The following is a 70,870-nucleotide window of genomic DNA, read 5'->3' on the forward strand; positions in this document are numbered from 1 at the left end:
GGAATTGCCACTGCTGGGTCAGCAGTCCGCTCACATCGTGCCCAGCAGTCCGCTCACACAGTGGCTCTTAGGTCAAAGACCAGTGCCCTATTTGAGTCTAGCCTTACGTGCATATATTCTGTTCCAGTAGGAACTTATCCAACCTTGTCTTGAATCCCTGAAGGGTGTTTTCCCCTATAACAGCCTCCGGAAGAGCGTTCCAGATTTCTACCACTCTCTGGGTGAAGAAGAACTTCCTTACGTTTGTACGGAATCTTTTCCCTTCTAACTTTAGCGAGTGCCCTCTCGTTCTCTTCACCTTGGAGAGGGTGAACAGTCTCTCTTTCTCTACTAAGTCAATTCCGTTCAATATCTTGAATGTTTCGATCATGTCCCCTCTCAGTTTTCTCTTTTCAAGGGAGAAGAAGCCCAGTTTCTCTAGCCTCTCCCCCCAGTCCCTTAACCATTTTTGTCGCTTTTCTCTGGACCCTTTTGAGTAGTACTATGTCCTTTTTCATGTACGGCAACCACCTAGAATCTCTCACAAAATGCTAATGGTTCGGCGTTTTTTTGTTTTTTTTTGCTAAATTGTACCAACAGATTGGATTGGCTTCTAGTTTGTTCTTTAAAAAGACCCTGCACTGGATTGGACTACTGAACTCTATTAATTTTTTCTTTCAACCACATGTATCACATAGTTCATTTCAAGTTGACTAGCAAGTTTGAAATCTTTATGTCTTGTTTTTCTGGACTGCCTTTCCGATTTTAGTGCAAGACAGATTACAACATGTTTTTCAGGCACCAAAAATTCCTGCAACCAGGGAGATAAAGCGCATTTGCCAAGGTCACAAAGATTGTGTCAGTTTGGGGGTGGGATTTGAATTCCACTCTCCCTAGTTGCTTGCCCATTACTCTAGTAGTCTGAACACCACATTGACCCCCTCTTATTAAAGTATTTCAGAATAAAAAGTTAATTAATATCTAGTGTACCTGGATGCTCACCTTGAGCTGAAAGCTGTGAGAACCCAAATAAATGATACCACATTTTTTCTTAAACCATGGGGCTCATAATCAAAACTTAAACATGCCTAAAAACCCACCCAAGTCGGCAATTGGTTGTCCAAGTGCCGATAATCGAAACAGCTTTTTGGATGTATCCAGGGACTTTTTAGGCCTCTGAATTCTGCTGTATGCCCAGAACTGAAAAGGGCATTCCTGGAGGAGTGGTTAGGGCGGGATGTGGGCTGACCTAGACAGTTGTCCTGCAGGGATAATCGAATGTTTGATGAGACTTCCTAGGCGAAACTTATACGTTGTGAGTTAGATGATGTAAAAAATGACAAAAAGGTATCCAAAGTGACCAGATAACCATTGCAGAGACAACATAAAGGCCTCCACACAGTCCCCCAGTGATCACTGACCCCCCTCACACTGCCATAAATATCAGAATAAAAATGTTCATACCTGTCTCCAGAACATCAGCACCTGGTATAGGAAAGCCTAGTAGAGCTGCACAGAGGGGGTGGGCTAGTGAACCATAGAGAGGAGGACCCAGGCCCACAACATTTGTGGTAGGAAATATGAGTCTACCAAATCCCTCCCAAACCCTACTGTACTGCCATATAGGTGCCACCTGCAGCCATAAGGGCTATTGGGGTGGTAGACAGGTGGGTATAAACTAAACTAAACATAGTCGTGGAGCTCGGCACGGTTTACAGGAATTGTGGTGAGAAAGGAACTCCAAGGAAGGGCTAGATGAAGATCGGAGGAAAGAAGAATGTTAGAGGGCTAGGATGTCAGATGAGGAGGGAGTGTTAGATTTTTGAGAAAAGCCAGGTTTTCAGATGTTTATGGAAGGGTTGGAGAGAACTCAGGTTCCAAAGAGGGGAGGTAAGGTTGTTCCAGAGCTCGGTGAATCTGAAGGGGAGGGAAGTCTCCAGTTTTCCTGGGTGGGAAATGCCTTTTAATGAGGGGAAGGATAATTTCGATTTTTGGGTAGGTCTGGTGGTATTAAGATTTGAGGAGTTCCAAGAAAGAGGAATTAATGGAGGAAGGATGCCGTGAAGGATCTTGAAAGTTAGGCAGATGCATTTGAAGTGGACTCTGGAAATTATCGGAAGCCAGTGAAGCTTGAAAAGGAGCAGTGAGACGCGATCGAATTTACTTTTTGCAAAGATAAGCTTGGCCGCGGCATTTTGAATCCGTTGGAGTCTATGAAGGTTTTTCTTCGTTAGGCTTATGAAGATAGAATTGCAATAGTCCAGTCTGGAGAGGATGATGGATTGGACGAGAACGACAAAATGTTTTTGATGGAAACAGGATCTTACTTTCCTCAGCATGTGTAGGCTGAAATAGCATTTTTTTACCAGGGAGTTGAGGTGGTCATTGAAGTATGGTGGGTTTTGCGGGGCTCAACATTACTTATATGGGAGTTCTGGTGAGATGTTTATCTGGCATCCTTTTTGGGAAGTTTACAGTCCTATAAGGTGCTCCACTATTCTGTTGCCATGGCTGGGTGGCCAGTCCATCACAATGCTGACCCTTCCAACGTCCAAATGGTCTTGTTTTGGGCATTTGGGACTTGAACAAATTTTTGGTTGAGAATGTGGTAGTCTGGATGATCAAACGACTGGATGTACAGAGACGATTTTTGGATATAATCCCTTCCTGGTCCTTTTTTAACCAATTTGCATAATCCCCAAACCTTTCTGTCTAGTCACACCTCCAGACTGAGTTTTTAAATGTGATGTGGATTTTCTTCAGATCTCTGCAGCCAATTCCTTAAAATGTCTCACCCACCTTACATCACTTTTAATCTGAAGAAAATCCACTTCATACACAAGCTGCCCTCACTTCTCATTCTTCCATGAAAAACCTATGATTTTCTGAAGCTCTGACTCACAAACGACCCTTCAGATAGTCACACAAATTGTATGGCCTGAAAGAACTGTTGATTATGTCTTACACAAGTCCCTTCCTGAGATTCTTAACTCCCACGTTAATCAGTTGTGTAAAGTACTGTAAAAAAAAAAAAATAAATAAATAAAAAAAGAATTGTCCGTGGCATTCCACTTAGATTGATGTCAAGTTTGGCTAAAACCCACTGCAAATTCCTGCCAGGTTCTTGGCTCCAGCCACACACGTTTGCATTCAGGGTTCCTGCTGCCTAGAGCTGAATCTTGCAACTTCTCTCCCTCCACTCCAATCTGGGGTAGTGAAAGTTGTCCCATTCCCTCTCCCCCCCCCCCCCAAGCATCTGAATTGGCTCCACCTGCTTCAGTTGTAGCCTCAGGGTCTCACCTTTCCTTCATAGCCCAGCATGACTCATGGGCTGTTTTCACTTCATAACTTCCCTATGCAACCGTGAAGGTAGAGAAGTTCCTGGTACTCACTCCTGCCTCATGCACCCCTCTCCCTGTCTGGAGCACCTGACCGGCAAGAATGGCAAACATGTTTTAACTCACCAAGCACCCACTCAGGTGCTGCTGCAACTGTTGGTTCACTGAGGAGCATAAGAGGCAAAGGAGTGAGAGAAGAGACCAGGGACCTAAAACACAGGCCTGTGGCCTAAGAGCTGATTACATTTATCTAGCAGGAAGAGACCTGGACTGCCAAAGGCCCTGAGAATTGAGGGACAGAGAGGGTTCAAAACCCCTCCACAGGAGTAAAAGTACAGGAGAGCAGAAATGTCAACACAGCACAGAGACCACTGTAGATTGTAAACCCTCTGAGCACCTTTGATACTTTTGTGTCTGTCCAGAAACTGCCACCCTGTGTGCTTGGGGAGAGGGTTGTGGAGGAGAATTTAATTTTATAGCCACAGACATCAAAAATAACGTGTGTACCCATCCTTGGGTCAACCTCAGCCTCAGCAGATCAGGGAACTAGCTAATGATAGGTTGAGACAGGGATCGTTTGGACCCCATTACATCCAGACTTATCATCCTAAGCTCTACAAGAAGGGCAGAACTACAAGTCCCAGCATGCCCTGGGACAAGCTAAGGCCTGAGCTAGGCTGTCTTCACACTGGAGCCATTTGGTGATCATACAGTCCTGGGGTCTAGAGGTCAGGTTAGCCCATCTTTGTCAGAATCCTCACCCCAAACACATGTAGAGCTCAGGGCACCCACTAAGTAAAGTGGGAATAGGGCTCAGGCCTACAAAGCCTCAAAACCTGTAGGAAATCTACTTATCCAACAATTTTAGGCAGGTAACAAAAGATGACTGCACATTGTTAGGAGGGGCCTTTGGGGGGGGGTCTGAAGTGGGGGCATGTCTCCATCCTCACCCTACTCCTGAGAGGGCTTGGTGGTAGGGAATCTAGAATGTTCTCTCCTTTGTTTGTGCAGCTTTCTTAAACCAAATACCAAATGTCTAGTTAGTGGCTGTTGCTGTGGGAACCAACTTAAGCCACCACTGGCAGAGGTGGATTAGGCTAGAGTGAGACACGGTGGCAAGAACTCTAGGAGAAACAGACAGAGGACAGATTTAATCTTGCAGTTAGACATCTAGAACAGTGCGTTGCAAACTGTGTGCCCTGGCAGATTCCAGGTGTGCCGCGAGATGCCGGCGAGGAGGAGAGGTGCTGGCTGGCTGCTTACAGGACGTGCCAATGGTGGCGAGAGACACGTCCTGTAGTCCTTCAGCCAGCGCCTCTCCTCCTTGCCGGTGCCTCTGCTCCTTCTCCTCAACTCTCCTTTTGCAGCAACCCTCCCCCCAACCGCTGGTAAGAGGAGGCTCAGAGCGTGGACGGAGACTTGATGACATCATGCATGCGCGTGCCATCAGCACATTGCCAGCTGCGGAAACATGGTAAGTACAGTTAATGTAGCTAGTTTTAAAAAAGGTTTGGAGAAGTTCCTAGAGGAAAAGTCCATAGTCCATTATGGAGGTACGGGGCAAGGGAAGGAGCACATGCACACAGCAGAAGGGCGGGGGGAGGGGGGGGGCGCCTCTCACTGCCCCCACCCATACTCCACCTATGCAAATGCCCCCTCTTGCATTATGAGCTATATCATGCACACAAATCGTTGTACCGTGTTTCCCCGAAAATAAGCCCTAGTCCTGGGATTCGCTGGCAGTTCCCCTTCCTTCCCTCCCATCTCTTGAGCGAGCACCACTGTATCAATAGCTACCGTATTCTATGCAAGATGGAGGGTTCATGATTGGGGTGTGAGGTTAGGGTGACCAGATGTCAGGGAAAACCCGGACACGTGCTATTTTTAGAGGACTGTCCAGGTGATCGGAAGCACTTTTCAAAACCTGGCAGTTTGTCTGGGTTTTGGAAAGTCCCGACGAGCTTCAGCTGCATCTGGAGGGCCTCTGAGCATGTGTGGTTGACGTCACACACATCTGTGCCTGCTCCAGGCCATAAGAACAGAAGAATAGCCTTACTGGGTCAGACCAATGTTCCATCGAGCCCAGTAGCCTGTTCTCACAGTGGCCAATCCAGGTCACTTGTATCTGGCCAAAACCTATAGAGTAGCAACATTCCATGCTACCGATCCAAGGCAAGCAGTGGCTTCTCCCTTGTCTGCCTCAACAGCAGTTTATACACTTTTCCTCCAGGAACTTGTCCAAACCTTTCGTAAAACCAGCAACGCTATCTGCTCTTACCACAACCTCTGGCAATGCGTTCCAGAGCTTAACTATTCTCTGAGTGAAAAAATATTTCCTCCTATTGGTTTTAAAAGTATTTCCCTGTAATTCATCGAGTGTCCCCTAGTCTTTGTCATTTTTGACGGAGTGAAAAATCGATCTACTTGTACCCGTTCTACACTACTCAGGATTTTGTAGACTTAACATAACATAGTAGATGACGGCAGATAAAGACCCAAATGGTCTATCCAGTCTGCCCAACCTTGATTCAGTTTCAATTTTATTTCTTCTTCTTAGCTATTTCTGGGTAAGAATCCACAGCTCTGCCCGACTTCAATCATATCTCCAGACGCAGTCGTAGCTCGTCAGGGAAAAAGAGAGGAGGCTTTGTGGGGGCGGTGCTGGGTGGAACGGGTGGGACCAGAGGCTGAATGGGGCGGGGCTATGTGTCCAGGGTTTTACTGCTCAAAAGATGGTAACCCTATGTGAGGTGTCACAAGGGGATATGGAGGCAGTAAGCACAGGTTTAAAAAAAAAAAAAAAAGATACTTTTTTCTTTTTTTATGCAGTGCTGCCAAGTTACCCTTTTCCAGGCTGAATACTTTTTAACCAGTCTTGGGTTTTCACTTATATCCCAAAACCGTGTCACTGAAATCAGTGCTGCAAGCCCCATAATGCACCATGATAGGGTGGTCAGAAATCCCGGACTGTCCCAACATCTCCAGCCTGGAACTGGGTAACCTGGCAAAACCTAAGGAGCACTTGTGGTCCCTGTTTAGAGCTGGCTCAGTCTGTCCCTCAAGGACCAGGAGCCCTGGCGTTAACCTTACCCCTCTGTGCCTTCCTCCGCCTCTGTTTTGTGTGTACTTTGAAAGTTTGCCCTAATCAGCTAATTTGCACTCTCTTTGGGGTTTCCTGCCAAATAGTCCGCTGCTGGCACCTAGAAACACATCCACGTCCCCCAGGTAAGGAGCAGATCTAAAAAGTGGTAGAGAGATATATGGAGAGAAATCCCCCCCACACTCCACCTTATTTGATAAGTTGCGTGCACAAAATCTACACATCTTTCCCCCTCATCATCCCCCAAGTTGTGTGTGCGCCAGGAGAATGTAAACATATTGGGTTTTCTTTGTCTTTTTTTATGACCATTGAAATTACCCCGGATTTTGTTGTTTGTTTTTAAAGCTCTGTTTCCTGGACCGTGAATGTGTTTTCCTTTGCTAAGGAAACAGGTCGAAAGGACAGCGAAACCGGGGGAGAAGAGATCGGTGCGATCCAGACAGCAAAGCTACCATCCGTCCAGGCGCGTTCCTTCCCTATTTTTTTTTCTTTCTAATTTGCTAGTGCCAACTTTTTCCTGCTTCGATAAGAATGAGAAATGGATCGTGCTGTGCTGAAAAGCTGCTGGGTGGAACAGCCCGACTTGTTTATGAGATATTTCTAAATCCTTTAAACAGAACCCAAATAAATAAATAACTCGATGTAACAGCCTGTCAAAAACACAAACAAACTGAGAAGGAATAAGCAAAAAGGGGGGGGGGGGGAGAAGAAAGCAGGAAATTCCCCCCCCATACTAGTTTGCCGCTTCTGCTTTTTCCCTTTTTGGTTTCTTTTTAATTTATTTTGTGAATTTAACCTTGACAAAAGTGTAAGCTCTAGGGGGTAGGGGCTGATTCGTATATATTTGTAAATGAGGGATAGTAAATTGAATTATTTTTTTTTCCAGTGACCTGAAGATGTGTTTTCTTACCTACCCCCTTCCTGTGGCTTTATCCTAAGAGTGTGAGCTGGATATTTGGGTAAGAGGCAAACTTGAGAAGTTAAAAAAAAAAAGTGATGATGAAAATATTTTTATTCTCCTGGACTTGTGCACCTGTTTAAATGTTTATTGTCTTAATTGGATTGGGGCTACAAATGAAAGATTTTAAGTTTCTGAATAGAATTGTGGGTAGGCAGAAATAGACTTGAATCTGTTCTAGAAAGATCCGTCTTTCCTCTCCCCCCACTGCTTTTCACTAGGGATTTTCTTAGGATCTGGAAGTGTGAGAGTCTCTGAAATGGTTTCTTGCTAGATTTCTGTGCTTCCAGAGTGACTTTTGGTTGATCCACAGGGCCAATTTGGGTCAATGCTGCTGGGGTCCCCCAGTGTGTGTGTGTGTGGGCGGGGGGGGGGGGGAGGGGCACTGCCAGGTAGGAAGCTCATGCTGACGAATTCTGCTAGACAGGGCACTGCCAGATTGGACGTTGGTGCTGCTGGGGCCCTTTGGTGGGGGTACTGTTGGGCGGGAGGCTTGCACTGCTGGGGTCCCCTGGTGGGGACGCTTCTGAGTGAGAACCTTGTGCTGCTGGGGGTCCCCTGGTGGGGCCACTGCCAGGGTGAGGCTTGCATTGCCAGGGGTCCCCTTGTGTGGACGCTGCTGGGGGAGAGGCTTGTGCTGCTGGGATCCCCTGGTAGGGACACTGCCGGGGCAGAGGCTTACATTGCTGGGGGTCCCCTGGTGGGGAAGCTGCCGGGTGAGAGGCTTGTGCTGCTGGGGTCCCCTGGTAGGGACACTGCCGGGGCAGAGGCTTGCGTTGCTGGGGGACCCTTGTGGTGACGCTGCTGGGGCAGAGGCTTGTTCTGCTGGGGGTCCCCTGGTGGGGACGCAGCTGGGGGAGAGGCTTGCGTTGCTAGGGGTCCCCTGGTAGGGACACTGCCGGGGTAGAGGCTTGCGTTGCTAGGGGTCCCCTGGTGGGGCCACTGCCAGGGTGAGGCTTGCATTGCCAGGGGTCCCCTTGTGTGGACGCTGCTGGGGGAGAGGCTTGTGCTGCTGGGGTCCCCTGGTAGGGACACTGCCGGGGCAGAGGCTTACATTGCTGGGGGTCCCCTGGTGGGGATGCTGCTGGGGCAGAGGCTTGTTCTGCTGGGGGTCCCCTGGTAGGGACACTGCCGGGGTATAGGCTTGCGTTGCTGGGGGTCCCCTGGTGGGGCCACTGCCAGGGTGAGGCTTGCATTGCCAGGAGTCCCCTTGTGGGGACACTGCTGGGGCAGAGGCTTTCACTGTTGGGTGGTCCCCTGTTGGGAAAGCTGCTGGGGGAGAGGCTTGAGTTGTTGGGGGTCCCTTGGTTGGGAGTGCAGCTGGATGAGGGGCTTATGCTGTCGGGAATTCCATGTTGGGGGCGCTGTTGAGTGTAAAGCTTGAGCTGCCAGAGTTCCCTGGTGGCAGTGCCAAGTTTGTGGTTTGTAGAGAAGGATCTTTTCTGCTCTAGATAAAAACTTCTTATCCAGGAACTTGCTGAGCGAAGCCTTCAGGTTTTGAAATGGTTGGGTCAGCGTACCTTGGACTCCCAGATTACTCAACTTCTCCCCGCCTTCTGTGCTGCTTCTTGAGACATTTAAATTGTCTCAGGCTGTCTCATCTTCCTCTTCCGTGGTTATCTCTGGAGGGTGGCTGACAGACTGTCACTAGGTGTGAACCTGGACTAGTGAGTGTTAAAATTCTCTCTCTCTCCTCCCCCCTCACTTTCTCTCAATTCTCTGTCTTATTCCTTGCCTGAGGTTGCTTGTGGTGTTAATCTCTCTCTCTCCTTCCAAGATCAGGTTCTCTCTGCCTGTCTGTCTCTTCTGGTCACTTTCACTTTCATCTGACCCTCTCGCTCTTTCTTTGTTTCTCTGCCACCTATTCTGTCTGTCATCTCTTGATTTTCTCCCTGTCTCTGCTTCTCTCAGAGGAAATCTTGGTCAATGAGATGAGATTTCACCCCCCCCCCAAAAAAAAAAAAAATTCTATTTAGGTGATAAGTGACTTGACTTCCTCGGTAATCCCTGGGGGTAAAAAGCAGCAGAAGTCACCCCTCTATTCTGCATCTCAGCTCCTCTTTTCCCCACAGTCCCTTCCCGGCCAGGGTACATTGCATTGGGTTTATAATTAATTTTCTATTAGCCTACCAGGGCTGGAATGTTCCATTCATCAGCAGATATTAATGATTCTGGGTAATTGAGAGATCAAAGGTCAGGGAGGAGGAGTCTAATTGTAAGAAGCTGTAAGGTCTTAGCAACGCCTAGAGGCTCGGGGTCTGTCCTTGCATGAGGAAGTAGACCACAGGACGCTCTCCCCAGTCACTTTATCATTAGTTTGTATAGGGGACAGGGTCTGCCTAAGGAAGAACCTGCCTGGAGACCCCTCCCCAGTCACTTTATCAATCACCATTTTGTGCAGGGGGCAGAATGTCAGGTTACCTCTAGAGTCTTTCTTGCTTGTGAGGTCCTTCCCTCTGACATAACCCTTCCTATCTCTTTCAGCCTTCAATGCAGTTCTGCTGCTGACCTGAGCGTAGACCTCCCGAACCACTATGACAAACCATGCCGAATATACGGTGGCTCCGACTGAGGAGCTGGACTCTTCACCCCCAGGGAGCCTCACCCATGGGACTGCTGAGGGCTCCCATTCCTCTTCAGATGACTCTGGCTCCATGAAACTGAAGAAGGAGATTTCCCTGCTGAATGGCGTGTGTCTCATTGTGGGGAATATGATTGGTTCGGGCATCTTTGTCTCTCCCAAAGGCGTGCTGATCTACAGCGCCTCCTATGGGTTCTCGCTGGTCGTCTGGGCCGTGGCAGGGCTTTTCTCCGTCTTCGGGGCCCTCTGCTACGCTGAACTGGGGACCACCATCAAGAAGTCCGGAGCTAGCTACGCCTACATCCTGGAGGCCTTTGGGGGCTTTATGGCCTTCATCCGTCTCTGGACCTCCCTCCTCATCATTGAACCCACCAGCCAAGCCATCATCGCCATCACCTTCGCCAACTACATGGTACAGCCCATCTTCCCTAGCTGTGGGTCGCCGTACGCTGCCAACCGCCTGATTGCTGCAGCCTGCATCTGTGAGTATACTGGCAGTGGCGCAGTAAGTGGGGGGTGGAGGGGGACAGTCTGCCCTGGGCGTCGTCTTGGCGGGGGGTACCACCATCCATACTCAAGTTTCAAGTTTAATAAGTGTTTGATTAATCACTTATCATTTTTTTACTAAGCGATATACAATATATGTTCATGTTTATTAAAAACGTTATATACCGCGTCACAGACTAAAAAGGATGCAAGCGGTTTACAATATATATTTCACATTCAATAAGAAAAGAACTCTATTTAAAAATAGAAAAGGAAAGAATAAAAGCCAAAGTTTTTTGTTTTTAAATTCATAAAATACTATTATAATCAAAATCTCAATAATGGCAATTCTAATAATAAAATTCTATAACAGTCAAAATCTCAATAATAAACCATAATTAAAATTTCATTTAAAAAAAAAATCAATCATTACATAAATGCAGATTACAATCCTAAACTCATTTCATCAATTTGAAAAAGCCAATTGGAAAAAATGTGCTTTTAAACGTCTTTTGAAATTTAGGTATGATTCTTCTTTTCTCAAATCTATGGGCAAGTTATTCCATAATATATAAATGGATTAAAACAAACTAAAAATACAAAATCAAACAATGACGAACAGAGAAACGAGAGGGAGAAGGGGAGAACTACATGAAACCCAAGAAAAAGATGGGAAAGGGGAGAAACTAAAGGGAAGGAGAATCTTCTTTTTGGAGCCTTTTCGTTGAGGGGCATCTCAAAACTCCCTCGAATTTGTCCATGTTTATTTCCTCTCTGATAGGAAAAGATAAAGAGTTCCAGATAAGCGGAGCAGTGATGGAAAACATTGTTGTACGTCTAGTGCTGACCATCTTAAGTGACGGGACGTAGAAAAGATGTTGTTTGGCAGATCTAAGGACTTTAGTTGGCGCGTGAGGGAACATAAGAACATAAGCAGTGCCTCTGCTGGGTCAAACCAGAGGTCCATCACGCCCAGCAGTCCGCTCACGCGGTGGCCCATCAAGTCCAGGACCTGTATAGTAACTCTCTATCTATACCCTTCTATAACCTTTTCCTTCAGGAAATCATCTAATCCCCTCTCGAACCCCAATATCGTACTCTGTCCTATCACACCCTCTGGAAGCGCATTCCAGGTGTCCAACACCCTCTGGGTGAAGAAGAACTTCCTAGCATTGGTTCTGAATCTGTCCCCTCTTAATTTTTCCGAATGCCCTCTTGTTCTTTTAGTTTTCGAAAGTTTGAAGAATCTGTCCCTCTCCAGTTTCTCTATGCCCTTCATGATCTTGTAGGTCTCTATCATGTCCCCTCTAAGCCTCCTCTTTTCCAGGGAAAAGAGCCCCAGTTTCTCTAATCTTTCAGCATATGAAAGTTTTTCCATACCTTTTATCAATCGTGTCGCTCTTTTTTGAAACCTCTCGAGTATTGCCATATCCTTCTTAAGGTACGGCGACCAATACTGGACGCAGTACTCCAGATGCGGGCGCACCATCGCCCAATACAACAGCAGGATAACTTCCTTCGTTCTGGTTGTAATACCTTTCTTGATAATACCTAGCATTCTATTTGCCTTCTTAGAGGCCGCTGCGCACTGTGCCGACGGCTTCATTGTCTTGTCCACTATTACCCCCCAAGTCCTTTTCTTGTTTACTTTCACCCATTACCAGCCCTCCCATCGTATAGCTGTACTTCGGGTTTCTGTTTCCTACATGCAAGACTTTACATTTCTCTACATTAAACTTCATCTGCCATATCGATAAAGGCCGGTTCTCTTGTTTTATGTGTTTTAAAAGTGATTAAGGCGATTTTATAAGAGATTCTGTGAGATACAGGAAGCCAGTGGGCTTTCTTTAGTACTGGGTAACATGATCGTATTTTTTTGAGTTTGTAATGATCTTAATAGCTGCGTTCTGAATCAATTGCAAGCGCCTAATTACTTTTTGCAGTGTTCCATTATAAAGTGAGTTGCAGTAGTCTATTTTGGAGATCATAAGTCAAAGGCGTCTTTGAACAGGAATGTTTTCAAATTTGATTTGAAGGTGGTAAAAATTCCACAAGGTAGGGGTGGTCACAGTAACATAGTAAATGACGGCAGATAAAGCCCCGAGTGGTCCATCCAGTCTGCCCAACCATACATGCCCCATAAATTCATTTGGTTTAAATGGTCCTTTTTCTTAGATATTTGTGGGTCAGAAACCCACAGCCCTGCCCAGTAGTGTGCTTAGGTTCCATCTATTGGAGTCTCCATCAAAGCTCATTACAGCCCATCTTAACCATCCCAGCCATTGAAATCCTCCCCAGCCCTTCTTCAACTGAATGTCCATATACGGGACACAGACCGTGAAAGCCTGCCCAGTACTGGCCTTAGTTCCTTCAATGTATACCCATTATTTTATGATTAGAGATCATCTGTGTTCATCCCACGCTTGTTTAAACTCTATCACCATTTTCTTCTCCACCACCTCCCTAAGGAGCACATTCCAGGCATCCACCACCCTATCCGTAAAGAAGAATTTCCTAACATTACTCTTGAATCTACCACCCCTCAGCCTCAAATTATGCCCTCCGGTTTTACCATTTTCCTTTCTCTGGAATAGATTTTGTTCTACGTCAGGGGTGTCAAAGTCCCTCCATGAGGGCCACAATCCAGTCGAGTTTTCAGGATTTCACCAATGAATATGCATGAGATCTATTACCATATAATGAAAGCAGTGCATGCAAATAGATCTTATGCATATTCATTGGGGAAATCCTGAAAACTCAACTGGATTGTGGCCCTCGAGGAGGGACTTTGACACCCCTGTTCTACGTTAATACCTTTCAAGTATTTGAACGTCTGAATCATATCTCCCTTGTCCTTTCTTTCCTCTAGGGCAGGGGTGGGCAACAAGGGCCGCAATCCGGTCGGGTTTTCAGGATTTCACCAATAAATATGCATGAGATCCATTTGCATACAATGGAAGGCAGTGCATGCAAATAGATCTCATGCATAGTCATTGGGGAAATCCTGAAAACCCACCTGGATTGCGGCCCTCGTTGCCCACCCCTGCTCTAGGGTATACATATTCGAGGCTTCCAGTCTCTCCTCGTACGTCTTCAACAGAAAAAATGTTAATTCGCATAGTGTTAATATTTTAAAAGATGGGACTGAAAGCAGATTTTGATTAATAGAACGGAGGCAGTGTTGAGAAGAGTGTGGAATTAAGAGTCTATTAATGAAATCCGGCTGATCTGAGGTTCTAACTTTGTAAGTCCCTGCCCTTTCCCCGTAGGCTCTGTCTCCACCCCTGCCCCATCTCCACGAGCTTTGTCCTCATTTGCATAAGCCATGAACACTTATGATTTTATATTTAAATCTTATTAAAGTATAAAAAGGGACAATATTCTGTACAACTGTTTATAAATCACAAACAGAGCCTTCCATTTCAATCTGGTTTTGGTACAATCTTCCCAAAGATTCAGTTGCCTATGTTTTTACATTATCTGGGAAGGTAATTGGATTGTCTTTCAGACATGGGTGTAGAAGAGAACAAGTGTGTAGTGAATAAACAGGAAAATAAGTGTCTATTAAATGTTAGAAATGTTCCTTGATGCCAACAACGATGGATGAATCTTTTGCAGTAACAGTAAGATGCTTGAGCAACTGGGCATGCAATGGAAGGATGTTGCAGGTGGTAAGAGTCTGATCAGCAGACAAGACTCTTGTTGCCACATGAAAGGCAGACAAGACACAAATGATGTCTTTTAACAGTAATTCATTAAAATCCAAAAGTTTTTAGAGAATTACATGGGGACAAAAGGCCAGATGCACTAAACAGGATTGGTAAAACCTCATGGGTCTGCTCTGATCTGATTTTTGACCAATTCTAAAAGAGCTATTGGGAGGGGCCTTAGGCGTCTGAGCCAATCAAGGCCTTAGGCCCCTCCCTATGCATTATATGATGCACCAAGGAGGGGAAGGCCTGCCATTTTGGACTGGCAGGCCTTGGAGCAGGTGGGACCGCAGCCCTCCAGCTCCCAACTTGTGAAAAAGGTACTGGGTGGGTTCAGGGGTTGGCGGTGGGGAGGTTCAGGGGAGCATCCAGTGGCAGAAGGGAATGGACATCCCTCTTGCCTTTTTTTGTAGAAGGAGAAGAGGGTAGGGTAGGTTATGATGCATGGGGGGGGGCTCCATTGGTAGAAGGGAGAAGAGGGTAGGGTAGAGGGTGATTCAGGTGGGGTCAGCATGGCAGGAAGGAGTAGGTATCCCTCCTGCTGTTTTCGCTGCAGTGGGGGGAGGGGGGAGGGTTTGGTTCCCGGTGGCAGTGCTGGTTTGTAGGGTGGACATTGGACAGGGCTGTCATTGGTTGGGTGGGGGTGGGGGGCTTTTTTTTTCTTTAATGGGGTGTGTGTAATACACACAGCATCTGTGCCCATTAAAAAAAAAGGGCTGAGCTACGGTTAGGTAAGTGACTGGTCTTGACCAGTCGCTTTTTTGGATCCTGTTTTCTTTTTTTGTGTATATCCAAGCGATGAGCTCCTTGTAATGCAGCCACGGAGAACCCTTTTGTGTATCGGGAGTTTTCCGTGAAGGTAAGACTGCTTTAACGAGTCTTACTGCCACAGAAAGCCTTTGTGCATCTGGCCACAAGCCCATCTCTTGTCCATCTCTAGGAGCCTTCCCCTCCCAATGCTTTCTGTAGGAGAAGGGCCAAGTTAAATTATGCAGCTCCCTCTCCCCCATCCCCCAAAGTAAGCCAGTCATAGAATGCTACTCTGGGAGTTTTTTTCCCCAGATTGGCCTCCGTGAAGACTGGGCTAGATGGACCATTGGTCTGACCCAGTAGGGTAGTAGGGATGCCCCCTATTAATAGGTTAAGGTATCCGTAGGGGATGGTGATACTGAGGTGTCTTAAAGAAAGGGAGATGAGGGCAGCTCATGGATGCAGAACATGCCAGACACTGGGTGACGTTGCCTGAGGAAGTTCCAGACACATAGGCTGCAGTAGGAAGTGGCTTTGTCTAAGAAATGTTTTCTCTCTGCCTCCACGAGAACAAAACAGAAGTCCAAAAAGTGGAAGCAACAGCCGAGAATGTACTGACAAAGACTCAAGGTAATAAGTGAATCAAATCGATTTGTATTACTAAAGACAAACTGGAAGAGCTGCTTATTACTTTGTCTTTATCAATACATGCTCGGCTGTTCCCTACACTTTTTTTTTTTGTCCGCATTCTCAACTTGTGTTTCTCTCTCATCGGTCACATGTCCTTGGTCTTGGCAGGAGAGGGAGGGAGGAGACGGAAGTGGGGAATGAGCAGGACTCAGCTGATAGCAGAAAGGCTTTCCTCAGCATTTTTGCCTCCCACTCTGAGACTACACTGGTCGTCTCGTGTGGAGAATTGCTTAATAAACTGCAGCTCCTCCCCTCCCCTCTCGTATTTGCAGTGGGCTCTTATCACGCTGCAGAGCTCGGAGGTGCTTGTGATGTCAACACTATATAGATTGTGATGTCACTGTGGCGGGAAGTTACAGAATTCATTTTGACTGTAGAGCGAGTAAGGATCACTCCTGTCCTGGCTTGGCCACTAGTCCACCAGTTTTTGTAAAGTAGGCCTGGTGGGGGGGGGGGGGGAGAGGCTGTGGTTGGGGCCCCCATTTGTTCAGAGGTGGAGGGATAGCGAGGGTTACCAGACGTCCAGATTTCTCCGGGCATGTCCTCCTTTTGAGGACGTGTCTGGGGGTCTGGATGGCTTTTCAAAACCCGGCACTTTGTCCGGGTTTTGAAAAGCTTCCCCGGAAATTGTGTCGGGCATCCGCGTGAGTGCGTGTGACATTATCGCGTCGCATCGGCCTGGAATTAGGGGCAGGACTGGGGCATAATGGGGCAGAGATGGGTGGGCCTGGGGGGCGGGTCTAGGGTTCCGGATTTTACAAACGTAAAGCCCGAAGTTATAATGCCGTTGTACAGATCCATGGTGAGACCCCATCTGGAATATTGTGTACAATTCTGGAGGCCACATTACCAAAAAGATGTGCTGAGAGTTGAGTTGGTTCAAAGAATGGCCACCAGGATGGTCTCGGGACTCAAAGACCTCCCGTATGAAGAAAGGCTGAATAAATTGCAGCTCTATTCACTCGAAGAACGTAGAGAGAGAGGAGACATGATAGAGACGTTTAAATATATCACCGGCCGTATTGAGGTGGAGGATGATATCTTCTTTTTTAAAGGTCCCTCGGCCACAAGAGGACATCCGCTGAAAATCAGGGGTGGGAAATTTCATGGCGACACCAGGAAGTTCTTCTTCACCGAAAGGGTGGTCGATCGTTGGAATGAACTTCCACTTCAGGTGATTCAGGCCAGCAGCGTGCCGGATTTTAAAAGGAAATGGGATACACATGTGGGATCTCTAGGGGGATAAATTCAAGGGGGTAGGGTTGTCGGAGTGGGCAGACTTGATGGGCTGTGGCCCTTTTCTGCCGTCATCTTCTATGTTTCTATGTTTCATTAAAATTTGTTTGATTGCTTTACATAAAATTCTAAGCGATTTACAATTCAAATGAGGGGAAAACAAGTGTAATCATATAAAAACATGGCAAAAGACAGAGACTGGCACATAAGGAAAAGGAAGAAGTAGAATTTGTAAAGTAAAGAAACATATGAGGGAAAAACCTTAAAGATGATTTAATATGGCGGAGGTATGTCCGAGTTAGGAGGTCCCTTGAGTTGGTCAGGGCTTTTTTTTCTCCCTTACTAAAAGCAAGAGACGAGTTCCATATAAGGGGTGCTGTTAACGGAAAACGATGTGTTACGGCGTGTATGATTACTTTCAGCGAGGAAACTGTCACTAGATTTTGAGAAGAGGATTGTAACGTGCGGTGTGAGAAGCTTATCGATGAAACTGGGAGCCTTCGTCGTTTGAACTTTAAACGTTAAGAGCGCTATTTTATATGTAATTCTAGCGATAGAAGAAAAGGGCTTGCTTTTGCAAAACATTTCATTTGTTTGATTCAATTGCTGTCTTCAATAATATACAAGAACATGCTAAATTTAAGCTATAAAGGAGCTCTTTCTTATTTAAAATTATTAACACAGCTTGTGACCTTGAACATCGCTTCTACACACAAATTAAAATATAAACATCTATTATCATGTAAAACACATAATACATTTTCTAACTTGTGTTCAAAATGTCTATTGACAATTTTCACCCCACAAGGCACCAGAAAGGGCCAAGTTTAGGGTTACCAGATTTCCTCTTAAAAAAAAAGAGGCCCTGCCCTCAGCCCCGCCCCCATATTCATTTATTTAAAAATTTCTACATATTGGTTACACACATAACACGTGTCTCCTTCCCTGAGCTCAGGGCCATGTCTGGATTGTCCTCTGTGCATGCGCAGACGTCAACGTGATGTCACACACGTGTGCAGATGATGTCCAGACATGGCCCCGGGCTTGGGGCCTTTCAAAACACAGACAAATAGCCGGGTTTTGGAAATTCCTCCGGGCACTTGGCAGTCCTCTAAAAAGAGGACGTGTCTGGGTTTTCCCAGACATCTCCATACAATGCAGCTCCACAGAAACAGAAACACTGACACGTCCCCTAATACTGTGCATAATATAAAGAAGTAAATTGGAAAAAAACTGACAAATAACAACAATCGTCACTTTACAAATTAAAAAAAAATAGAAATAAAACAAAAAATGGAAAATACCATTTTATTGGACTAATACATTTTTCAATTAGCTTTCTGAAGCCAAAACCTCCTTCAGTCCACTATACCACTGTTATGGTGTCCTACCCTGACCTGAGGAAGAGGGTTTTGGTCTCCAATAGTTAGTAAAAAAAAAAAAGTATTAAAATTAGTCCAGTATAAAAATTACCTTATTTCCATTTTCTAATTATAAACATTTATCAATACAGCTATAATACTACTTTATTCTAAATCTAAAGCAACAAGAAAATCTTTTTCCTACCTTTTGTCGTTTTTGCTTTAATCATCCATCCTCTTCACTCTCTCCTTTCTATCCTGTCTCGGGATTCACCATCCTCTCCGTAAAGTGGATGCCTGGAATGCGCTCCCGAGAGAGGTGGTGGAGAGGAAAACGGTGACTGAGTTCAAAGAAGCGTGGGATGAACACAGAGGATCTAGAATCAGAAAAGAATAGTAAATATTGAACTAAGGCCAGTACTGGGCAGACTTGCACGGTCTATATCTGTATATGGACGTTTGGTGGAGGATGGGCTGGGGAGGGCTTCAATGGCTGGGAGGGTGTAGATGGGCTGGAGTAAGTCTTAACAGAGATTTTGGCAGTTGGAACCCAAGCACAGTACCGGGTAGAGCTTTGGATTCTTGCCCAGAAATAGCTAAGAGAAAAAAATTTAAAATTTAAATTGAATCTGGTTGGGCAGACTGGATGGACCATTCGGGTCTGTATTTGCCGTCATCTACTATGTTACTATGTTTAGCTTCTACCCTCTGTATGCGCATTCCTAATCCCCCCCAGGTTTAGCACCTGTCCATGGTGTTCCCGTCTCTCCTTCGGTCCAGCTTTTCCCCCTCTATTCCTTTTCTCCCCCTACATCCCTCATCCCAGAACAAGCATCTCTTTTTCTCTCCACTTTTGGATTTAGCATCTTTCCCACTCTTCTCGCCTCTCTCTTTCTCTCTTTCCTCTGTTCCTCCACCTCCCCTAACTCAGCATCTCTCGCACTCTCTTCTTCTCTCCGTGACTTCAGCCTCTCCCACACTTCCCCACTGCCTTATCTAATCTCTCTCCAGGTCATCTCCTTCCCTGCCGGCCCTGCAGTAAGGCTTCTTTTTCTCATCCCCCCTGAGATCATCACCCTCCCTAGGTTTAATAAGTCCCCCTAATCCCTTCCCCTTTCCTCTGTTTCTTTTTGTCACCACCCCCACGTCAGCACAGCATTACGAACTGGCTATTCTTACTGTCATCGAACCTTCGTCTCTGCTAGGTCCCGCCTACTTCCTGTTTCTGCAAAGGCAGGACCCAGCAGAGATGAAAGCCCGATGCCAGCAGAGCAGGGCGTTTTGAACCCTGCGGCTTCCACTGCTTCTGCTGAAGAGGAAGGAGTTCCCTTGACGCTGGCCTCGGAGAACCTCTTCTGTGCAAATTTGCCACAATGCCACCACCCTCCCATTGCCCCACCCACCAGCAAAAACCCAGACGAAAAGCCGCCCAGATGTCCGATGGATCTCCAAAAAGAAGGACATGTCTGGGGAAATCCCTAGCCAAGTTCCCTTGCAGTTTATACAACAGATTGACAATAACTATCCAATAAACCCCAAACCCTTAAAAAATTTGGCAAACGGCATTGTTTCATAGCAGTCACCTCCTCCTACTTCCATACCGAACAAACAGCATTCCACCAGGCACACTCGGCCAAATCAGAACTAGTCTTCCAGCCAGCCAAAATCTGCTGAAGTGCTAACCCCATTAATACATCAAATAGCTTAGCTTCAGCTTACTCAAAATAGTAGGCAAGGCCACAGTCTGCAAAACTACAAGCTTCAAGATAGCTTCAACTCTTCCCCACACAGAATGCTGCTACTATTTGGGTTTCTGCCATGTACTTAGGACCTAAGTTGGCCACTGTTGGAAACAGGATACCGGGCTTCATGGACCTTCAGTCTATCCCAGTACAGCAACTCATCTTCTTAAGTGAGCCAAATATAGGACAATCAAGACATTGGGACATCACTGGCGAGTTTGGCTCTTAGGCATTGGTAGAATGAGGCATTATGACATCATAATCTGAGCTCTGGAATGTTGCTACTCTTTGGGTTTCTGCCTGGTACTTGGGACCTGGGTTGGCCAATGTTGGAAACAAGAGACTGGGCTTGATGGAGCTTCGCTCTGTCCCAGTACAGCAGCTCTTATGTGAGCCAGGTATAGGACAATCAAGACATTGGGACATCACTGATGAGGTTGGCTCTTAGGCATTGGTAGAATAAGGCATTATGATGTCATAATACCAGTCTAACCTGTGGAATCCAAGCTCAACTTTTTCATTTTTTAAAAAATTGGCTTAATTGATGTGGTAATTGACCGTACCAGTTTTAAGCCAGTCAAAAACAATTTAAATAACCAATTAAGAGTTCAGCGCTGAATTGTTAGGACACCTAACAATGCTTACCTGTAAAGTAGGCGTGGTTGACTTAGGTGCTGGTAAATTAGATCGAATAAAACCTGGCCTCATATACCAACGCCTAGTGACGTCTATCCATTCAAACTAACAGAAATATGGAAAGATATTCCTCTAAGGTTCATCTCAAGTTTTGTGTAAAAACATGGTTATTCTCTGAACTGTAAAGTCATGTTCTTTTTTATATTTTTAAAATTGATGTAAACTGAGTTGAGCTTTATTATATAAAGATGACCCGGGCTATAAATCTAAGTTTTAGTTTAGTTTAGATATATTGGATATATGTGAAGTGGCTTTGAGAACGAGTCTCCCATGTTGCAGAATATCCCTTTTTAATAAGTAAACTACATTGTGATAACTGTAACTTGGAAAGATAGGGGATATTTAATACCTGGAATGAAGAACTGTGGAATTTACCCCCTGCTTTCACTCTTATCTCCATCTTTTACGACCTTGTTTATATAATCATCGCCCAAAGCTAAACCTCGCCCTTCCCCCCCACCTGAACTTGAGTCACCAGATAGCTCTACCTGGGAGAACAACCTGAGCCAGATTGGAATGTTACTCCTTGGCTTGCTGGGACTTGTATATGTGGGTTAAATGAAAAGTAATGCCTCCATCTCCAGAATTCACCAATAGATGGCAGCACTGATGTGTTCAATTGTTCTTTGAAATTCTTCCTTCACTTCAGTTAATGAGAATAGTCAGTATGAAGAGGTTGTCTTGCTGTTGCTTGAACAGAAGAACATCTTGCCTTGGAGAGAACACAGTTAAACAAAACAAAACAAAAAAGGCAAAGGTGGTGTCTTTCCAACCAGTGGTTGTATGGATGAGCCCCCCAAATGTAAGGTTGTAGGGGTTATGTGAGGCGCCCTTACAAACGCCAGGTCCCGAGTTCAATACCTTCACAGAAGATTCACCAGGAAGTAGACTCAAATGAGAAGCACAGCCAGAGGTGATGACATAAAGAATATATTATTAGAAATAGGCTTACAGAAAAGCAATCTTCATAAACATTACAATTAAACATTACAATTAAGGAGAGAGCAAAGCAATTTCCCTGCCTTACAGAGTCCAGAGAGAAGCGTGAAGTTCCAGGGAGAGGCAGAGAGAGAGAGAGAGAAAAAAAAAAAGGGGGATGGGGGTGATGGTCTAAGCTTCAGGTTCCAGAGATAGAGCAAGAAGAGCAAGCAAGAGCAAGAGAGGGGGTGTTGCAGAGAGGGGGCTTTTATAGCCTGGAATCTTATTCTAAATATAGAAACTATTGTATTTCCCAGTATCTGTTTAGAATTTGTAAACTGTTTGAAACAATAGTCAGTTTCACTGACCAGGAAGGGAAGTGAGGTGTGTTAGACTGGAGAAGAATAGGCAGGAGTCACATGTAATTTCCAATATCTGTGCACCTGGATCCATTGTATATCCTAAGCTGTCCATCCTAAGCAACAGACATTAACACATCTTCTTAGCATCTCTTCGCACCTCTTAGCATGATTTAATTAGGGCTGTTTGAAACAGTCTGCCTGGATGCTTACTGTATGTGAATTCTGTGCATGAGCACTTAGGCCCTGATTCTCCAAAAGTGCGTCCCGATTTTAGGCAGCTGTAGGCGTCCTACAGCTGTCTAATCAGCCAATCGGGATGCACGTTTTTTTAAAAAAATGCTCCCCAGGCAGGCCTGAAGGCGCCTCTGGGAGCCTAGGGAGATCCGCAAGACGCATAAGCTCGCCTAAGGGCCTTAGGCGAAACTAGGTGGCCCTACGCGTCTCCCTAGTAGAGGAAGAAACCTTAAAATGTAGGCCAGCAAAATGCTGGTCTACATTGTAAGTAGACGCAGCCGCTATACTTATCGCGGCAAGGGATCTCTCTGCCGCTATAAGTATAGCGGGCCGCGGCCTGTCCGATCGGATGCCCCCCCCTCCGACACTACCGACCGCCCCCCCCCGACATTACCGATCTTCCTCCCACCCCGACACTACCGATCGCTGGCAGGAGAGTGTCCAATCCCTCCTGCATGAAGACGCACCCCCCCCGGCGCTAACAACCCCCAAACCTCCAAACTAACCTGTTCTTCAGGCCAGACGGTTCTTGCCTGTCCAGCCGGTAAGCCTGCCTGGTCGAAATGAGGCGGGCTCGCCCCTTCCCGGCCCATCCCGCTGAAGCCTAAGGCCTGATTGGCCCAGGCTCTAGAAGCCTGGACCAATCAGGCCTTAGGCATAGCGGGTCCGCCCATCCCCACTAAGTCTAAGGTCTGATTGGGTTCTCTTCATGCACTCTTAACAAGTAGGCCAGTCCTCAGTCTGCTCCTTGAGGTCATGGAGGTTTGTGGCCGTTGGTTGAGGAGTTTGGCTCTTATGGGCAAAATGAGGGGATAACTTCAAGTAGCGGTGAGTGAGGGCTTCTGGTACTGTAACCCCAGTGGAAATCTAGTCCAGAAGAGCTGGAAGTCCAAAGCAGTGCTGGCTAAAATGAAATAAAACCTGTGTCTTGAATATCTTAGAAAATGTCACGTGGCAGGGATTTAGCAGTGTCCTCGCAAGACACAGGGCCAGAAGGAGGAAGTCGGCCTCTGATCACAAGGAAGCAGCCTCATTCCAAAACTTGTTTGAAGAAGAGGTTGGCTATGACCGAGCTGATTTGAAATTTGATGACCTGGGCTAGATGCACCTGCCCCCTATTTCTACAAATATGTGTGCACATAAATGATAGAATACCGTCAATTATATGCTTAACTTAATGCCAATTAGCTGCCAATTGTTAAATAACAATTAATTGGTGATAACTGGGACAATTTGCAGTTACATAGCAACATAGTAGATGACGGCAGATAAAGACTCGAATGGTCCATCCAGTCTGCCCAACCTGATTCAATTTAAATTTTTTTAATTTTTTCTTCTTAGTTATTTCTGGGCAAGCTTTACCCTGTACTGTGCTTGGGTTCCAACTGCCGAAATCTCTGTTAAGGCTTACTCCAGCCCATCTATACCCTCCCAGCCACTGAAGCCCTCCCCAGCCCATCCTCCCCAAACGGCCATATACAGACACAGACCGTGCAAGTCTGCCCAGTACTGGCCTTAGTTCAATATTTAATATTATTTTCTGATTCTAAATCTTCTGTGTTCATCCCACGCATCTTTGAACTCCGTCACCGTTTTCCTCTCCACTACCTCCTTCGGGAGTACATTCCAGGCATCCACCACCCTCTCCGTAAAGTAGAATTTCCTAACATTGCCCCTGAATCTACCACCCCTCAACCTCAAATTATGTCCTCTGGTTTTACCATTTTTCTTTCTCTGGAAAAGATTTTGTTCTACGTTAATAACCTTCAAGTATTTGAACGTCTGAATCATATCTCCCCTGTCCCTCCTTTCCTCTAGGGTATACATATTCTGGCTTCCAGCCTCTCCTAATACGTCTTCTGGCACAAACCTCCTATCATTTTTGTCACCCTCCTCTGGACCGCTTCAAGTCTTCTTACGTCCTTCGCCAGATATGCTCTTACCACGACCTGTACAGGGGCATCAACACCTTCTTCCCTCTACTGGCTATGCCTCTCTTTATACAGCCCAGCATCCTTCTGGCAGCAGCCACCGCCTTGTCACATTGTTTTTTTGCCTTTAGATCTTCGGACACTATCACCCCAAGGTCCCTCTTCCTGTCCGTGCCTCTCACCTCCCAGCATATAAGGTTCCTTCTGATTATTAATCCCCAAATGCATTAATCTGCATTTCTTACACACATAACTGCTCTTGGGATTTTACAAATTGTGCGTGTAAAATTCATAATGCACAAGGTGGGGGAACAACTGGGAAGGTCATGGATGGTCAGGGGTCTGCTAGCACTTGTGTGTCAGTTACATGCACGTGCGAGCATTTCCAGCAGCTGTTGAACTGGCATAAGGGGTTATACCTAAAGCCAGGTGCATTACCGCATCCTTAAGTTAGTATTTTCTAATGGCAGTTGCCCGTGCTTGCACTTGACGTGGATCGTCCCCGTGTTTAACTTTAGGCGACCTGTAGAGAACTGCCCTCTTTGGACCGGATTCCGTAAGGCGCACCTATTGAACATAAGAATAGCCTTACTGGGTCAGACCAGTAAGGCGCCCATTACAGAATCATACTTAGAGGCACCTAACTTAAAACTTAGTGATAAAAAATTGATTTTGATACAAATTAAAGCAACTATTTATGAATTTTTTTTTAAGATTACTGAATTTGCACATTAGAATCATTTAGGGGGAAGAGGTGGACCAGTGATTAATTTATGGTCAGCTGATTTCTATGTACCAGAATACCAGTCTGAGGTCCTATCCCCCTTAATAAGAAGGATGTTTGATCTTATAATATGACTGAAATTGTTGGGTAACCGATTGAGAAGAAATTTTCTTCCTCTAAACATCGATTTAGCAATATTTTCTCTGAATTCCACTTTTGGACGTAATTGGAACGTAGATCAAAATATCTTTTGTTTGCCTGTAATATTTAGGCCAGGATTTTAAAGGCCTATGTAATAGTCACCCACGTCCTTTATAGAATCACGCCTAGCAGTGCCTAAGTCACTCTTCGCCTCTAAACACGGCTACTTTGGAGTTAGGAGCCATGCGATGAGTTCCTATCTTTTGTAGAATCACGCCCAAAAGGATAAGCGCCTTTCTCCCAATTAACGTCAGGCACCTCTTATCAGTGGGTGAGAGGCGTCTGGGGCTGTGGCGCCCTTCCCCCACCCTCTTCTCCGCCCCTCCTGCCGTCCACGCACACCCCTTCCCCATCCTGTACCTCTTTTAAGTTCCCTGGTGCAAGCAGCGTTTCCAACTCTCTACCGGCATTGGCTCTTCCTCTGATGCCACTGGGACCTGGAGGTGACGTTAGAAAGCGAGCTGCAGGTTGGAGTTGCTGCTCGTACCAGCAAAGAGATAAAGGCATTGGGGGGTGAAGACGCATACGGAGTCGGAGGAGGAAAGAGTGTGTGTGTGTGTGTGTATGTGGTAGAGAGGAGGAGGGTTGCCACTGCCCTCACCAAGATGGCGCCTGGGGTTGACCGGACCCCTTACTCCGCCACCACTTATAGAATTTCCCCATTTGTGCCTTCAGAGGTTCCTCTTGTGGCCACTGTCATCCAGGCATCACCAAATCCTTTCCAGAAAAGAGAAAATGGTAAAACTAGAGAGGTTACAGGGAGGAAGACTTAGGAGCAATGGTAGAAAATTCTTCCTCACGGAAAGACATGGGGGAAGCCACTGCTACTCCTTGTGTTTTGGCCAGGTACTAGTGACCTGGGTTGGTCACCGTGAGAATGGGCTACTGGGCTTGATGGACTATTGGTCTGACCCAGTAAGGCTATTCTTATGTTTTTATGAAAGGGTGGTAGATGCCTGGAATGCCCTCCCGAGAGGAAACGGTGATAGAATTCAAAAAAGTGTGGGATAAAAATAGACGATCTCTAATTAGAAAATGAAGGATGTAAAGTAAAGAACTAGGGCCGGTAGTGGACAGACTTGCACAGTCTGTGTCCCATATATGGTGATTCAGTGTAAGATGGGCTGGGGTGGACATCAATGGGAACTCCACTAATACGGAACAGGAGGATGTTACTGGCCAGACTTTATGGTAGATGTCCTGCAAACAACGGGATGGTTGGATAGACTGGAATGAGCTTGGAAGGCAACTTCAGCATTTGGAACCTAGGACAATACCAGACTTTACAGTCTATGGCCCAGAAATATCAAAGAAGAGACAAGTTAATCTAATCATGTACTTTTTAATGGGTAGACTGGATGGACTGTTCAAGTTTTTATCTGCTGTCGTTTACTATGTTACTAGGGTTTCCTTGCCTCCTGAACAGATTGTGCTGAGAGACTGCAGCAGGGTTGGAGTATTGGCATTGAGGCTTGGGATGGAGAGGTGTAATAACACAGCAGTAACCCCTCCCCCTCTTCCTGTTGCCAGGTCTCTTGACCTTCGTGAACTGCGCCTATGTAAAGTGGGGCACCCGAGTGCAGGACATCTTCACCTACGCTAAGGTGCTGGCTCTCATCGCGGTTATCATTGCGGGCATTGTGAAGATCTGCCAGGGTAAGGACGGGGCAGGCAACAGGGGGTTTTGGGTGGAGAGCGGCCTTGGATCTCATGTAAAGAGTGGGTGGGGGGGATATGGTGGGCAGAGTCACCAGGTTTTGGGATCAACCTGCCATGGTGGAGAGTGAAAAGGGAGGATGGGGTATTGAAGCAAAAGAGGGAGGGGAGCGGGGGCTTTCCTAAGTTTCAGAATTTGCACATTGGTTGTAAAATATTCAGGCTGTGTTTGGGAGGGGAATAAATTATTTTCTGAGAAAGAAGAAAGTATAGGATAGTGGTTCCCAGTCTTGGCCTGCAGGATCTCCCAGACAGTCAATAAGAGAGATTTGCATGCAGATGAATCTCCTGAATATTCATTGTGGATATCCTGAAGACCGGACTGGCTTGGAGTGTCCTGAAGACTGGCTGGAGAAGGCGGACACATGTTGAATTGATGCATGTGCTGGTGTGCATGGAAGGAGATCATGGGGCTCCTGTGTATTGGGGGTCTCTGGAAAAAGAGTTTCTGTACTTTGTGAGTTGTAGTTACTTACCGGTAGATGAAATGGCCAGTAAATGACTGTAGCATAGGGTTACCAGTGAGTTGCTAGATGAGATGTTGAGAGGTTCGGGGGTAACAGTGGAGTTTGATAATAATTCCAGTTTCTGTTCTGGGTCTAGGACAGTCTGAAAACTTTGAGGATTCTTTTGCCGGCTCTTCTTACGACCCGGGGGACATTGCCCTGGCCTTGTACTCTGCTCTTTTTTCTTTCTCTGGCTGGGACACCCTGAACTTCGTCACAGAGGAGATTAAGAATCCAGAGAGGTAAAGAACTGATCTACCAACACACACACAATGTTTATTATATGTACACACACACACGTTTATTATGTATATACACACACACACACAGTTTATTATATGTGTACACACACACACACACACACACGCTTATTATATGTACACACACACAATGTTTATTATATGTACACACACACGTTATGTGTATACACACACGTTTATTATATGTACACACACACACGCTTATTATATGTACACACACACAATGTTTATTATATGTATACACACGTTTATATGTACACACACTTATATGTACACACACTCAATGTTTATTATAGGTACACACACACACGTTTATTGTGTATACACACACAATGTTTATGTGTACACACACACACACGTTTATTATATGTACACACACACTTATTATATGTACACACACTCAATGTTTATTATATGTACACACACATTTATTGTGTATACACACAGTTTATTATGTGTACACACATACACACACGTTTATTATATGTACACACACTCAATGTTTATTATGTACACACACACAATGTTTATTATGTGTACACACACATTTATTATATGTACACACACACATGTTTATTATGTGAACACATGATTGTTATATGTGAACACACATACACACAAGATGTTTATTATATGTGAAGACTCTGGAAGGTGAATGATAAACTTTTGGCACTATCCTATGGTAAAGTGAGAGATTGCATCAGAGTAATGCCTGTTTCAAATTATTATCCCTTAAGATTTCTAATCTGTCATCCATTTCAGGAAATAAAGACCATCTGTAGGTGTTACTGCCCCTTCCATCTCATCCTGTCACACAATGCAAAGAGTACAGACCATCCCCAGGCATTTCTATCCCTTTTTTTCTCACTAAATCTCATGATGGGAATATCATGTATGATGATCTCTTCTCTTTTCCCCGTGTACTCTGATTTCCTGCAGGAATCTTCCCCTAGCCATTGGGATTTCTATGCCTGTCGTGACCATTATCTACATCATGACGAATGTAGCTTATTATACAGTGTTGGATATGAGAGCCATCCTCGCCAGTGATGCTGTTGCCGTGGTAACTGCTTCTGGTCCTCCTTTTGGGAGGGGGACATGATATTCAGAAAAGGGCAGCTCCAGGGAACACAGCACATGACACAACTCCTGTGACATCCTTTATTAGAGGGCTGATACAGGACTCTCTGTGAGAGACAGACTGAGAAATACTAGCAGGGGAGTCTCCAGAAAATACACATTTGGTGAGGCTGGGGGTTCCTCAGACAAGACAGATCCTCTATATTATACTTGTAAAAGAGTTGAGAAATTTTTAGGAAATAGTGTCACTTTTTTAAAAAGATGTGCTGTGAAAAGGGAGGAATCCAGGAGATACACAAATTTGGGGTGGGACAATGTAAGTTTTAAGAAGAGCAGGGCCCTAGCAGTAAAAACAGAAAGACAGACCTTCCAAGCAAGGTTCATTCATTTTATAGTATGTGCAAAACTGACCCATTTGGAGACACCAAGATGCTAGTATAGTGATGAGAGACTCGGGGAAAGAGATTTCTAGGACCGATAGCTGGGGAAAAAAGGGTGGTGGGATATTCTGGCCTTTCCTCCGATGTCCTTAAAGATAGTGAGAGGGAGAAGGAAGAGATAGAGAATGACACGGGGGCAAATTTGTCCCTGTAGGAACTCAATTTCTCTGTGCTGTCCCTGTGAGTTTTGTCACTGTCCCTGCCCCATTCCCGTAAGCTCTGCCTTGACCGCACAAGCTTCAAACACTTATGATTTAAAGTATTTGAGGCTTGTGCAGATGGGGGCAGGGACAGGAAAAGAACTTGCTGGGATGGGACGGGGAAAAATTTGTCCCCGTGTCATTCTCTAGGATGAGATATACAAGGGAGAATATTCTGGAAATGCCATGGGGATGGCACAAATGGATTTTCTCTGTCCAGTTATTCCTCTGGTAATGTTCTGACATTATTGTCTTTTTATTATAGACTTTTGCTGACCAGATTTTTGGTATCTTCAATTGGACCATCCCGCTCGCTGTGGCCCTCTCATGTTTTGGAGGTCTCAATGCCTCAATTTTGGCTGCTTCCCGGTAAGAACTTGGATGAGTTTGCATAGCCTTTTCCTATCATGCAATTTGCAGGGGGAGTGGGGGAGAAGAACTACATGACCTGACCTGTCTTTTCATATTCTTTTTCAATTTAGACTGTTCTTCGTGGGCTCCCGGGAAGGACACCTACCTAATGCTATCTGCATGATCCATGTCAAGAGGTTCACCCCTGTACCTGCCCTGCTTTTCAATGTACGTGAGGGTGCATTTTGGGGGTGTAATCTCAAAAGGGAAGAGCTGTGTGACCCTTTTAGATTGTGGTAGTGTAGTGAAGGCAGGACTTTGCCCCTTGTCCTACACTTTCTGTCCTGAGAATCCAGACATGCCAGTGATCTGTAGACCTGCCTTCTCTCTTACAACTTTGCAGTTGGAGGAAGATGATGAGCTGGTCACTGTTTCTTCTTTCTGCGATATTTAAGAAACAAGAACTACAATTCCCAGCAGCCAGTGGGTGAAACTAGGACTCTCCCTACAGCTATGATATGGTGGCTTACTTGTTCATCAGCTTTCTTCAGAGGGAATGAACTTGTGCCTTGGGAACCCACTTTCTTCCTGGGGTACTTCTCCAGGGATTATTCTTATGGGGACCAAATCCTGGGTGTGGCCAAGTTGTCTTGTCCCTCTCAGTTAGGGTTACCCTATGGCTCCAGAAAAAGGAGGACGAATTGAGATATCTAGGTTTTACGTCCTCCTTTTTCTGGAGCCATATGGTAAGCCGACTCTGTGTCCTGCCCTCTCTAAACCTGTGGCTCATTGTTTTCTTGGTAGGGAGCTATGGCCCTGATTTATCTCTGCGTGGAGGACATCTTCCAACTCATCAATTATTACAGCTTCAGTTACTGGTTCTTCATGGGACTGTCCATCGTGGGCCAGCTCTATCTGCGCTGGAAGCAGCCTGAGCGGCTTCGGCCATTGAAGGTAGGACACAAGCATGACCAGATGGGCGAGAACCAATGGAAAAGAGGCACGTAGAGTCGAGAGAGAGAAACCAGGAAGAAGCAGGAAGAGAAGATGGTGGCCCTGGTTTTTAAAAAAACAACAACAAACAAACCCAAAAAACTTACACAAAGCAGAATACAAAAAGTGTAAAACTATAAAATCATCCAAAACCCACAACAATTTTAAAAAAATTTTTAAATAGTTTTTAATTTTATTTTTTAAAAAAAAGGGGGGGGAATAATTTTTTTGTTTCCTTTTTGGAACATAGTTATTGCACGTTTTATAAATTTTGTGAAGTTCAAGTTCAATTTATTTAATATACTGCAAATGTAAAGCCAGACGGCAAATCTAAGCGGTTTACAATAAAAAATTTTAAAAACACCGAATTAAATAGGGTAAGAACAAAAGGAAGATAAAATGTAAAGAAAAACAGTTGAGAACATGTGGAAAAAGAGAATCGAGGATTATAATAAAAATTAAAAAAGTTAGGGAAAGAGATGAACAATGTGGTGAGGGAGGAAACAAAGAATTTAAATCTGTCCATACAAAAGAAAAGTAGCCATCAGGAGGAAGTAAGTTAAGAGCTAAAGGCCAAAGAGAAGTCGCATGCCTTTAATTGTACCTTGAAGGTTACAAATGATTTCTCTGACCGAAGGTAAAAAGGCAAAGAATGCCTGAGAGTAGGAGCCATAACACAGAATGAAGAATTCCTATGAAAATCCAGGAAAAGTTGCCTAAATGAGGGAATGACTAACAACTGCTGTTGTGAGAAGCATAAGGTTCTTTGAGGCGAATATGGGACCAGAAGACTGTTCGATAGAACCTGGTGGGAAAGGATATTATATTTAAAGGGGATGCAATATGACACTGGAAACGGGTTCTGATCTTAGAAGCGGTGAGATGTGATCGAACTTAGAACAGTGATGGACTAATTATGAATGTGTAGGATCTGGAATCAAGATTTCAGAATGGAGGGTGCAAAACATAGGAGTGGAGGTATCAGATAGCAAGGGAAATAGTCACAGAAGATATGTGAAAAAAATGAGAAAGTGTTGAAGCATTTTACCTTGGGTTTATTGAGACAAGAAATACTCATCACCGGCTTTTCACTCCCCAGCTCAGCATTGTTTTCCCCATCATCTTCTGCCTTTGCACCATGTTCTTGGTGGCTGTGCCTCTTTACAGCGACACCATCAACTCGCTCATTGGGATTGCCATCGCACTTTCTGGCGTACCTGTCTACTTCTTGGCTGTGAAAATACCAGAGCGGAGGAAACCCCGTTGGATTCGTAACACCATTGGTGAGATGGAACTTTAGTGGTTTGTTATGTGCTGCCTTCACCATCGTTCCTCTGTGTTCTTTTCTAGAGAGCTCCTCAGAGTCTCCTTAGCACTCATTTTCTTCCTGCTCTTCCAGGCCAAAGAGACAAACCTTTCCCCGGTACCAAAGCCTTCTCCTAGTGGGGAGGGACCCTGTTCTGTTTCCCCAACCTTCTGTTGGGATTTCTTCTAGGATCAGAGGGGGACTTCAGCCTTTAAGAGATTTGAAAGCCACTAGTCTCTATACTATGCCCGTCTTCTCGACAAGTATGCCACATGGAGATGTTTAATTCCACCTTTGAGTTCCTAGGACTTGGAACAGTCTGCTTGCATATCTATGGCAGCTCACTACATACTGTCACTTCAAGAAAATGCTAAAGACGTACCTTTTCCCCTTGTAGCTACTAAACACTGTTTGAGACCTTACCCCCCATCCAGTGGCATAGTAAGGAGAAGACAGGGGGAGGGGCAGATCACCCTGGGTGTCGTCTTGATGGGGGCACTGGCACTAGAGAATGACACGGGGGAAAAATCTGTACCCGTCACTGGACCACTGTCCCCTTCACTGCCCCGTCCTCGCAGCATTCACCCTTCCCTCTGGCACCCCTCGTGCGGTCCTTGCATCTCCCCCCCCTTACCTTCACGGTGCATTTTAAGGTTTCAGTCTTGTTAAAAGTCGCCGGAATGTTCATGCAGTCGCATGTTTGGGCGGAAGCTTCTCCTCTAACGCAACTGGAAGTTGCGTCAGAGGAGAAGCTTCTGCCCACACACGCACGACTGCACGTACATGCCGGTGGCTTTCAACAAGACTGAAACCTTAAAGTGCCGTGAAGGTAAGGGGGAGGGAGGGGGCCGCGCGCGTTCCCTCCCTTAACTGCGGAGACAAGGCCATTCACCGCTCCATGGGGCGGTGGATGCCTAGTCTCCGTACCTGCAGTGAGCACCTTTACCCCCTCCACCATTTTGGCGGGTTACCCGCGGCTACTCACAGCTAGCCGCGGGTAACATCCACCGTGTCATTCTCTAGCCAGCACCTGCCCTGCCCCCCCATGCATCTCTTTAAAAAATCTTCACCAGCACAACTATTCTAGCCTGATGCTCACACCAGCCTGGTTCCCTCTGAAATTACTTCTGGGTCGTGGGGCCACTGTGAGCTGCAGGCCGGAGAAGCAGCTTGCACAGGCGAAGGTTTAGAGGTGGAAAGGAAGGGTGTGAGTGTGGCGGGCGGATGCATGCAGAAGGAACAGGGGAAAAGTAGGGGGGCACCTATTACCCTCACTATGCCACTGCCCCCATCCCATCTATCGTTCCCTTGAAACCTGAGCTATCAATATTAAATTTGCTTATCTCTAACCTGAGTCAATAATGTAAAATTCTCTTCCTGTTGAGAATTCCTTGTTGAAAACTGTGGGATACAAGAAGTTGTATTATTATTAACCCTGTGTTCTCTGCTCTGCAGCTTCGGCCACTAAGTACATCCAGATCATCTGCTATTCAGTCGTCACGGAAATGGACGAGGAAGAGAACGACAAGGAACGGGACTATAAATCCAGCTGATGGACAGAGCCAGGACCGCTCTCAGCAATGGACTGGTCAGCTGTAGCCAATACCAGTGAAAGCCAACCACAAGCACTCCTCCACCCATAATTTATTGATTTTCCTGTGTTTTCTTTATTATTAAAACAGTTTTATTTGTTTCAGGAAATGTTTTTAGGTTAGTTTCTGGGAGGCAGGGGTGGTTGCAATATTTGATGCTGGGAGGCACTTGGAAGCGGACTATTTCTGCACGGGAGGCGTGAGGAGAGAGAACAGGTAACTGGACGATGAGTCCAGCTGTGTTTTGGTGGAGGAAGTAGCCCTTACATGGGAGGGAAGGAGGGCAGTCTTGCTGTACTCTGCCCCTGACGGTCTGTGCCTCGGAGAAGGAGGAGCTGGAAGGGGATGCCTGTATTCTGGGAATACCGAAGTAAGGAGTAGGAGTTAACCAATAAAATGTCAAACCATTGTCTCCTGGTTTCTGGCGCCTATTTTCCACTTTTTTTTTTGTCTGAAATGTATTTTCTCAGGTTTTTTATTACTTAATTTAAAATTTAGATTTATAGACCGTGTCATCTTCAAAGAAGAAGCTCGATATGGTTTATAATAATAAAGAAAAGAAAGAAAAAAAAAAAATTAGGAGTGTATACAACGAGCATGACAACTAAGGACGGTGACCAAAATACTTTGAGAATAGAATTGTTTTTAAAGAGCTCTTCTGCTTAATGACTGGCAAACAGCTGTCTTCTTCAAACCCTTCATTTTTTTTCTCCAGATGTATCTTGTCCAAAATGTTTTAGGCTTATAAAGGTCTTCTTTTGCGCACTAGATCATGGGTTTTGTTAAGAAATCTTTGAGGACTCCTGCAAGCTCTTCCATACGGATCATCATTGATCAAAGCATGGACACTTAAAAATAGAAAAGGCAAGCCAAGAGTAAGGAGAATGACATTAATCAAGATGTGAGATCACAAGACCGATGTGTGGCGACAGCCAAAAAAGCAAACAAGAGACTAGGAATTATTAAAGAAGGAATGATAAACAGGACTAAGAATGTTATAATGCCTCTTGACTCGCTCAATGGTGCAACCTCACCTTGAGTATTGTGTTCAGGTCTGGTCTCATCTCAAAAAAGATATAGTGGCACTAGAAAAAGTTCAAAGAAGATCAACCAAGATGATAAAGGGGATGGAACTCCTTTCATATGAAGAAAGACTAAAAAGGTTAGGGCTCTTCAGCTTGGAAATGAGATGGCTGAGGGGAGATATGATTGAAGTCTACAAAATCCTGAGTGGAGTAGAAGTGGATCGATTTTTCACTCCGTCAAAAATTACAAAGACTAGAGGACACTCTATGAAGTTAAAGGGAAATACTTTTAAAACCACTAGGAAGAAGTATTTTTTTCTCCTAGAGAATAGTTAAGCTCTGTAACACATTACCAGAGGATATGGTAAGAGCAGTTAAGGTAGCTGGTTTAAAAAAAAGCTTTGGACAAGTTCCTAGAGGAAAAGTCCATAGTCTGCTACTGAGACAGATATGCGGGAAGCCACTGCTTGCCCTGGATCGGTTGCATAGAATGTTGCTACTATTTGGGTTTTTGCCAGGCAATTGTGACTTGGCCTCCATGAAGATGGGATATTGGGCTGGATGAACCATTGGTCTGCAGTGCCCAGAGAAGCGAAGAAGACAGGAAGGGTTTCACAAAATCAAAGGCAGAAGAGAGATTTAGTGAAGATCATACTAATTCTCAGGTTAAATAATGTTTTTTTCACATTGTGGAAACCTCGTAGCCTCTTAACATCATTTTGATTTTTCATCTTTCAGATTATTGGTTCAGTTCTTGATTATAAGTATTTTAGACTACTGCAATATTATATAGCTAGGATCCTTCAAGAAAACTATCAAACAAATAAGCATTGTTCAAAATGCGGCAGTCCGTCTCGTTTTCAGCCTGAAAAAATACTGATCATGTTAGCCCCCTATTATAGAAAATTACACTGGCTACCTGTGGAAGCCAGGGTTAAGTTTGCTTGTCTCTGTTTCAAAACTTTAGCAGGTACAGCTCCAATCTCTCTCTTCTACCATTTTGATTTTTCTGGTATTACCAGTCGTACATATACTGCCAATCCAATCCTTATCCCGTCTTTTACAAAGCAGCGCGGTAACGGCCCCGAAGCCCATAAAGATTTAAAGGGCTTCAAGGCTGTTGCTGCACGGTTTTGTAAAAGAGGGGAGGTTAGTCTTGTATACCGGATCATTCCAACTATAGGACTTGATCTGGTTCACAAAATTAATGAAAAGACAAAGGAAAGAATAATTGGACAGAAAATTTATCAGTTCCAATTCCTTATTTATCACTTAAAAAATTTCTGGAAGAGATACATCTTTAAAGTTTTCCAAAAAAAAGTCAGAGAAGAGAGAAGTCTAATTTCTGAAGGGAGATCATTCCAGATTTTTACCAAGGCAAATGACATAGGGCCTCTTCTATTAAACTGCGCTAGCAGTTTCTAGCACGGGGAACCACGCTGAATGGCCCGCGCTGCTCCCGACATTCATAGAGTTCCTATGAGCATCGGAAGCAGCACGGCTCTCTGCACTAAAAACTGTTAGCGCAGTTTAATAGAAGAGGGGGAAAGAGTGATAAAGCCTACCTAAGGTTTTAATACCCCTAATAGAAGGGAATACTAATTTAAATTTGTGTATTCCCCTAGAGCAGGGGTGTCAAAGTCCCTCCTCGAGGGCCGCAATCCAGTCGGGTTTTCAGGATTCCCCCAATGAATATGCATGAGATCTATTTGCATGCATTGCTTTCAATGCATATTCATTGGGGAAATCCTGAAAACCCAACTGGATTGCAGCCCTCGAGGAGGGACTTTGACACCCCTGCCCTAGAGGAAAGAGGCTTTTGGGAATTAAATGAAAAATTAAGTAGTGGAGAAAAAATCCCGTAAAAAAATTTTAAATACAACACTGGCACACTGAAATTGAATCCTCCAATAAACCAGAAGCCAATGCAATGCCTTCAATAGTGGATAAACATGATCGATTTTTGAAATAACCAAGGAGTGAATTAAAATGTTAAGAGATTTTGGACATAGAAATTTAGATACTGAATGGATTTGACGAAGTCTATAAAAGGTAGATTTAACAATATTGCTAATGTGATTATGATAGGTTAGTTTATCATCAAAGATAACCCCTAAAATCTTGATGCTACTTATCAACTGTAAAGTGGTACCCTTAATAGAGATTGGAAAGATAAGTTTAGAACTGTCTTTCCAGGGAAAGAACATAACGTTTGATTTATTAACATTAAGGGCTAATCTGTTAGCATCGAGCCACTGAATCTTCTCAAGTTTCCTATTGATTGCTATTGTTTCAAGAGAGTTAGTAGGATCAAGTGGATGTAAGAGCTGAATATCATCTGCGTAAGCGAATACAGTAAAGCCAATGGATTGGCAGAGGGTCATGAGCGGTGCAAGAGTGGTGAAAGAATGGACCCTTGTGGAATACCGTATGTTACTGAGAAACTTTCGGAAGTGTTATTGTTGAAAGACACAATTGAGGAACGATTTTCAAAGTAAGATTTAAACCAAAGAAGAACCTGATCTGTAATACCTATTGACTGTAATCTGTCTAGAAGAAGGTTGTGGTCAATTGTGTCAAACGCCGATGAGAGATCAATAGAGATCAAAAGGACAGATGTATGATGAAGTATGGAAGTAGACATGCCAATCAACGAATGATCAGTAAAGTGATGCTGTCTAAAACCTGTTTGGTTTGGATGTAAGATGTTCGTTTTTTTCTATGAACTCAGATACTTGATTAAATACCACCTTCTCAGCCAACTTTGCCAAGAAGGGGATATTTGCAATTGGCCTATAATTGGATTTTTCCTCAGAACTAATTTTTTGATCCTTGATAATTCCTTAGTAATTCTTAGCATCTTGTTTGCTTTTTTGGCCATTATTTTAAGAGTCTCACCGACAGAAGCAGCTTTCATAAAATGCTTTGCAGACATTTAAAGTTATCTTTTCATTTACCAGAAAAAAAAAGGCAAGACAAGGTCCCAACATTTTAGTTTAATGACAGATTTATCTTAAAACACTGCCTTTTAGGTTCTGTTGTGGCCACAGTGTATTTGAAATTTCTCCTCTTTCTATACAGGACTGTTCTCCCCCTCTCCCCTCCCCCCAACAATTTCTATATAAATAAACCAAATGCAGCATTCTGTTTTTTTCTCCATGAAAAATACTCCCCCACCTTTAACTGTTTCATTAAGCATAGAAACATCCTAAACACATTGGGTTGGCAAAGCAGGGAGAGAAGAACCTGGTTCATTCAACAGAATGGAGAATCCTGTCTTCCAGTCTCTAATCTAACTCCCCCCCCCCATTACACTTTATGAACACAGAGGTAGTGTCTTCTGTAGGATAGCTGAGAGCACTGTGGTGGGAAACAGGAGGGGCATCCATTTTAAAAGGGGACCCCACTACACAAGGGGCCACTTAGAGAGAAGGGAAGGCCTGCCACACACGGATGGCGTCATCAACAGAGACATCTAGAAGGCGAGTCCAGAAATAGCTCCTCTCACTATATGAAATTGCACTGGCTGACCATCACAGCCAAGGAGGGGGACAAGAATCCAGTGACTGACTGGTCTGAGTGTGTGACAAAGTTGCTTAGCCCCATGCTCAAGTCAGGCTTTTGGGCAATGACTCTCTTGGTAATCTGAAGGCAAGTACAGTTTGTAAGAGCAGCTCCTGTCCCACAGCTGGAGGGATCTTCAGGCTACACGTAGAACAGACAGGGCAGGAAGTCTCAACAAGGCCATTATCCAATCGTGTCCTGCCATGGCCGGGCTTTCTGCTTGCCAGAAGCAGCAACGGGAGAGTGTGCCCCCTGCTGCAAAGGATTCTGGGAAAATGTCTGTCTCAGAGGACCTATAAGGAGAAAATGGAGAGAAAAGAGTAAGGAAGAGAGGAAAATGGAAAGAGCCTTTGATTCATCATTACCCAGCAAATATAAATCCAAAGGACAGCACCCTGGACTGACCTTTGGCAGCATGTTCCAGCTGGTGTTTGATCCGGCGCTCTCGCTCCTCCATCTGTTGTGCCAATTGTGCATTCTTCCATCCTGGAACAAGACAGCCACAGAGGCCTGATATATTAATCCCAAGAGGGAAAACATAAAGAGGAGAAAAGCAGCAGAGACAGGAACTAGAATCTGATGGAATTCAGAGCCTATCGTCTCTAGGACTGGAAGCTTCAGGGGATAGACACAGGGCTACAGAGCTTGTCACCTCTAGGGTTGAAGGGCTCAGGGTCACTGCTACCAATTTTCTACTGTAGATTAAATGCTTGTGGCTGATGAGATCAGGAGCCACAGAGGATAAACATCCCATTCCATTCCTTGTACAATGCATAAACCGTTGAACGCAAATTTACAACAGAAAAAAGATCCAGGCAGAACTAACCAGTTTTCATGCTCTTGAAAAATCCTTCCTGCTGAGGCAGGACTGAAGGGTCATGTTTGATCCTCTCCGGGATCTTGAGCTTACTACGGACAGCCGGAATGCGTAGGAAGCCCACCTGGGCCAGTGAGAAGAAATTGGAGGTCAACCAGTAAGTGAATATAGCCTGAAGGAGGAGAAAAGGAAAGAGAAAAATGACAGCGGACTGTAATAACATGATGTGGCCTGTGACCGCTGACATTTGTGGAGCAAGGGCGCCATCTTGAGGTCATAGTTCAGACTACAGCTGAAGCCATTTTGAGAATTTTTTTTTTACTTCTCTGGTGCGAGCAACATTACTGCCCGCGTTGGCATAGGCACTTCCGGATCCCACGCCTAGGAAGTGACATCAAAGGGCGAGCATGTGGGCATGCTGCTTGTGTCGGAGAAGTTTAAAATGTACGGGGAACGAGAAGGGTGTGTGCATGGCAGGGAAGGGATGCCACTGCCCTGGGCGTCTCTCATTCTCGCTACTCAGCTGGTGGGATGGGAATTGGGCTCCCAGGTTCTCAGCCTACTGCTCTAACCATTAGGCTACCAAGGTATGTGCATCAAGCAGTTTGTGAAGATTTCTGGGGTGGGCTATTGCGGTGCACGTGTGGCAGGATAACTCACGGTGGGGAAGTTGATGGTGAAGGGAAGAACAATCAACGGCATGAATCGCAAAAACGTCTTCATGACTCGTAGGTTGGGATTATCCACGCCAGACTCTGCACCCAGCTGTGGAGAAAAACATGGGAATCAAACAGGACAACTCTTACAAACCTATCAAATGACAGGAAAATGAGAACCGGGCAGAGGAAAAATGATTCAACATCAGAGAGAGGGGGAGATGGACTGTGCAAAAAAGAGAGAGCTAGAGAGCGAGGTGGGGTACGGTCTCATATGAAAAGGGGCACTCACCTCCAGGATGGCCCACATGGAGCAGGTGACTGTCAGAGGGAGGATGAAATAGGGATCTGCCACGGTCAAATCAGTGAACCACCACAGCCCGCCACTTTGCATGCTGGGAACAGGTAAGTAGGCCATTTTCCTCAGTGCGATGAAGAAGGAGATAAAGATGGGAGCCTGATGAGTCATAGGAGGGGACAGAAGAGAAGTTCAGTTAACTAGAGCAACACAGAAGTATCCCCTGGGCTGGGGCTATGCCTCTCCCAGCTGGCCATCCTATGAGCAGTTGTAGATTAAAGTGTCCCTGTACTCCCAGTCGTAGTGTCTCTTCGCCCATGCTCTACAGTGGTATATGTTGCTGATAGAGAATATAACAAATTCCAGGGAGTTTGCTAATTTTCACTGATATAACAAAAACTGTGAAAAATCCCAGGTAATATATAGCAACAAATGTATTTTATAAATTTATTGTGACGTGCTCAGACCAGCAATCCTGTGTAATAGTATAAAACTTTAACCAGATCTGCCGCTGGGACCATCATAACTGTCCCTACCACTAGGGTGAAATACTAGTGACTAAATAAATACAAATGTAAATTAGAGCAAACTTATCTGTGAAATGTTCAGGCGGTTGGATAGTGTCAAATAAAAGCAGCTGCTGTTATGAAGGATTCAGATAGACATAAGAATTGCCGCTGTTGGTTCAGACCAGTGGTCCATTGTGCCCAGCAGTCCACTCACGAGGCGGCCCCCAGGTCAAAGACCAGTGACTTAACCGAGACCAGCCCTACCTGCGTTTGTTCCGCTTCAGCAGGAACTTGTCTAACTTTGTCTTGAATCCCTGGAGGGTGTTTTCCCCTATAACAGCCTCCGGAAGAGCGTTCCAGTTCTCCACCACTCTCTGGGTGAAGAAGAACTTCCTTACGTTCGTACGGAATCTACCCCCTTTCAACTTCAGAGAGTGCCCTCTCACTTGTATACAAGCATACATTCTAGAATACCTTCGTTGGGTAGCACCAACCAAACAGGCTGGCAAGATGGAGACTGAAAAAGCCCATGCGCTGACTTGGCTCCTTGACCCTACTTAGAAGGAGACTCTAAGGGCTGACATAATCCTAATCAAATTGGCCTAATCATTACAGCTGGAACCAATCAAAATCCGCATTGAGGCCTTGGGGTGTTAAATGTCTGCCATTGAATGGCAGATTTAATTAGGATTACGTCAGCCCTTAGAGTCTCTTTCTAAGTAGGGTCAAGGAGCCAAGTCAGCGCATGGGCTTTTTCAGTCTCCATCTTGCCAGCCTGTCTGGTTAGTGCTACCCAACGAAGGTATTCTAGAATATTCTAGAATGAGTCTATCTGAATCCTTCATAACAGCAGCTGCTTTTATTTGACACTATCCAACCGCCTGAACATTTCACAAATAAGTTTGCTCTAATTTACATTTGTATTTATTTAGTCACTAGTATTTCACCCTAGTGGTAGGGACAGTTATGATGGTCCCAGCGGCAGCTCTGGTTAAAGTTTTATACTATTACACAAGGTTGCTGGTCTGAGCACGTCACAATAAATTTATAAAATACATTTGTTGCTATATATTACCTGGGATTTTTCATAATTGAGAGAGAATGACATGGGGATAAATTTTTCCCCGTCCCATCCCCGTAAGCTCTGCCTTAACCGCACACTTATGATTTTAAAGTGTTTGAGGCTTGCGCAGATGAGGACAGAGCTTGCAGGAATGGGGTAGGGACATGAACTTGTGGGGAAGGGACATGAAAATGAGTTCCCGTGGGTACGAGGAAAAATTTGTCCCCATGTCGTTCTCTACTTGGGAGAACAGTATAGAAAATTGAATAAATAAATAGTGTGAAAAGTTTCAGCCTCTGGTAACCAGAGCTGGTATTGTGACATCATAAAGCCTCATTCCACCAATGCCAGAGAGCCACCTCATCAGTGATGTCACAATGGCTTCGTTGTCCTATACTTCACTTTTACTACATTTTGAGTTCTACAGAGGTGCAGTGTAGAGAACGACATGGGGACAAATTTGTCCCTGTCGGAACTCAATTTCCCCATCCCGACCCCTTGAGTTTTGTCCCTACCCATTCCTGTAAGCTCTGCCTTAACTGCACAAGCCTCAAACATTTATGATTTTAAAGTGTTTGAGGCTTGTGCAGATGAGGATGGAGTTTGCAGGAATGGGGCAGGGACAGGAAAAGAACTTGCTGGGATGGGAAAATGAGTTCCTGTGGGGACGGGGAAAAATTTGTCCCTGTGTCATTCTCCAGTTGCTGAAATTTACATGTGATGTCTTTAGTTTGTGACTGCCAGGGAAAGCCAGGAGGGGGCTGAATCATTACCTGGACTAGAGGTACCAGGAAGCCTCTCAAGGGATTCACATCATGTTTCTTTTGATACAGCATCAAGTCTGTGTACGCCTTGGAGTCTGAAAGATGTAAGAGAGGGAGAGAATCACTGGAACGGGAGAGCTGCTGATTTTCTGGGAAGCTATGTGAACCCAGCCAGACTGATCCAGCACTACTCGAAAGATGGACTTTTCAGAGGCCTAGTTCACCGCCGAAGACACAAGTTAAACATCGGACCCTAGTCAGATGCCTGTAGCTGAAAGTTTCGGAAACATGCAAGGGCAGGAAACGGGGGTTAATGTCAGGCACCCTGTATCAGTCGGTGGGGTTAGAGTGTGTGATCACCCTGAATGTGCCCAGCGAGAGTGATCCTTTGAGCCCGAGACCAACTTATGTCACCCCAAGTAGCCAAACTCAATTCAAAACCCCCTTAAGTAAATCACTCACTCGCTACAAAAATAAAACAAGAAAAAATGGACTACTACAGACATTGGCTGGGTTGTTTTTGTGCTTACATTTACAGTGGAAGAACACTTTTCTGTCTTATTTATGTAGAGAAGCATCTTTTCCTAAACTTAAATAAGAACTGAGAAATTTTTCAACTGCTAATGTTTCCCATTTGGTGTTGGCTTTGGAGCAACTGAGACTGAATAACATGGCAGGTAATCTTTCCCTCCCTTCCCCACATTGCTGGGTTGTAATTCCCTCTCTTGCCTTCCCCTTTCTGTTTTCTTGACCCCTTCATTTCTTTTGTAACTGTAAATCACCTTTATGGGTCGATCCACTGGTGGAACCTAGTTAATTCCCATCTACTGGCAGTAAAAGGTGACGATTCCCAAGTCTACCAGAGTAACAGCTGTCAACAGACCTGCCCAAAATGTATTTAAAAACACCCAGTCCTTGAGGGTCACTGACAATTTGGGTTTCCAGGATGTTTATCATAAATACACATGAGAGAGCTGCGGAATGTCTTTCATGAATATTCATTAGGAGCTTTTTTAAACCCTAACTGGTTGTCAGCCCTCGAAGAATGGGAGTGAATACCAAAACCTTTCTGGGTCAGCTCATTCTCACTCTAAGTGCAGCCTGCGCTCAGCGCCGACATCGTCGGTGAATCATTTCTCTTACACGCAAACTTGTTTCCACTGGTTTTGGCTTCGCTCATGCAGCTGGTAAGCTGGGTGATTTGTGGCATGTGGTTGTTAAGCTTGGCAGCCTCCCGTTGCCCTTTCACAATGAGCGGGAAGATCATACAGCGGGCCAGGACCGTCCCTGCGCCGGGAGGGGAGAGAAAGAGCAAAAAGATTACCCATGATTCCAGAGGGCGAGTCGCTCCTCAAACACATCACAAATGAGATCTTTATACGAAGGGATCAGAGTTCAGGTTGCCTAAGGTTTGGGGGCACTAGAGCCATTCGGGATTTTCTGGATGAGAAATCATTACATACGCTAATTCATGCTTTTGTACTATCTAAGTTAGATTATGGCAATTTAGTATATGCAGGCATAGGAACAGGACAACTGATGCGCTTAGAAACAGTACAAAATGCTGCGATTCGGCTGATAGGCTATGCATATATTTGTGATTATGTGATACCTCTGTACCTGAAATTTAGGATCTTGATGTTGGCACATTGAGCATTATTTGAGCTATAACCATTATATCTTTCTAACTTGGTGTTATTTTATGCACCGAGGCGTCTGATCTTTGAATGATGATAGGGTAGCCGTTCCCCATATCTCGAAGACTCATCTTGCCTCTACTAGAGATTGTGCATTTTTTTATTTAGTTCCATGGCTATGGAACAATTTGCCTATAGAATTCAGAAAAGAAGAATCGCACTGTATATAAATTTTAAAAGACATCTAAAATCACATTTTTTTTTTCAATTGGCTTTTTAAATTGAAGCAACAAGTTTGGGACTGCAATCTGTATTTATGTAGTTATTTATCTTTAATAAAATTTTTAGTTTGTACTAATTAGTTCATTTTTATTATTGATACTTTGATTGTTATAGAATTTTATGTATTTAAAAACCAAACCAAACCAACAACATCTTTTCTATTTATGAATGGAGTTCTTTTCAAAATTGTTTTGAAATATATATTGTAAACTATTTAGATCCCCTTTGGCATATACGCAGTATATAAAGTTTTTAATAAACATAAAATTCACTCAGTTTTCTTGTGGCACGAGCACCTCTTCCCATGCTTTCAAGACCCTTTCTCACCGGCCACGATGGCGCCCCACCAGGGCAGTCCCAGGCTCACGTGCAGGCTTTCAAGGACATTCTGGATCAAGCCGACAGGAGTGGCAGCTCCCAATCCAAGCTCTTCCAGGCTCAGTTCCCCCACCGTATCTGCAAGGGTTGGAGCCACATCTGTGAGGGGTGGGGCCACATCAGCGAGGGGCAAAGGTGGGGGTGAGGTTTGTGTCGGGCCAGGGATCTGTATGGAGAGAAAAGCGGGAGCTATTAACGGAGGGAGGCGAGAACGTTAAGAGTGAATCCGAGGAACTGTGGTCCTGCCACCTGCCCTCTCACCTCTGACCCTGCTGTTGCTGCAGTGCTCTGGGCTCTTCTTGCCACACCAAGGATCAAGAGACGGGGGTTGTGAGCAAAAAGCAAGGTCTGAAGTCGGGTTCTTCTGAGACCAGAGACAACATGGAGCTGAGGGAGGGAAAACAGTCAATGAACAGACTCCGAGTGAAGTGGGCACAGTTTTCATTAAAATCTGTTTAACCTTGGAAAGGAGTCTACAACAGACAGCGACAAAAAGAAGAGAACGAAAAATAAAATTCAAAAAACGTAATCAAAGCTAGAACCTCTCAGTTCGATCAAGTGAAGGACATTAATTCACAGACAAGGGACCTAGGTCTGTTATAACACATTTCAAAAAATACATTTCTATGATTAATACAAATAATCCATTTCTATGATTAATACAAAGAATCCAGTCCAGTTCAGCCTGAATAATGCATTAACTTCCCAGAGAACATCCTTCTGATATATCGTCCTTTTAAAATATTACTATCACCCAATAAACCAGAAAGAATGGTCAACGAAAGGTCAATTATAATTCTAAAGTAAATTGAAAAAAAAAATTCTAGGGCTGTGGAGTCAGTACATAAAACCTTCAGCTCCTTTATTTATGGTAGGTATCTTCACTCTGAATTCTTTATTTAAATATCTATATAGGTGTTGTATGACATGCAAGGTGTGGCTTTTTGGGATTCTGGTTTAATTTATATTTATCATTTTTGGTCGCTATTCTGGATTTTGCATTTGTGTTCTGTGTGTGTGACTGAGGTATTCTATTAGCATGAATTTTCTGGAATAGGACGATTCATTGTTGTCGTGTCATCCGAGGGTGCTGAAGGAATTTAGGGAAGTTCTGGTGGCTCCACTGACTGACCTTTTCAATGAGTCTCTAGAGTCGGGAGTGGTACTGGAGGACTGGCGAAGGGCGGATGTTGTCCCTCTCCACAAAAGTGGAAGTAAGGAAGAAGTAGGAAACACTTTTAAAACAGAGAATGGTGAAGTTTCTGTAATCCTGTGGATTACAGGACCAGAGGCACCATGGATTCACTAGAGCAGGGGTAGGGAACTCCGGTCCTTGAGAGCCGTATTCCAGTCGGGTTTTCAGGATTTCCCCAATGAATATGCATGAGATCTATTTGCATGCACTACTTTCAATGCATATTCATTGGGGAAATCCTGAAACCCGACTGGAATACGGCTCTTGAGGACCGGAGTTCCCTACCCCTGCACTAGAGGTAGGTCTTGTCAGACAAATCTGATCAATTTCTTTGACTGGGTGACCAGAGAATTGGATAGAGAGCCCTGTTCTGCTCTGGATTGACCCACTGTTATTCTGTTTTATGACTGTGTTTTGGCTGTTCTGCCTGTTTTCAATAAAGATATTTAAAAAAAAAGAGAGAGAAAACTGCTAAAAACACAATTATTTGTTGATGCATTTTTCTGAGTATTAATTGTTGTTAGAATTAATGCTGTCTGTTTCTACTTGTCCTGATTTGTTTTAACATTTTTTAAAATATATTTTCATATACAAAAGCATTACAAAAATACAACAAAGTGATAACAACTCTCAACCATCAAGAACAAAATGATAAAAGTCTACCGCGTGGTTTCTTTGTGAAGACAACAAGAACCCAACAATGGCAACCACAGCTAACCAAATTCCACCCCCCCTCTCCAACCCCTCCACCCTCTCCAGCACTCGTGTCAAAAATTCAAAAGAGCACTTCGGGCTACATGGGACAAACTTTCCCAACCGGAGCCCAAATGGCCCTGAATTTTCTCCAACATCAAGATATTCATATTTCTTTGCTGTAACATTTTATGTATGTAACCATTTTGTAAACTGTTTTGATATAAAATGGTATAGAAATTTTTAAAATAAATAAATAAAAAAATCATAATGCCTCATTCACCAATGCCTAAGAGCCAACCTCATCAGTGATGTCACCATGGCTTCACTGTCCTACACTGTGGCTTGCTTTTACTACATTATGATTTCTAGAGTGGTGCAGTGTAGAGAATGACACGGTGGTTGTTACCCGCGGCTAGCCTTGGGTAATCCGCCGAAACGGTGACAAAAAAGTCACCGCGAGTACAGGGACAAGGCCATTCACCGCCCCATGGAGCGGTGAATGGTCTTGTCTCCACAGTTAAAAAAGTGAGCACGCGCGGTGAATGAGCGTGCAGTCCGGCAGCCCCCTCTCTCCCGCCGGTCGTGCATCTCACTCCCTCCCTTTCCCTTACATTCTCTTTGTGGCAATTTCTATAAGGCTATCCATTGTATTACAGCTGGAGCCTTGAAGTCGCATCGCGTGTGGCTGCTGGAAAAGTCTCCTCTGACGCAACTTCCTGCTTCCGGTTGCATCGGAGGAGACTTTTCCAGCAGCCAATGCAACGTGACTTCAAGGCTCTGGCTGCAATACAACGGATAGCCTTATAGAAATCACCACAAAGAGAAGGTAAGGGGAAGAGAGGGAGGGAGATGCACGGCTGACCGGTGGGAGGGAGCTGCTGGACCGGATGCTGGGGGTGGGAGGATGGAGAGGAGAAGACACTGAAACAGCCTGAAGGGAACTGGGGAAGAAAGAGAGGGGAGAAGATGCTGGGAAATGGGGAAGAGAGAGTGGGGAGAAGACGCTGGGAAATGGAGAAGAGAGAGTAGGGAGAAGATGCTGGGAAATGGGGGAGAGTGGGGAGAAGACGCTGGGAAATGAGGAGAACAATGGGGGGGAGTGAAGGGAGAGGCACAGTAATGAGCAAATGGAAGACACTGAGAGAAGACAGACAGTGGATGGAAGGAATTGAATGAGATGAGGAAAGCAGAAACCAGACAACAAAGGTAGAAAAAAAAAAATTCTATTTCTTTTCTTTTTCTTTTTGCTTTAGGATAAAGTAGTATATTAGTTGTATTGATAAAAATTTATAAACAAAGCCCTGCCAGCTGAACATCTCTTTCTCTAGTTCAGCAACCAGAACTTTGATTTATAAGGAAGGAATAAGCTAAATATTGCAGTACTGAGGCTTGTATGGATGCTGCGGGGACGGGGTGGTGAAGGGAATGGTGGTCCAGTGACGGGGACAGAATTTTTCCCCTTGTCATTCTCTAGTGCAGTGATTAAAGCTAAAGCTTTAGCACCCTGAGGTCGTGGGTTCAAATCTCCTTGTGACCCTGGGCAAGTCACTTAATCCCCCATTGCCCCAGGTACATTAGATAGATTGTGAGCCCACCAGGACAGATAAATTCATGTAAACCATTATGAGCTCCCCTGGGAAAACAGTATCGAAAATGGAATCAATAAATAAGAGCGACTTATCCGATAAGTGGATTCCCTTTTATAAATCAAGACTACAACTCCCAGCATGCAAGAGCTAAACCCAGGACGGGATCCACCCTGTCCTGTGCACCTGGATCCCTTTGACCCACAGGGAAGTCGTCTTAGGCGTGTCAAAGGTACCATAGTCCGGTGACCGGGATCCCGTTTCCTCCCCTTCACCTTCCCCCTTCCATCTCCCTCGGCTTCAAACTCCTGCCTCGCTCCTACCGTCAAACTCATGCCTAAGGTCGCGCGCCACCGGCCGCCGATTTCCTGTTCCAGTGCCCCGCCCCCTTCTGACGCATTTCCCGTTTCCCGGCAGGGCTGAACACCGCCAAGGATGAGACGTTGCGTCGGAGAGGGGGGGGTTTGCGCAAGCGTCACAGGGGCGGGCGAGATCGAAGGGGACGTTTGGGTTCGACTGTTGGGGTTGGTCGGGGAGCGGAGCCTATATTGGCGGCCACTCGGGGGATTCTGAAAACCGCCAGGGTTGGAACATTTGAACTCCCGTCCCAGAATCTCCGAGCCACAGGTTGCCGCCAGTCTTGGCGATGGCCGCTAGAGGACAGCAGGAGACCGCCGGCGTCCCCTCGAAAAAGCCAATAGCTTAGTGCGCCCTCTGTCGGTCCTGCAGCGTTAGTGCAGCTGTGAGAAAGGACTTCTTCCTTTTAACTACTGCCCTGCTATTTCCTTTAGCATTTTTTCTCTGTGCACGTCGTGGCTTTCATAAAAATGTGCTCCAGGAACTCCCCACCTTCTAATGCAAGCTCTCTTAAATCGATCTCGAAGAAAGGAAGCATCAAACCTGCAGTCTGCATGGTTACCCGCTGGGAAAATGAATCTGACCTTGTTTACAAACAACTGTCCACTTTTCATGTTGAAACATCTATGTTCTTTAAAAAAAAAATGTATTTATTAATTTTCAGACTTAAACATCAGGTATTACACTTGTACAGAAAGTAATAATATTAAATTCAAATTAAATTCCAATAAAATATGAATCTTTAACATTCATTAATTAAAGAAAATAACTATTTATGCTCAAGTCCTCAAAACAAGTCCAAGATCGAATAAGCAAGTAAAAGGAAAAAGGAATATATATTAAAGAATTAAAGGTTCCATATTTAAATCCAAATCTATAGGGCTCAAGACTTTTCTACATCCAGACGAGATAATGCCAAGAAAGTTGTCAACTGGATTTGGTTTAAAAACAAAACATATCACAATACACTTACAAGGATGTCTGAAATAAAATGTAGCTCCCAAAGAAAGAACCCCAGGTTTCAAAAGAAGAAATTCACGGCGACGCTTTTGCCTCTCTCGTGAAAGGTCAGGAAACATCTGTATTTAATGACCTAAAAATTCTGTCTATTTTTAAAGAAAATTTTTAACCACCATGATTTATCTATCGAAAGAGCTACTATTATAATCAATGTAGCAGGCACTGCTGCCTCTTTATCTGACGTCTCTAATAGTTCAGAAACATTCATTGGTTCTTGAGCTGGAGACTTTTTCTTGTTGTTGAGTTGAGTTTCTATCAGGCAAGTAATATATGCGTGAAAATGGAGGTAACGTTTCTTCCGAAACCACTAAAATTTCCAATAAGTGTCTCTTAAGCATTTGCCTAGGGGTTGCCATCGCAAGCCTAGGGAAATGAATCAACCTTAAATTATTACTTCGAGAGTTGTTCTCAAGCATCTCAATTTTTCTTCTCAAATTAATGAAAGATAACACTAATTTGAGATGCTTGAAACATCTATTTTCTACTTAATTACGAAGAGCAAAGTAATAAGAGTAGCAGTTGGGGAGGAACTAGGTTTGAAATTCTACTATTTGATAGACTTTAATTTTGATATATTAGGTATTTATATACCACCTATCAAGATTATCTAACCAGTTTACAATCAGGTACTCAAACATTTTCCCTATCTGTCCCGGCAGGCTAACAATGTACCTGGGTAGAGAATGACACAGGGAAAAAATTTATCACCGTGCTTGTCCCTGTCCCTACTCCATCACCACAAGCTCAGTCCCTGTCCTTGCCCTGCAATCTGTCAGATCCCATCCGCACAAGCCTCAAATAGGTATGATTTTATACTGAACTTATTTTATTAAAGTATAAAAAGAGACAATATTCTGTACAATTGTCATTTTATAAACACAAATAAAACAGAGCAAGGTTCAACAAAACCCATCTCCCCTCCGTTTCACAAATATCCCCTTCACTATTGTGAAAACTGAATAAACCAAATTACTACAGAATGCTACATAGAAAAATCAAGCTAATAGAATACTTCAGTCACACATGGCAGGAATAGTGTTAGGGGACGGCAACTAGGGCAACTGCCCCCTGGCCAGAGAGAGAGAGAGAGACCTAAGCCAGCTGGAAGCCAAAGATGCACAGCCTGGACTTTGTGGTCCCCAGTTATGTCTAATACCAGCTCTAGCAGCATACATATTTCAAATCTGAAATATTCTAATCACAAAACATAAAATAAATTATTTTTTTTCTACCTTTTGTTGTCTGGTAATTTTATTCTTCAAATCATATTGGTCTCGGGCTTTGGTTTTGGGTTCCTTCTGTCTTCATTGTGGCGCAAGAGGAGCTGGGGAGGAGATGGCGAGTCTGACGTGGGTGCAATTTTTTTAACCACAGGAGCGAGACTTTTCACCGCTCCCTTGGGGCAGTAAAAGGTCTTGTCCCCTTTCCCGCAGGGTGGTGAAAGGTCTTGTTCCCATTCCTGCAGTAAACCAGTTGCAAATGTCTCCATTCCTGCGGATTTACTGCAGTGACCAGAAAAAAGGCTTGAGGGGTATATGCTGATATAACGCTGCACATTACACGTCTAATTTTTATAGCAGCATGATTTAGGAATAGGGCCAAAGATAAACCAACATTTCAACACTGAAAGGGCTTCCTTTACAAAGCTGTGTTAGGGCTTTAAAGCGTGGAATAGCGTGCGCTGAATTTCCGCGTGTGCTAGACCTTAACGCCAGCATTGAGCTAGCGTTAGTTCTAGCTGCGTAGCGTGCAGTGTAGCGCACGCTAAAATCCTGCGTGCGCTAAAAACGCTAGCGCACCTTAGTAAAAGGAGCCCAAAGTGTAATGACAATTATATTTCATATCACAAAGCCTTAACCATTGCGTCAATAAAAGGCACTTGGGCCGCAGTAGCAGTGTGTGTTCGTGGATGAAAAGAGACGGCTGAGGGGAGATATGATTGAAGTTTACAAAATACGGAGTGGAGTAGAAGGGGTACAAGTGGATCGTTTTTTCACTCCATCAAAAATTACAAAGACTAGGGGACACTCGATGAAGTTACAGGGAAATACTTTTAAAACCAATTGGAGGAAATTTTTTTTCTCTGGAACGCATTGCCAGAGGTTGTGGTAAGAGCAGATAGCGAGCTAGTTTTAAGAAAGGTTTGGAGAACTTCCTGGAGGAAAAGTCCATAGTCTGTTATTCAGAAAGACATGGGGGGAAGCCACTGCTTGCCCTGGATCGGTAGCATGGAATGTTCTAAAGACTGACTTGGTTTGGGGAGATAATGGTGGGACAGAGGAGACAGAGACTGGGGTAAAACTCTTTATTTGTTTTTATATACCTCTTATAGCCTAAGTGGTTTACATTCAAGTACTCAAGCATAGGATGGGATACCTAGCATGGGATTTGAACCCACAACCGCAGGGTGTGGAGGTTGCAGCTTTAACCACTGCACCAGGAAGTTCTTCTTTACCCAACGTGTGGTGGACACCTGGAATGCGCTTCCAGAGGACGTAATAGGGCAGAGTACAGTACTGGGGTTTAAGAAAGGATTGGACAATTTCCTGTTGGAGAAGGGGATAGATAGAGGATTACTGCACAGGTCCTGGACCTGTTGGGCCGCCGCGTGAGTGGGCTGCTGGGCGCGATGGACCACAGGTCTGACCCAGCAGAGACATTGCTTATGTTCTTATGTTCTTATACACTCTCTTAGTTAATCAGAACTAGCTCTATAGCTCCTTTAGTGTTTCTGTTACAGATGAAGTAAAAATTACACATGAATTTGAGTTTATTATTGAAAGATGAAGCATTAGATTTTCTTTGCCGCTCCCTGTAGGACTCATGGTTGGATTGTGACCAAGAGAATTCTGGGTGATGCATGAAAAGCAGGAGGCAAATTCGAGTCCATTTGCATACCAATGAGGCAGGCACTCTGATGCTTGTTGGTTGACTGGTAGAATTATTTAATATTTTTATAATTGAAATTAACAGAGGAGGGTTATTATTAAATTCTTCTTAAGCTCTGGGCCTTCAGTCAGGTGGCACCTGTTTACCACAGCTCTTTTTATGCAAATTGTTTGGGACACTGGACACTCTCAGTTCCCCTTTCCAGTTCTCGGAATACCTCAGAATCAGTCTCTCCCCCGCCCCTCCCGGATCCCCATCCTCTCCTCAGCCCACATCTGTTTCCTGTTTTGAGCCTTTGACAGACAGAGCAGTTAAGAGACTTTTAGCTCTTTAATTGGTTTAATTTTGGTATTTTTATATGAATTATAAAATGGCTTCCCTGGTGGATTAGTTGTCTTTGGTAAGGATGAGCTACTTATATAGCGCTGAAAGGCGTACACAGCCCTGTACATTGTGACATTTAATAGACGGCCCTGTTCAGAAGAGCTTACAATCTAACTTGGACAGACGGGACAGACAGATGCAGAACCCATGGAGAGAGGAGTTAGGAGTTGAAAGTACTGTACTCTCAAAGAGCTGGGCTTTGAACTGGGCCTTGAACACTGCCAGAGTCGGAGCCCACCGTAGGGATTCGGGCAGCTTGTTCCAAGCATACGGCGCAGCAAGTCAGAAAGGACAGAGTCTGGAGTTGGCAGTTGAAGAGAAGGGCACAGAAAGGAGGGACTTCTATGCACAGGAGATAAAGTAGTGTGGTTTCCCTGTTCATCCACTTTAAAGATAATAAATAGAAATAAAACAAAAACAAAAGAAAGGAAAATGAGATGATAGCTTTTTTATTGGTCTATCTTAATACATTTTTTTTTTTACAAGCTATCTGACATGAAGAAGAGGGTTCTGCCTTCAAGAAAGACATTAACCCACCCTCGTTTACAAAACCGCGCAAGACATTTTGAGCGCCGGCCAGCGCACTGAATGCTCTGTACTACTCCAATGGTCATAGAGTTCCTATGAGTGTCGGAGCAGGGCAGAGCATTCAGTGCGCCGGCCGGCGCTAAAAACCTAATGCGCTGTTTTGTAAAAGTAGGAGGGGTAAGTTAGTCTAATAAAAAATATCTCCTTATTTTCTTTATTTTGTCTTACTTTGTTTAATTTCTTTTTATCATGGTGTGCTGAAGTGTGTGTAAGGGGGGGAATGATGATTATTACCACTGTACCTTAAATTACATGTTTATGTCTTGCATTTTCTCAAGTATATAGCCAAAAGGACTCAGATATAGTGAAAATAGACAATAATTAGTAAAACACTTCCACAACAGTAAGATGCACTTATGTTCGATGGTATTTTGATGATTCGATAACACAGTGCAGGCTGAATAACAGTTTTCAAACAGAGGAAAAAGCCTCAGACAAGGGCCCGCCCACCTCCACAATGGTGGAATAGCGGTGGTGGAGCGTTCACCTCACTGGCAAAAAACCTCCTTTGAAAGAAACAAGCACTGTGCTGTGTTATGCTTGACTTAGAAGATATTGCAAGATAGATGAAAAAAACATTCAACATATCTTCTGTTGATCGGTACATATGTTTTTTCATCTATCTTGCAATATCTTCTAAGTCAAGCATAACACAGAACAGTGCTTGTTTCTTTTAAAGGAGGTTTTTTTGCCAGTGAGGTGAACGCTCTTTTGAAAGCATAGGGGAAGAATTAAAATTTGTAAACGATTGGTTAATTTAGATTTGTAAACCACGCGTTCACCAAACATAAAAGCATCTCAGCGCATGATATCAACGTCGGCGTCGGCAGCAATGGCTTAAATCTGCGGTGGTGGCTAGAGAGACAGGGAGAGAAACACACAGACATGGGGCCAGGGAGAGAGACAGACAGGCAGGCAGGGGGCCAAGGAGAGAGAAAGAAAGACAGGCAGGGGCCACGGAGAGAGACAGAAAGAAAGACAGGGGGCCACGGAGAGAGACAGAAAGAAAGACAGACAGAGGGCCACGGAGAGAGACAGAAAGAAAGAAAGGCCTCAGCGCCCCATTATGCTCAAAGTCTACACATCTATTCTAGCACCCATTAATGCAACGGGCTTAAACACTAGTAAATAAATATAAGCCGCAGCTCCCCATTAGAGCCCAATACATGTGCAGACTGAGTCTGGCCACTAGATGTCATCATGGTGAAATGGATGAGCCTTCCTCCCATTCTAGGGGATGTAAGTTTGAGAATGACACGGTAAGAAAATTCATCACCATTTCCGTCCCCGCAGATAACTGGGAAACCATCCCGTGTCTATTTCAACCTCAGTCCTTCTATACCAGCATTTTTCAGGCTTGAGGGTCAGTGGCTGGGCCAATTCAATGATTATTCCCTCTCTCCTTAAAGAATGACATGGAGATGGGAACGATGATGAATTTTCTCACCGTGTGTCATTCTCTAATGTGAGTGCTACTTTCACAGCTCAGCCTCTTAGCTGGACTTGGGAAACAAATCTGATCTCCTGCATGGCAGCACACAGCCACTGAGAAATACTTTAAATTGAGAAGAAAGGGCTGAACAAAGTTTAATATGATAGATATATCATAACTGACAGGAAAGTGCTAAAGAAAGATCTGGAATTCCTCACTCCTTTTGAGACATGAAATTCTGCTGCTCATCAACTGCCCCCCACCAGTGCATCACTGGGATGGATGCTTTTTAATAATGCACTTATATTTTCTGCTAATGTCTTTGGCCCAGGTATTGTTGATCCAATAAATAGCATTGTTTTGTTAATTTGTTAACCTTTATTTCTGAGCATTGACGTAGACGTCAGCCACTGCGGAAGAATTTCAGGATCTCGGCACTGCTGGGATGTTCTGAGTTTCTACTCTCGCCTCCAGGGCATCCAATCCTGGCTCTGGGTATAACAGGGAGAGCGAGTCCTCTGTGTACGGACTTGCTATTCTTGGAGGAAATCAGATCTACAGGTCCATGTTTGCGTGAATATTTCAGGTATCTGTCTAGGTCCCTCTGTGCTTCCATTACATCATGTGTTTGTAGCTTTTCAGAAGTTTCTGGCTTGCTCTCTCCTCTTTCTGGCTGTCATGGTGCCCTAATTCTGGGATCTCTGCCATTTTTCTTCAAAGAATACTTAGAGGTTTGCTATTGTATTTCACAACCCAAAGTGTTAGGGTCCTTGCTACTGGTGTTCCTGATAATGAGCAAATTCTGACTCTAATAATAATAATAACAGCTTTATTTATATCCCTCCAAACCTTACAGTTCAGAGCGGTTTACATCAAAGAGAAATGTGCAGCAATAATACATCAACATACACAGTGTGAGATTACATCAGACTAGGATTATCAGATTGTCCAACTGGAAAATTCCCACCCTAGGGCCCCCTCCCGCCACTGCTTGCTGTTGTCGGATAGGGTGGAAGTTCACGCATGCGCGGACTTCCTCTCTGCCCGATGCAATTTGAGGAGGCCTTTCACAACCCAAACAAATTGACGGGTTTTGAAAAGCCATGCGGACCTCCGGACATGTCCTCAAAAGGAGGACAACTCTGGGGAAATCTGGACATCAGACAGATATAAGAATTATCAATCACTGAGATTTAAACAAACTCGTCAAATAAATAAGTGTTCAGCGATCTTCTAAATGTTTGATATGAAAGTAAGTTAAAAAGTAAATCACGTGAGGTTTTCTTCCAGAGACCTGCCTGGAAAGATAATGTTTTATCAAGGTATCTTTTAAATTGGCTAAACATTGCTGCCGAGAATAAACCCCCTTCTGGATGAAAAACGAGAGGAAAAAGACTGCGAAACTGAAGATTTGCTTTAAAATTCAATTTATTGTGGAATGAATTCAGACAAAGGCATACACAGGCGAAGCTTATACACTGTCCTTCATCAATGGCTATGGTGCTGCTACCTGGACTTTGAGGTTGAGGGCTGGGAGTGATGGATAATCCTGGCCAATGACCCTTTCATGGAGGGGTCGGTCAGCAGGCAGGTGTATGAGCTGAGCCTCCCTTCACCCTGCTGATTTTCGGAACACGTAGGGAGTTGAGGATGGACCAAATGGGTTTCACTCACACAATCCTCCAGGTCAACAAGGCTGGATGTCGGTGGCCAGGAAGATTAGCATCAGGGTGTTATCGCTGGTGATATCTTCAAGGGAGGGGGAGAGGGCGATTGAAGTGTAGACGGGGAGTCCGGATCTGTAGGAGGTGGAGCCAGATGGCCTGGAAAACAGGAAACAGGAGTGAGGGAGAGAATTCAAGAGCTAGCTGTGTAAAATCCAACTGACATTAGGATGACAAAAGCCTCCTGTTAGACAAAATGTCATTGGACCAGGACTGCCTCTTGAAATCATGGAGGATTATTTCTCCTCTGGAATTTCTGAAGCAATGGTGACACTTTGCAGATTACATTGGTATTTGGAACATTATTGTGAATTGTGACTAGGGGCTCCTTTTATAGAGCTGCGGGAGAGAGACCCGGTGCGGCAAAATGCGAGGCAGCCCATAGGAATTGAATGGGATGTGTCGCATTTGCTGCATGGGAATCGCTACTGCGGCTTTGTTAAAGGGGACCTAAAGAAGCAGATCCAAAACGTTGAGAATGGCCGATTTCTCATGTCGTGGGCCCATAAGTAGTTTGAAAAGGTTGAAATTTCTGTAACATTTTATTTTATTTTTTTTAATTTTAACATATAAAAGCAAAGGGTTTGAACTATTGTATTAGAAATTGTTTGCTCTAACAGAATTCATTAAACCCTCATATTTTTTTTTGTTTGTTTCTGGCGACATTAGTCACCAGTGGCCTGCGGTCAGGGCCTTCAGGAGATTCACCCCACCCTTTAAAGACCCTGAGGGCCCTGCTCTGAATTTGATTGGTTGAGCAGGCAACAGGCATATGCTGTTCAGCCAATGAAATTCAGATCAGTACTGTCAGGGCTTTCAGGGGGTTCGGAGAATCCCCAGCCCAAGAGCCTTACTTTTTTTTTTCTTTGTTTGATGCAGTTTGGCTGGTTGAGCAGATGGCCTACTCAGCAAATCAAGCAAAAAGAAAAGAAAAGAAAAAAATGAAAAAGCAGGGCTGTAGAGCTAGGGATTCACTGAATCCCTTGAAAGCTCTCACTGCACGCCACTGTTAGTCACCTTTTTTCCAGAGATGGTTTATGATTTAAATTTATTTGATATAATGACCTTCATAAGAACATAAGAATTTGCCTCCGCCGGGTCAGACCAGAGGTTCATCCCGCCCAGCGGTCCGCTCCCGCGGCGGCCCTCCAGGTCTATCACCTGTGCTGTGGTCCCTGACTATTCCTATAACCTACCTCAACTCCTATCTGTACCCCTCGATCCCCTTATTGTCTAGGAACCTTAAACAATTACAGTGAAATTAACAAAATACTCATAATAATAAAACATGGATTAAAAATTAAAAAAAAATAAAGAACTCCATCGCTAGCAGAAAACAACACTCAGACTGCAACACCAGTAGATCCTAAAAGAGGCACAGCGATAGTCACAATTACCACAAAGGAAATACAATATTTTTCTCACAAAAGAGAGAAGGAGTTTTGAGCTCAGAGAAAGACGAACAAGAAAAGGAGGTACCTAGAAGGGCTTAGCTCACCTGCCGATTGCGTTTCTCTGTTGGTGTCAGCCTGGAGAAATCAGTCCCGCACCAGGAGTGCTCTCTTTGCCCTTGAAGCTAAAAACAGAGGGGGCATTTAAATGACAGAATGAAGAGGGGATCCCAGACTTCTAGGGTGAATTTGTAAAGGTGTCGAGCTGAGTAATAAGACAGTAACAAGGAGAAAGGACCCAGCTGTAATTACACACCTACAGTCAGATATCTGTGAAAAGGGCACGCCAAGCTGATTCTTAACATTTTGGGCACTTCACTGCAATGAATGTGATTTTGATTTCTTGGGGTCTGCTATGGATACAAAAGAGCTTCCCATTTTCCTCTCTCCTTTCCTTGCCACCCCCCCAGCCTTGCACTGTCCACATATGCCTGGGGTGGCCTCCCTGTGCTGGTATTTCACACCCTTGTTCAAATTCCACCTACAATCACCTCTTTTGGAGAGTCTTTTAAATCATAAACCCTGACTGTTCCTGGATCACACTCTTGCAAATTTCAAATACGGTATATCTACTGCACTTAATAAGCGTTACCATACTGGGACAAACCAGAGGCCCATCAAGCCCAGTGTCCTGTTTCCAACAGTGGCCAACATAGGTCCCAAGTACCAGACAGAAACCCAAAGAGAAGCAATATTCCAGAGCTGAGATTGTGATGTCATAATGCCTCATTCCACCAATGCCTGAGTCAACCTTATCAGTGATGTCACAATACTTGACTCACATAAGAACATAAGAGCTGCCATACTGGGACAGACCAAAGGACCATCAAGCCCAGTGTCCTGTTTCCAAAAGTGGCTAACCCAGGTCACAAGTACCTTACAAGATCCCAAGGATTAAATCAGATTTTATTACATTTTCTGAAATGTATTTTGCCAAGACCAGGGCTACTTAATTCTGGTCCTTAAGGTCTACCAACAGGCCAGGTTTTCCGGATATCCACAATGAATATGCATGAGAGAGATTCATCTGCCTGACCTTCTTAGTATGCAAATATTTATTTATTTATTTATTTATTCAATTTTCTATACCCTTCTCCCAGGGGAGCTCAGAACGGTTTACATGCATTTATTCAGGTACTCAAGCACTTTTTCCCTGTCTGTCCTGGTGGGCTCACAATCTATCTAATGTACCTGGGGCATTGAGGGGATTAAGTGACTTGCCCAGTGTCACAAGGAGCAGCATGGGATTAAACCCACAACCTCAGGGTGCTGAGGCTGTAGCTTTAACCACTGTGCCACACTCTCCCCAAATATCTCTCATGCATATTCATTGAGGATATTCTGAAAACCTGGCTTGCCTGTGGACCTCGAGGATCGGAAATGAGTAGTCCTGGCCTAGACTGTAAGCTCACTTAAGCAGGGACTTTTTGATACACTACTGTATATGCATAGAATCGAATGGGGAGTAGTGGTATCGGGCTAAGATGCTTACCTGTGCATTTGGTTGCTGTGACAGGTTTCACCCCTCCTGTGCCAGGGCCGGTAATTTTGCATGTGACAGAATTGTAGCTGTTCCAGTCCGATGAGGGGATTTCAACCTTGCTAGTCATACAGTACTTTGAATCTTCTGTGGATCTTATGCCTTCCATGGGGTTGAGGTCTCGGACTGAGTTTCCCAGGGACCAGATGATTCTGACATTATTGTTGTTCAGGCCAGAGACAAAGCAGACGAATCTCATTTTAGCTGGGTTTGTTGCACAGTTCTGTTGAACGTCTGCTAGGAGTTCGAGTTGAGGTCTTGATTCAGATATCAGTGGGTCCGATATGCAGTCTGCAGAGAGAGACAATAGCAATGAGACGGAGAGAAAAAGAGACAGTGAGCAAGAGAAGAATCTAGTATCCACTATACATAGGCAGAGGTATTGCCAGCAGAGAAAAGGGGAAAGGAGTGATAATATCTCTCTATGAACTGTTGGTTAGACTTCATCCAGAATGTTAGAAACATGATGGCTGCTAAAGGCCAAATGGCCCATCCGCAGCATCCACCATCTCCTCCTCTCCCTATTGGCTAAGGCTCTTTACACCTGCATTGTGAGGTCATAGAACTTTATGGTTAAAGAAACATGATGGCAGATAAAGGCCAAATGGCCCATCCAGTCTGCCCATCCGCAGTAACTATTATCTCTAAGAGATCCCACATGCCTATCCCAGGCTTTCTTGAATTCAGACACCGTCTCTGTCTCCACAACCTCTTCTGAGATACTGTTCCACACATCTACCACCCCTCCTAGAGAAGACAGGCAGGCTGAAGCGCTTTACGAGTACTCATGCAGAGTTTGCCCCAAACCCCTAGGAGATGAGACTTAAGGACTGCAAATGTAGACCACAGTGGAGAGGAGAGTCAGCAGTCCACCCTCTAAAGACTGCTGGAGTTCTCCATCTGCATTCCTGTCATTTGGAGTGTTGGAGCAATGGCATAGCTTCAGTTAGATTCCACAGGAATATCACAGATCTTGCCTTCCCCTTGCAATTGAAACTGTGACATTGCTGTACCATTCCCAGTGGTAGGAACGGGGGTGGAGGATCATCAAATACCTTAGAGGGAATATTGAGAGAGAGAGACTTTGCTTCTCTTCATCCTTTAAAGTTAAAAGCTAATAACTGAATGGTTTCAGTACCACAGGTCTGCGTGCCCATGACCAAGTCTACCAACTCAAACCACGGAGATGCGGTGGCAGTGGTGAGTTGTCGAATACCTTTCTTTTCAATTTAAAGTAGAGAATGACACGGGGACAAATTCCCACAGGAACTCAATTTCCCCGTCCCGTCCCTATGAGTTTTGTCTCTGTCTCTGTCTCTGCCCCTGCCCCATTCCTGTAAGCTCAGTCTTAACCACACAGGCCTCAAACACTTATGATTTTAAAGTGTTTGAGGCTTGTGCAAATGAGGACAGAGCTTGCAGGAATGGGGCAGGGACAGGAAAAGAACTTGCCGGGATGGGAAAATGAGTTTGCATAGGGATGGGGAAAAAATTTGTCATTCTCTTCTTTAAAGTTTGCTGTTTAAAACAAAAAAGGAATGTGGATCCTTTCTACCATCCTAATGTGGATAAACTAGACCCTCAAGACTCATCATATATGCTCACACTACAGGCAGTCGCATTTTGCTGACATCATAGATTGCAGGTGGCTAATGATGTTTTCTTTGTATAGAATTATAAATTGATTTCCTAAAGTTCACTCATAAACAATCTTGGATCATATTATAGAGGACTTGAGATTGTCCGACTAGAACTTTTTCTTTCTACATCATGTAAATGATTTTCTTATAATTTTGTGTTTGATCTAACAATCTTTCTGTACAAAATGTTTTGATTTTGTTAAAAATTTTAAAATGATAAATAAAGAATTAAAAAAAAAAAAAAAAAAAAAAAACCATATCCCTATTTCTCCCACACCCAGCATTTAACTTTGAAATTTAAGTAGCTTACCTGTCTCCGAGAATGTCACGTTCTTCGGCTGCTGCATCGCACTGTGTGATACGGAACACGTGGGGGGCTTCCGCTTCCACTCTTCTCTGCTCAAGGTCAGTTGACTGCTTCTGGAGTAAAGGCCATTGCTGCCGTATGTCGCCGGAAAGGTCTTGCTGGTGAATTCATTACCCCACTGGAAGGTCACAAGCTCTGGGAGATAGCCCTTTGCCAGGCAGCCCACAGTTACTGTTGATTCGCTTCCAATGGAGGCGCAGCACGGACGCAGTGGAAAGACAGAAGGAGCGGCCATTTCAGCTGAAATAAAGACAACAATATGGAAGCCTGGTTAGAGTGAAAGGCTAGAAAAAAAACCCTGCAGAATATTAGCCACAGTCTCCATCCGGCTGGATGCAGTTTCTCATTCCTCTTCTGTTTTCCTGCAACCTGTTTTCATATTTTACAAAAGAACAAAATTAAGAGAATACCTGGAGATAAAAGAGATTGCACATGGAATAATAAAAATATAAGCATGAGTAAAAATGTGCCTACGTAGGTTTCCAGGGTGGATTTAGTGCCGGCGAAAGGTGCAGGACTGAAAGGGGTGGAATGTCTCTCCCCGGCCCCCAGGTCAGGTACGGTGAGGGAAGCTGTGTTAAAGTTTTTCTCACAAACTGTCCTCACAGTTGTGCCTCATACCTGCTCTGGAAGCCACCGAAAAGGGGGTAAACAGGGAAGGGCAACATTCCCCGAGGCCAGTCAGCCCTTAGCCTTTCTGCCGAGACTGGCAACAAGAACGCCAGCTACTGCCAATTGAGCCCGGAGTTTTCTAGAAGCACAGCCAAATGTGCGTTGGAAGTAGTATAAAAAACCACAGCAGGTCTTTGCACAGAGGTCAGCAAACGGCCTATATCGCTCCCATCAGCCCTCCAGTCCTAGAGGTGCCATGCTCTGTAACCCTGTGCCCATCCCTTGAGCCCTCCAGTCCTAGAAGTGACAGGTTCTGTATCTCTATGTCCATCCCTTGAGCCCTCAACTTCCCGTTCTTGTGTTCATGCGTGTGCATGAGGTGTTTGCATGTTTGTGTGTGCCAAGGTCTAATAGTCATAGAGAATGTGGGATAAAACTGGATTCCTTTTGGGCTGTGATACCTTGTATTGTCCTCACAAAGGGGATATTCAACAGAAGTCTTCAAGGCCCTGTGCCTGGCCTTGAAAACTGCTGTACAGCTTTGCCCCTGAATAATTCTCATGCTGGACAAATGCAAAGTATCATAACCAAGAAAGCATTCATGTGCTAGTGTGTATCCCCGTGGCGTGTGAGTACAGGTAAGTGCATTAATGTGTGTATGTGTGTGTGTGTGAGTTTGATGCCCTGTGCCGTGCACTTATACACCTCTCCCCACGTGTTTGGGTGTCCCTGGGCACCTCTCGCCCCTGCCTGCTGCCAATCATAGGAGACCACGGCTTTCAGGATTCAGACTATTTTTGTTTGTTGGCGATCAGGTGGAACGGAGACGAGTGTCCCTGGGGATCTTACCTCTCCCCTTCCCTAGAAAGATGCAACCTTCCATTCTCGATTAACAAGGTGACTCATTTTGGCTTTTCGCACCTTTACCCACTTAAGTCTCAGCTCTCGGTAACTGGCTCCCCTCTGCTTGCATGTTGTGGTGGTGGGGGAGCCAAGGGAAGGCTGACCATCTGCAACGTTACAAAGCGTCCTTCTCTCTTCACACTCGCTATCCAGGCCCCAGAGTGGGTTGCGAGAAAAGAACAGCAAGAATTAAGGCAAATACCAAAATATGATGGAAATTGAAATCACTCAGAGATATTATACAAAAAATGTGTCTCCCTACTAATCAAAGAATAATTAGAAAAAAAAAGAGAGGTTGACACAGGCCGTAAGTTGTTGAGGTTCCTGGAGATATAACTAGGGCTTTAGCTTGTTAAGACCCCCCCTGGCCTAGGTGAACCCTCATTTTTTTGTCGCCCTTCCTCCCATCCAGCATCTCCCCTCCAACCTCCTCCATCCCAGGCCTTAACGTTACCACCGTTGCAAGGTGTGTCTGGGAGTTGCAGCTGCCTTAATGGTCGTAAAACAGTCTAGTGAGACTGCGTTGGCTTTCAATTCGGGCAGGGGCGATGCTCAGATTCTGTTGTATAGTTTATCGTTTCTCATTTATATTCCGCATTTAAAAAAGGCGGATTATAACCAAACATACACAATTAAAATAACAAAACAAAACAAACCTTTCATGGGGGAGTGTGGTGCAGTGGTTAAAAGCTACAGCCTCAGCACCCTGAGGTTGTGGGTTCAAACCTTACGCTGCTCCTTGTGACCAAGGGCAAGTCACTTAATCCCCTGGTTCATTAGATAGATTGTGAGCCCACCAAGTGAAAAGTTTCAGCCTCTGATAACCAGAGCTGGTATTGTGACATCATAATGGCTTATTCCACCAATAAGAGCCAACCTCGTTAGTGATGCCACAATGGCTTGATTGTCCTAGACTTGGCTCACTTTTACTATACTTTGATTTCTAGAGTGGCATAGTCATTAGCGCTACAGCCTCAGCACCCTGAGGTTGTGGGTTCAAACCCACACTGCTCCTTGTGACACTGGGCAAGTCACTTAATACCGCCCCCCCCCCCCCCATTGCCCCAGGTACATTAGATAGAGTGTAAGCCCAGCAAGACAGACAGGGAAAAATGCATGAGTACCTGATAAGGGGTACAGATAAGAGTAGAGGTAAGGTTAGAGGGATAGGATTAGAGGTAATTTGCAAAATTAGTCAGAGACCACTGTTCAGGCAGTGCGCCTGATGGGCCGCCGCGAGAGTGGACCGCTGGGCGAGATGGACCTCTGGTCTGCCTCTGCGGAGGCAACTTCTTATGTTCTTATGAATAAATTTCTGTAAATTATTCTGAGCTCTCCTAGAATAGTATAGAAAAATGAATAAATAAAACCATAAAAATTGCCAGATCATATGAAAAACATCAACTATGACGTTTTAACAATTTTTTAAAAAATTTACACAATTTTTACATTTTAATCAAGTTTCAAGTTTAATAATGATTTGATTTATCGCTTAATCCAAATTCTAAGCGATTAACATATTGATAAAATTACAATGTAAGGGGAATAATACAATAAATAAGACTGACAAAATTATTAACAAATTTGATAAGACAAGAAACATAAGGGAGGAGATGGGAAAGAATTACAATATATTTAAAAGATAAAGAGACAAATAAGGAGGGCACATAAGGAAAGGGGGAAAGGAAAAAAAAATATAAAAAATATAAAACCCCCCTTTTTTTTTTTTTCTTCTTTTTCTTTTAAATTTACTTCAATAAAAGTTTGGAAAGAAAAAATGATATCAATTCAAAGACAAAATGATTAATTTATAGTTTACCTTTAAATTTTTCTATATTGGTTTCTTCCCTTAAATGATTAGGGAGAGAATTCCAGGTTTGGGGAGCTGTAACTGAAAAAATTAATTGTCGTCGGGTATTTATAATTTTAAGGGAAGGAATCGTTAGTAGATGTTGTTCAGCGGATCTTAATGTTCTATTGGCGGTGTATGGGATCAATAACTTGTAAATAAAAGCTGGGGTTTTAAAGAGAAGAGATTTAAATGTAAGCAGACATAGTTTATATGTTACCCGATGTGTAACTGGAAGCCAATGGGCTTCCCTAAGAAGCGGTGTTACGTGGTCGAACTTCTTTGCTTTAAAAATGAGTTTAATGGACGTATTTTGAATGATCTGTAGACGTTTGATTTCCTTTTGAGCTATCCCGTTATACAGAGCGTTACAGTAATCTATTTTGGAAATAACGAGAGAGTGGATAAGAGTTTTGAGAGACTTAGCACAAAGAAATTGGGAAACAGAACAAATTTGTCGGAGTCTAAAGAAAGAGGATTTGACAATATTACTGATGTGGTCGTGAAAAGAGAGTTTATGATCAAATGTAACACCTAAGATTTTAATGTTATAGACTTCTTGCAACGGAACACCCTTGATTGTAATTGGAAGGTTAAGTTTTAAGTTATCTTTCCAGGGAAAGAGCATAATATTTGATTTATTGATATTCAGTGCTAGTCTATTATTATTTAGCCATTGTGATATTTTTTCAAGTTTCATATTTATTGTTGGTATGTCCAAAGGGTTATTGGTATCTATGGGATGTAATAGTTGAATATCAACGGCGTAAGCATAAACATTGAAGCCGATGTATTGACACAGAGTAAGTAATGGGGCGAGAAAGATATTGAATAGAAGTGGAGATAGTATAGATCCTTGAGGCACACCGTATGTTGTGGTAAAATTATTAGAAGTTTCGTTATTAAATGACACAGATGAAGTACGATCAGAGAAATAGGATTGAAACCAAGATAAGACCTGGTCTGTGACACCAATAGATTGTAGCCTATTTAGTAAGAGCTCATGGTCGATCGTATCAAAGGTGGCTGAAAGGTCTATAGAAATTAAAAGAACTGACTGGTGGTGATCCAAGAAATATTGTATGGATGTGGTCATACCTACTAGTGAGTATTCTGTGGAATGGTGTTGCCTAAAGCCTGTCTGATTTGGGTGCAAGATGTTAGTTTTTTCAATGAAATCTGACATTTGATTAAACACCACCTTCTCAGTTAATTTTTTTTTTTAAATATACACAAATTTACACACTCTATACCAGGGGTGTCAAAGTCCCTCCTCAAGGGCCGCAATCCAGTCGGGTTTTCAGGATTTCCCCAATGAATATGCATGAGATCTATTTGCTTGCACTGCTTTCATTGTATGCTAACAGATCTCAAGCATATTCATTAGGGAAATCCTGAAAACCCAACTGGATTGCGGCCCTTGAGGAGGGACTTTGACACCCCCGCTCTATACTTTATAAAATGTTGTCTGGTTTAGCTCCATCATATCTGCCCTCCAGATTTGAGTTGTTGGAAAGTACTCAATCTCGAAGGATCCATGGGTTATTTAGTTACGTGACTATTAAGGGGAAAAAAAGAATGCAAGGCCTCTGAACATCTGTCTATAGTGCTCAGCTGTGTGCCAATCTTCTGACACAGACTTCCTGTTCATGTGGGCATTCAGAGTACAGCATCTAGAAGTTCAGTGGCTCCTTCACCACTTCTTTTCTCCTTTTATGCCATAATCAGCGTTGCAAATCCAAGAGAGATATGGTGGTGGCATGGTGGAAAGTGTGAGCCCACCAAAACCTTACTCTACTGCCATATAGGTGCCCCCTGTAGCCATGAGGGCTATTGGGGTGGTAGACAGGTGCGTCTAGTAGGTTTGGGGGAGTTTTGGAGAGCTCACCATAAACTCTAAGGTGTATATGGTGAGATGTACTTCTGGCACCCTTTATGTGAAGTTCACAGCAGTGCCCTCTAAGGTGTCCCACTGCTCTATTGACATATCTGTGTGGCCATTCCATCAGAATGATGGCCACTCCCATGTCCAAATGGTCTGGATGTGGATGTTTTCAACTTGGACGTTTCTTTGATCGAAAGAGGGGTATAAAGTTAGGTGTCCTTGGCTTGGACATCCTGTTGGCCTAGACGTCCAAGTAGATGATTTAAAAAAAAAAAAAATAATATATATATATATATATTTTGGGACTTCTAGTGGTTCGGCTTGTAAAAATGGACTTAGACTTCCTTTTCGAAAATAACCCTCAGTATGAAAAAGGGAATCAAACTTTTATAGGAATTTCAGATTGGGCAGATGAAATTAGGAAGATGTTTATTTAACGTTAGAGTGCGCTAACTTCTGCTGTGCCTCCGCTATTCCTATGGGTGTTATGGCGGTGTGTGCACAAAGGACTCCTGCACAGCTTAGAGGGAATTTTGGTTCAGCTGTGGCACCCTCTCTCCAGCCCCCCTTTCATGTTTATAGCGCTCCTGCCTGATATCTCAGTCCCTCTTTCCAGCCCCCCTCCTTCACGCTAATTAGATCCACACTGGGATGAGGCAGAGTTCTTCCTTGTTCCTGCTGGTAGCAGGTTAATGCTTTGAACCACATACAGAAGAGGTTTGGTGCCACCTCGTCCTAGTATAATCCCAATCAGGGTAAGGGTGGGGCTGATGAATTGCAGACACACACCTCTGCCCGTTATTACCTCCGTGAACTGGCTCTGCCTCTGGCCTCCTGTAATTTTTCAAGAATGATACAGTTCTGCTACAAACAAAATTTGGGCCGGGTATGGGTTGCTTTTGGGGTTCCTACTCTTTCAGGTCACATGCTTTCTCAAGGGACCCTCGGCCACAAGAGGGCACCCGCTCAAACTCAGGGGCGGAAAATTTCATGGCGACACCAGAAAGTATTTCTTCACAGAGAGAGTGGTTGATCATTGGAACAAGCTTCCAGTGCAGGTGATCGAGGCAGACAGCGTGCCAGACTTTAAGAATAAATGGGATACCCATGTGGGATCCCTACGAGGGTCAAGAGAAGGAAATTGGGTCATTAGGGCATAGACAGGGGGTGGGTAAGCAGAGTGGGCAGACTTGATGGGCTGTAGCCCTTTTCTGCCGTCATCTTCTATGTTTCTATGCTAGCAGACTCACAATATTGGTCGCCGTACCTTAAGAAGGAAATGGCGATACTCGAGAGGGTACAAAGGAAAGCGACATGTCTGATAAAAGGTATGGAAAATCTTTCATACGCTGAGAGATTAGAGGAACTCGCGCTCTTTTCCCTGGAAAAGAGGAGACTTAGAGGGGATGTGACAGAGACCTACAAGATCATGAAGGGCTATCCACTCTTACCACATCCTCTGGCAATGCGTTCCAGAGCTTAACTATTCTGAGTGAAAATTTTTTTTCTTCCAATTGGTTTTTAAAAGTATTTCCCTGTAACTTCATCAAGTAGGCAAGAGGAATAAGCACAGGCCAACCATAGTCAATTTTCCGTTGTCCTATTTTGATATCTCTGTGTTTGAATGTTTCAGTGTTTCTTTTCTCTCTTTGAGACTTGCTCACGCCTCCTCTTGTTTCTCTGGTAGGTGGCTTCCCAACGATGTTTCTAACCCCCCCTCCCCTCTTTTTTTTTTTTGGTTCCTGTTTGTAGTCAGCAGCGGCCATCTGGTGCACAGATTTGAATAAGATTTTATATATTTAGACGCAGAACAGAAAGCAGCAAAGACTGAGATCCTAATTTTATGTAAAGGGATTTTCCGCACCATTTCTCATTCTCTGAACAAACAAGCCCTCGCAAAGTTTGATTATCTGGGGTCTGTCAGTTCCTGAAGGGCTGTTGAAATGAATTACTTCCTGCTATCCTTTTTTTAAAATCAATATAATTTTTATTGAATTTCGCAAGAATACAAATTGCAAAGTGACCATAATGAACAGAAATTGAACCTCAAAAACTATACCAGTATTGCAAACAATGAGAAAGTTACCCCCCTCCCCCTTGTACAAAAGCATAGTGCAGTTTTTAGCGCCTGCCATGGCGGTAACACTCCAACACTCTTAGAATTCCTGTGAGCATCAGAGCTGTTACAGCCGCGGCTGGTGCTAAAAGCTGTTACGCTTTTCGAAAAGGGTTTAAACTTTCAACAATAATCACAACTAGACCAACACATGAACAGTGTGTATATAAAAATTAGGAAAAAGATGAGCATTGAGAAAAAAATCCATCCGCTCTGGAATGTTGCTACTTTTTGGGTTTCTACCAGGTACTTGGGACCTAGGTTGGCCACTGTTGGAAATAGGATACTGGGCTTGATGGACCTTCGATCTGTCCCAGTATGGCAACTCTTATGTTCTTTTGTGAGCCAAGTTTTGGACAATCAAGCCATTGTGACATCACTGATGAGGTTGGCTCTTGGGCATTGGTGGAATGAGGCATTATGACATCACAATCTCAGCTCTGGAATGTTGTTACTCTTTGGGTTTCTGCCAGGTACTTGGGACCTGGGTGGCCACTCAACAAGATGCTGGACTTGATGGACCTTCAATCTGTCCCTGAACAGCAATTGTTGTGTTTTTATGTGAGCCAAGTATAGGACAATCAAGCCATTATGACATCACTGATGAGGTTGTCTCTTGGGCATTGGTGGAATGAGGTATTATGACATCACAATCTCAGCTTTGAAATGTGGATACATTTTGGGTTTCTGCCAGGTACTTGGGACCTGGGTTGGCCACTATTGGAAACAGGATGCTGGGCTTCATGGACCTTCAGTCTGTCATGAACGGCAATTGTTGTGTTCTTTTGTGAGCCAAGTTTTGGACAATCAAGCCATTGTGACATCACTCATGAGGTTGGCTCTTGGGCATTGGTGGAATGAGGCCTTATGACATCACAATCTCAGCTCTGGAATGTTGTTACTCTTTGGGTTTCTGCCAGGTACTTGGGACCTGGGTGGCCACTCAACAAGATGCTGGGCTTGATGGACCTTCAGTCTGTCCCTGAACGGCAATTGTTGTGTTCTTATGTGAGCCAAGTATAGGACAATCAAGCCATTGTGACATCACTGATGAGGTTGGCTCTTGGGCATTGGTGGAATGAGGCTTTATGACATCACAATCTCAGCTCTGGAATGTTGCTACTCTTTGGGTTTCTGCCAGGTACTTAGGACCTGGGTTGGCCACTATTGGAAACCGGATACTGGGCTTCATTGACCTTTGGTCTGTTCTAGTATGGCAATTCTTATGGTCTTATGATTTGCTTAAACAATAAAAAGTCTCTGATTTGTAAAATTTCTGTTATTCTGTTGTTTCTGGCTTATTTTTTTTTTTAAGTTACATGTAATTAAATGATGACAATTCTTAACATATTTTACAAGAGATTCTATCATATCATACTTCTTCCATTCTGCTTTAAGAGCCAATACACTTAAGTTATAAACAGTGGCGTACCTGGGGCCCATCATTTTTTGACACCTCCCCCCCCATCTGTACGAAAAACATGATTTTTAGTAACAATCCACACGTCACACAAGTACCTAGGAAAAGGCAGCATCTTCCATACTGCAGTGAGCAGTACAACATCAATACAACATCAATACATGTAAAAGTAAACATGCCAGACTAGTACAGATCAATCCGAACAGAAAACCATGTCTGTCGAACACACAGAACACAGAAAACACCTTCGCCTGGTATGAAATATGTCATCACAAACTAACCCCTCCCCCTTTTACAAAACTGTGGTATGATTTTTAGCCATGGTGGTAACATCAGATGCCAACGCTAAGAAACGCTCAATAGTTTTGTAAATGGGGAGATAGAATAAAAGGTTAAACTGAAGCATCAAGAAGCTGGACTCTGCATACAATGCAACACCACAGAAACAGCGACGCATCTCCCCTAAAGCAAAAAATAAATAATCAGAATTATTTTTCTACCTTGTCTTCTCTGGTTTCTGCTTTCCACATCTTCTTGTCACTCTCTTCCTTTCATCCACTGTCTACCCTCTCTCTTCCCCTTCTATATGGCATCTTTTCTCCTTCTATTTCCCTTCCAGAGAATTTATGTCTCCCCCTTCCATCTCTCCCTTAGAAACATAGAAACATAGAGTTTGATGGCAGAAAAGGGCCGGTGGCCCAACAAGTCTGCCCACACAATAACCCTCCCTCCCACAAGTCTACTCAAGACGAACCCTCCCTCCCTGAAGTATCCATCTTTTA

The 70,870-nt window shown here is 44.2% G+C and overlaps 2 protein-coding genes and 1 gene segment (V, D, J or C); 1 reads left to right on the plus strand and 2 right to left on the minus strand.

The window, feature by feature from the left end:
• Window positions 1-7,303: 7,303 nt before the first annotated feature.
• On the plus strand, window positions 7,304-33,858 carry SLC7A7 (solute carrier family 7 member 7). 3 transcript variants are annotated; one of them, XM_033925287.1, is made up of 10 exons: window positions 7,304-7,376; window positions 9,860-10,438; window positions 26,528-26,653; window positions 27,317-27,461; window positions 28,419-28,542; window positions 29,465-29,568; window positions 29,682-29,778; window positions 30,355-30,504; window positions 31,643-31,826; window positions 33,305-33,858. In XM_033925287.1, exons 2-10 carry the CDS (start codon window positions 9,910-9,912, stop codon window positions 33,400-33,402), a joined length of 1,557 nt encoding a protein of 518 aa, XP_033781178.1. In that variant the 5' UTR covers window positions 7,304-7,376; window positions 9,860-9,909; the 3' UTR covers window positions 33,403-33,858. The 3 variants fall into 3 exon arrangements, with proteins under 3 accessions (XP_033781178.1, XP_033781177.1, XP_033781179.1); XM_033925286.1 differs by lacking the exon at window positions 7,304-7,376 and adding an exon at window positions 8,888-9,042; XM_033925288.1 differs by lacking the exon at window positions 7,304-7,376 and adding an exon at window positions 8,911-9,026.
• A 3,642-nt stretch (window positions 33,859-37,500) lies between these two features.
• OXA1L (OXA1L mitochondrial inner membrane protein) lies at window positions 37,501-48,390 on the minus strand. Of its 2 annotated transcripts, none has more exons than XM_033923129.1 (10): window positions 48,148-48,298; window positions 44,696-44,821; window positions 44,384-44,600; window positions 43,281-43,424; window positions 42,147-42,232; window positions 39,796-39,960; window positions 39,508-39,612; window positions 38,857-39,019; window positions 38,436-38,516; window positions 37,501-38,323 (listed from the first exon to the last, which is right to left on the minus strand). In XM_033923129.1, the coding sequence occupies exons 1-10, from the start codon at window positions 48,244-48,246 to the stop codon at window positions 38,214-38,216; spliced, it is 1,296 nt and encodes a 431-aa protein (XP_033779020.1). In that variant the 5' UTR covers window positions 48,247-48,298; the 3' UTR covers window positions 37,501-38,213. The 2 variants fall into 2 exon arrangements, with proteins under 2 accessions (XP_033779020.1, XP_033779021.1); XM_033923130.1 differs by having other exon boundaries at window positions 37,505-38,323; window positions 48,235-48,390.
• Window positions 48,391-56,001: 7,611 nt separating this feature from the next.
• LOC117350919 overlaps window positions 56,002-70,870 on the minus strand; it is a 244,863-nt gene continuing 229,994 nt past the window's right edge. The window contains 4 exon segments of the C gene segment in view: window positions 56,002-56,404; window positions 57,804-57,881; window positions 59,249-59,587; window positions 61,247-61,543. Coding sequence covers window positions 57,844-57,881; window positions 59,249-59,587; window positions 61,247-61,538 — 669 coding nt within the window.

This window comes from Geotrypetes seraphini, chromosome 16 (assembly GCF_902459505.1).
Source record: "Geotrypetes seraphini chromosome 16, aGeoSer1.1, whole genome shotgun sequence".
NCBI lineage: Eukaryota > Metazoa > Chordata > Amphibia > Gymnophiona > Dermophiidae > Geotrypetes > Geotrypetes seraphini.

Bases quoted from the DNA above. Each gene is read 5' to 3' on its own strand.
- SLC7A7 (XM_033925287.1), top strand. From the start codon at position 9,910: ATGACAAACCATGCCGAATATACGGTGGCTCCGACTGAGGAGCTGGAC. The intron at 10,439-26,527 runs GTGAGTATACTG...TCCTGTTGCCAG, and splicing joins GATTGCTGCAGCCTGCATCT to GTCTCTTGACCTTCGTGAAC. The intron at 26,654-27,316 runs GTAAGGACGGGG...TTCTGGGTCTAG, and splicing joins CATTGTGAAGATCTGCCAGG to GACAGTCTGAAAACTTTGAG.
- OXA1L (XM_033923129.1), bottom strand. From the start codon at position 48,246: ATGAGTTTGACGGTAGGAGCGAGGCAGGAGTTTGAAGCCGAGGGAGAT. The intron at 44,601-44,695 runs GTGAGAGGGCAG...CTCTCCATACAG, and splicing joins CAGCAACAGCAGGGTCAGAG to ATCCCTGGCCCGACACAAAC. The intron at 43,425-44,383 runs GTGAGAAAGGGT...CTCCCGGCGCAG, and splicing joins GTGGGGCGCCATCGTGGCCG to GGACGGTCCTGGCCCGCTGT.